The sequence below is a fragment of the Tauraco erythrolophus genome, chromosome 2 (genome assembly GCF_009769465.1).
Source record: "Tauraco erythrolophus isolate bTauEry1 chromosome 2, bTauEry1.pri, whole genome shotgun sequence".
Classification (NCBI taxonomy): domain Eukaryota; kingdom Metazoa; phylum Chordata; class Aves; order Musophagiformes; family Musophagidae; genus Tauraco; species Tauraco erythrolophus.
In genome coordinates, this window is record NC_141466.1 from 85376534 (window position 1) to 85437481 (window position 60948).

General features: G+C 44.5%; 2 protein-coding genes across 6 annotated transcripts; one reads left to right on the forward strand and one right to left on the reverse strand.

Annotated features, from left to right (window-relative positions):
* Nucleotides 1-16095: 16095 nt before the first annotated feature.
* On the reverse strand, nucleotides 16096-34463 carry URB2 (URB2 ribosome biogenesis homolog). Of its 2 annotated transcripts, XM_009982796.2 has the most exons (9): nucleotides 34255-34463; nucleotides 32965-33141; nucleotides 27910-31288; nucleotides 25772-25932; nucleotides 24437-24547; nucleotides 23270-23512; nucleotides 22128-22218; nucleotides 20324-20463; nucleotides 16096-16779 (listed from the first exon to the last, which is right to left on the reverse strand). In XM_009982796.2, exons 1-9 carry the CDS (start codon nucleotides 34378-34380, stop codon nucleotides 16582-16584), a joined length of 4626 nt encoding a protein of 1541 aa, XP_009981098.1. In that variant the 5' UTR covers nucleotides 34381-34463; the 3' UTR covers nucleotides 16096-16581. The 2 variants fall into 2 exon arrangements, 1 of the variants encoding a protein (XP_009981098.1); XR_015223017.1 differs by lacking the exons at nucleotides 16096-16779; nucleotides 20324-20463 and adding an exon at nucleotides 22897-22979 and having other exon boundaries at nucleotides 22193-22218; nucleotides 34255-34416.
* A 552-nt stretch (nucleotides 34464-35015) lies between these two features.
* Nucleotides 35016-57169, forward strand: TAF5L (TATA-box binding protein associated factor 5 like). 4 transcript variants are annotated; one of them, XM_086631556.1, is made up of 5 exons: nucleotides 35016-35051; nucleotides 39876-40020; nucleotides 44934-45038; nucleotides 47875-48599; nucleotides 55229-57169. In XM_086631556.1, the coding sequence occupies exons 2-5, from the start codon at nucleotides 39879-39881 to the stop codon at nucleotides 56024-56026; spliced, it is 1770 nt and encodes a 589-aa protein (XP_086487682.1). In that variant the 5' UTR covers nucleotides 35016-35051; nucleotides 39876-39878; the 3' UTR covers nucleotides 56027-57169. The 4 variants fall into 4 exon arrangements, with proteins under 4 accessions (XP_086487682.1, XP_086487684.1, XP_086487683.1 ...); XM_086631557.1 differs by lacking the exon at nucleotides 35016-35051 and adding an exon at nucleotides 35709-35792; XM_086631558.1 differs by lacking the exon at nucleotides 44934-45038.
* Nucleotides 57170-60948: the final 3779 nt, after the last annotated feature.

Consider the following 60948-nt stretch of genomic DNA (forward strand, 5'->3'; position numbering starts at 1 on the left):
CAAGGTCTACAGCTGAGGTCCAGCCAAAAAAATTCCCCTCTGGAATCGGACTCCAGAGAAGTCTGCATCTTTGCTTGAAAGATTCAGCATGCACCATGCTGGGAGGCACAGTTTGACTTGATGGCCCTTTGAGCTCTTCCGGTCCTTTAATTGCGCGCCGTGAGTTTCTGAGCAACTGGATATTATTTTCCATGCAATCTTCTCTACAAAAATAATCCCTTTATTGGTCTGTAGTCCCTACTGGTCGTATTTCATATCCCGAGTCCCCAGTGCTTCTCACTGACTCCTGGTGCACCGACAGTGAACTCTGAAGCAGCTAGTGTTTGAACAGCTGCCAGGAAGCGCTCCTACTTGCAGGACTACTGGCTTGCTTTCCCAGGCAGTGGGTGCTTCATCTTTAAAATCAATCTGATGCATTGGCACAAGCCCAGGGAGTGTTAGTCCATCTGCTGCCTAACTCTCCCGGTTTGTTTGCAGAGGCTTGCCGTCAGCTGTCCAAATCCCTCTTTTTTCCCCTCCAAGGAATTTCCTTTTTTTTCTCCCTAGCCTCCACCAGGATCCCAGTAATTCCCACTTTACTTTCTCTATCTTAATCAGCCTCCAGAAAGCAGCTTAGGAGCACACAGTGCAATTAACACTACTTCTCATTTAGCTGGCATGGCGAGCATCGTACAACGGGGTAGGAGAGGCGCGAGAAGCACAGGTTTCCAAGACAGTGTTTGGCACAGTCAATTCCCAAGGTGAATATCATTTCTCTGGGGCTAGAGAATAGGATCCTACTTCCCATGCTTTCCTCCCACCTGTCACGGTCAACAGCAAGCTGCAAATCACTCCTCGTAGGAGACTAGTAGAAGACCCCACCAGTCACCTTCTCCCTGGTGGTGGCCTCAGCCAAACTCCCACTGCTTTGATAGCTGTACAAGAAGTAAAACTACTGCAATGAGCGAGGAGGTTGGGGACTGTGGGGAAGATAATGCTGCTGGTGGCCACAGACATTTGTCCTGTGGCTGCTAGCTGCCAGGCTGAGGGGATGTGATTTTCACAGCTCAGTGAGTGCCTGGAGTCCTCTGGGAAGGGGCTTTCCAAGCCTCAGCCCTCTGCAAAGAGTGTTAAGCTGAACAACAGATTCAGTGCTAAACCTGCCCCAACCAAGTCTGGAAGGGGATCCCACCCTCCACATAACACCTGGCTGAACTCAGCCGTCTGCTAGAGGAACAGGGCTCTGCACCACACTTCACCCTCTGTCTCTATCCCTACCCTCCTCACCACCTTCTGAAGGCCTCATCTAGGGAAGAGACCCTGTCCCAGCCAGGTAAGATTTCAGGCCATTCAATCTCTTGCATGGAGCCTCAGCTAGCTGCAGAAGCAGGATGTAGCTCGTACATAGCCTGGCTTGCTCCTGCCTGACCCTCTGCTCTTCCTCTGGGAAGAGCAGCAGCCAGCCCCTCCTCCCCTTCTCAGTACAGAGTGGAGGTGAATGCCAGGACCGACAGGCACTGACCGTAACCCTGCGGCGCAGCCACTTGACGATGGCACTGCCTTCCGTTTAGGGCTTCCTAGGGTCACTGAACACCTCCCCTGGGAAAGGAGGAAAGGTGGAGTAGGCTTTACCAGCATGGAGTTTCTCTCTCTCCTCACTCTCTCGTTTGTGGCCATGCTGTACGACGCAGTGCTTTGGTCCCGACTCGCAGTGCTCCTGCTGTTCCAGCCCTGAACAAAGACGGCCATTCAGCCCCAACTGCACAGTGGTTTAATGCTACGGATGAACATCTACCATTGTTGCCAGCACTGCAGCCCAGAGAAATTAAATGCAAATTGTCTTTGTTCCCGAGCACAGACCCCCATTTCTTCAGCCCCAGGAGCCTAACAAACACCCTCTGTGCTCCCCATTTGTTCTCCATGTATCACCTGCTTCTCAGCTAATACCCAGCTAGGCTGCAGGATTTAGCCTTGGGTGCAGCCTGCTCGTGTGTAACAGCATACAGATAACCTCTTAGGGCTGTAGCTACATATATATCTTGCACAGTGGGATGTATTTCAAAACAAAACCATCAAAGATCAGTCAGTGGGTCAGCGGGCAACACAGCTAAAACGCAGCAGGTTTCCTGCCCCTAAGGGAAAGGTATCACTGCTTCAAAGCCTGGTCATCCACAATTCCTCCACAGTTGGGGCAACAGCAATAGCGTGCCTCCAAACATTGATGCAAGATATCCTACTTCTCCTGCCATTGTCCCTTGTATCTAGGAATAAGAGGATAAATAAAACTGAGCCAATGAAAGTCAGGATTGAGATCAAAGAAAAATTTTCATGACATTAATCTTTAAAGGTAGGAAAGAACTTCCCGAGGATACTGAGAAATCTTCATTGTTTGGAGTGCTTAAACCTATGACAGAAGAAAACAAACAGCATGAAAAAAACCCAAACTTTTTGACAGTACAGGTGATACACCATATAATTTAATGTGCTTTGTTTGCCAAGACACTTCTAAGGTACCAGAGGCACCCATCCTGTGAGGGCCCTAAATACACAAATCCCTGGACTCCCCCAGAGCTCCACTATGATCGACTGCATTTCCGGCAAACACATCCTGAACTCCTGTCTGCTGCAGCTCTGTCTCCTTCTTGTGGCTGGATCACATATACTACTGAGACAGTCTCATGATAATGAAGAGGGGTCCTTCAGCTCGCAGTTCAGATACTTGATTAGTAGCTCAAGAAGACACTGCTTATCTGCCAAGCTGCAGTGGCAGACTGCATACACACTTAGCCTACCACAAAAGTGAGATAAAAAGGTATTTGCTTAAATCTTTTTCATTGTGGCTTACACAAATATGCTTTACCTCATGTTTGGTCACAGTGCACTCGCCTGCCTGAGCCTCCAGCTCGTAGCAGGTTCTGCTTTTAGACTCACCAATCCCAGGTTCAAGCCTAGATGATGATGATGCCTAAGGCCATGATGTTACAGCAACACGGGACACAAGATCTGCACAGAGCTGACAGCCAGACTAAGGTTTGTATTTTCTATCAGGCTTATCACCATCGGATCTGATCAGGTCTGTCCACTACCAGCCACCACTTACCTCTGTAAAACAACAACATTTAGGTCACCAGCTTTGCAATTTGTGAGCAATGAGGCAGAGAAACCTCTGATTTAGAACAGATGAACCTCCAATTGGCTGATGCATAAAATGAGAAGCTTTATTTAAAATAGCCAAATATGGGTTTTCCCCCCACATTTAGAAATCTTCATCATCTGCACATTAGCTCACTAGCTTCCTCAAACACTCACAGATATTCACTCTCCCAATGCAGTGAGGGAAAACTCCATTTCCATGAGTCAGTTCCTAGTAGAGAGCACACAGAGATGGATAGTCCTCTGCCAAGAGGAAACGATCAGAGCCACAAATCAGCCAAAACCATATGGCAACAAAACGCTGGGGTTCCCCTCCCTTCCCATAAAGGCAGGGCAGGGTTCTTGCATATGTTGAGAATCTTTTCTTGACCCACAGAATGCAGATTAGCCCATTTGATCAATTCTAGTCTGTAGAAATATCCAACCCAAGACAGGAGGAGCAAAAGGATCAACACAATAGCATAGCGTCGTGCAGATGGCATGTAAAAGAAAAGCAGTCCCCAGACTGACAAGTGGCAGGGCTTATGATTTTGATGCAATTGCAGAAGACCTCTAGAAACTGTTGTCAGCAGAATCAGAGAAAGAGAAGGCATCTCAGAAGATGCCGATTGAAAACAAGAGTTGAAAAAAGTTGAAACATGTAGAACAGGTGAAGCTGCTCAGTGGTCTGCTGTAGAGGCTGGTTTCCACTCAAGCGGTCTTACACATTGCATTCAGTTCTCAGACCAGTTTAACATCTCAGAAGCCTGAGAGTTGTGGACATAGTTACCACATCTAGCTGGAGGAATATTTTGCTCTCAGTACCGAGCCGCAGCTTTGCTTTTCCTTAACAATCACAATAATAGCCACATTTCTGGGACCTAAGGAATGTTGTAGAGCAGGGAAAAATTATTTCTATGCAAACAGAGGAAGTGCACGAAGGGGTGAAATACTGCAGATGCTGGGATATAGCACTTGGCAAGGAGGATAAGCAGCCTGACAGAGATGACCCTGCCCAGCACAAAGGATTAGAACCTGGGCAAGATGAAGGCTCATGAGCCTAAGTATCCACAAAAGCTGAGCATAAAGCCACCTCAACCTTTGATCAGTCAGAGAGCAGTGGAAGATATTACATGATATAAAGGCTCTAACACAAGAAGCCCACACTTACCGCATCCCAGCTCATGCTGCCGTTGTTAACGGGCCACAGTTGAGTAGAGCTCACGTCCAGTGCTAAACAGGTGGCTGCACCCAAAGGAGGCTGCAACGCCATGGGAAGCCTGTGCCAGAGCAGTCCTGCTCCTGAAGGACTGCACCCCATGGGAGGGACCTGCGCTGGAGCAGCGGAAGAGCATGAGGTTGTCCTCCCCCTGAACAGAAAGGAGCAGCCTAAACAATGTTTAGGCAATGCCACAATAAGACTAATTTCTTGCAGCTGACAGCTGTTAGCTGGAGTGGTGGATTTCCAGAGCTTTGAAAAGCACGTCTTGAAGGCTGTGTAGCACATGTTACAGTGTGGGAGGTTCCATTCTCCTTGCCTTGGATTCCCATGGGATGTGCTACCCTTCCCTGTCAAGGTGTTTAGCACTGGATGTGAGCTCTACTCAGCTGTGGCCCGTTAACAATGGCAGCATGAGCTGGGATGCGGTAAGTGTGGGCTTCTTGTGTTAGAGTCTTTATATAAGGTAATATCTTCCACTGCTCTCTGACTGATCAAGGGTTGAGGTGGTTTTGTGCTCATTGTGGAACTGACCACAACCCCGATTCCTCGTCCCCTTGCGCCACTCGGGGGGAGGAGTTAGAGAAATCAGGAGCAAAGCTGAGCCTGAGAAGGCACGGGGAGGTGAAGGTGCTTTTAAGATTCGGTTTTATTTCTCATTATCCTACTCTGATTTGATTGGTAAGAAATTAAATTGATTTCTTTTTTTCCAAGTTGAGTCTGTTTTGCCTGTGACTGTAATTGGTGAGTGATCTCTCCCCGTCCTTGTCTCGACCCACAAGCTTTGCATTATATTTTCTCCTCCCCATCCCACCAGGGCAGAGGAGTGAGTGAGCGGCTACATGGGGCTTAGTTGCCAGCTGGGCTAAACCATGACACTCACCTGCAGTCTACATTGGCTCTAAAATAAAAGGAAGAAGGGGCTACCACAGCAGTGCTTTTTTGTTTTAACCTGTCCCATTCACACTGCAATTCCCATCGCAGCTGTCTCTTGTAATAACAAAATAAACACATTCTTGAAGTGCTATAAATAGAAACAGCAGGGCAGACCTTGCTTTGAACAGAGTTGCACTGGGGATTTCTTCTTTGCTGTCTTCCTGCATGCTTTCCACTTGAATGTTTCCTACTAGCTTTGAAACAACTCTCCAAAACAGACTTGCATCTGAATTTGTGAATGTTTCCTTTTAAGATTGTCCCAAAAGGATGGACTCCCAACCTTTTCGGTTCCCAAACAACAGATTGTTATCATTGCACCTGGAAGTAATGAAGCCTTAGTGGCTCATCTTCTCATTCGCTGAAGCAGGTTGAAAGCCCAGTTCTGACTACAGAGAGGAAACTGCATCACAAGCCCTGCAACCTTAAACTTCATTTCACTCCAGTCCAGTTTCACTTTCTCCTTTCCCTCTCATGCTGCAGAGTGTGAACAACTCCCATGCTGCAATAAGAAAGAGAATCCATTCCTGTGCTGAAGCCCAAGACAAGGCTTTAAAGCCAAGGCGTGTGCGCTTTGTCATCAGAGATATGTCTGCGGTGGCTCTGTCTAGGCTTTGGCCAGCTTTATTCAAGGTAGTTGTGATGGCAGTACCTGTGGTGCCAGGGCTAAAGGGAAGACAGCATTCCCACCCAAGGCAATTAGTAGCCAGGATAGAAGGCTGACTTTTGAGCTTTGGCATCTGTAGGAAACCATCTGAGAGGGAGTTTGCTTGCTGGTGCTGAGAATGCCTCTATTTGCAGCACAGACATACCACTGGGCAGGGTAGGAGGTTCAGGCCAAGGCTGAGGTCCACCCTGAGCATGCAGGACCAGCAGTGCCTGGGACTTCAGGGGCAGCTCTATCAGGCTTAGCTGCGTCTCTTTCAGGTACTACCTTGAGTTTCAACAGCCATGTTTGTCCTGCCTTTGTGCCAAGGACCACTGCCCCACAGCAGGGACCAGAGAGAGCAGAAATGCGTTAGCTCCTTTGCAACTTGGTATTTTATTTTAAACCATCCTCCCCAGTGGTTTGGGGTAATGAATCACGCTCAGAGGTGCAGGGTGTGGGGTGAGATCACAGCTCCAATCCACCGATGCTGCTGTGGGGAGAGTGACCTCCAACAGGGTGCAGTGAGATTGGTGAGGCTCTACACTGCTTCGGTTAAACCATCTGAAGCTCCTCCATCTGAGGGCTGTTAGAAGCGGCTGCCAGTGTTGGTGGCGGATGCTGCTCCTATCGCAGCAAATGAACTCCGGTCATTTCTCAGTGCATGTGTTTGTCTGCCCGCTTCCTTCACAGCCTGCGGGCAGTCTGTGGCAAACTCTACACAGCCAACAGTGCCGAGTGGAAGAGATGAGCTCCTCTGACAACCAGGCAGGTGGTTAGAAAGGATTCTTCCATTCCTAAGACCCCATCCTGTCACAAACACTTCTATTTTAAGTCAAGGTCTTCTTCCTTCAAGATTTCAGATTAGGTTAGCTTTTTCAGTAAAAGAGGATGCTGACAAACATCTTCCTGGTCTGACAGAGTGAAGCTGTGGGAGTGTCAAATCCACATTAGTTGAAAGAATTTTTACAGAAAAAAAAAAATATTTGCTCCATTTGGGAAGCCACTTTCCATCAAAGTGGCGCCTGCAGACTACTTGAACTTTAAATTAGGAATTAAGAGATATTAGAACAGGGCTGATTCGCCATGTTTAATAAAATCTACATTTCAGATTCATAGCATTTATCCTGTACACTATCAGCTGTACCATTTTACTCTCTTACTGCTGCATGGAGCTCAGTAACATAACTATCTGCAATTTACTGCAAATCTCTGTTGCTGAAGAACAGTTTCTAGCCATGTTGGGTTTTTTTGTTACAATCTCCTCCACTGCATTAAAGAGCCCTCCCAATACCTGGTCTGTTGCCCTGCAGAAGTATTTGCATACCAGAACTGAAAAGTCACTTCTCAATCTCCTCTCTGAAGGCTACAGCTCATATATAGTGGCTGGCTTCACAGATTTTAAAAAAAAGAATCTTTGCGAGCTTAACAAATAAAATATTAATAGATTTTATTATAATTAATGTTATTGGTATTAGCCTTGTTGTTGTTTTTCTTGGTGTTGATGCTCATTTAATAACACTGCTGAGAAGCTCTACTTAAAGCATGGATAGAACACAACTCCTGACCTGAAGAGCTTAATGTCAAAAATTTGGCATTGTGGAAGATATGTTGCAACTACCCAGAGGTTATTGGGCTCGCTACAGCAGTAACTATATCAAGCTCAATGGACTGTGATATGATACGCAAGAGATCTGGCCAGATGATCTAGTAGTCCCTCCTGGTCTTAGGCTGGTGAATCTGAATAAACAAGACAGGAAGAAGACAGAGGTGAAATCACTTAGCAAGCAGCAGAGCACTGCCTAAGATGCAAAGCACTAAGCTCACAGAGCACCATCCCAGCCACTAAGTCACTGAGTCTCAGAGCTTTCTGAGGGGCATGTCATTATTACGAGCAAACATTTTATGTTCTTCCACCAACATTTACTGTAAGAGTAGGAGCAAAACAGCAAACGTATGGTAACATCCATACACCGTGTATTTGTGTGTGCTTTGAGGGCACAACAGACAACACTTGAGAAAGAAAGAAAGATTTCATTTGCTTTAGATTAAAGTTTTCAATGCCTTAAACCCCCGACATAGTCTTTCATGACTTTCTTCCACCTCCTGAGTCCTGCAACTTACTCCCTGTGAAATACTCTGCTAGACTATACTGGTTCTCATAAAAACATCTAAGACATTGTATGCATATGTGAAAGTCAAACTTTCCTATAGGCTTTCTTCACCTTGTAATTGCAAGCTATTTTCACGTTCCCCTTCCCTGCAGGTCCCAGTAATCCCTGACCTCCTTTTTCTGCATTTGTGTGTGCTAGCATAAATGTTGTATAGATGTGCAATTACATGTAGGTTAGGGGAGACAAAAGCAACAAAGGCTGCACAGCTGCCAGCTGGGAGTTGCAGGGGTAGATGGAGTTACACCTAGAATGAAATTGCTCCTCTCCTTTCATAGTGCAGCTTTATTTACCTCTGTCTCTTGTTCTTATCATCCCTGGTCCCTTTCATGTCTTTGCTATTAAAGTTATTAGGAAAATTATTAATTCAATTGCTTGCAGAAGCTGCCCAAAGATAAATACATTCAGCTTAATAAACCTTGTTATCGGGAAGGAAGGGGAGAATGCCTAATTAATGTATTAATGATTATAACGTACTTTGAAGATGAAAAGTGCCGTGAGCTCTTAAGGGCACGTTTCAGCCCTCCGAAGTCCCTAGGAATCATGCACAGAAGCTAATTCTAAACATTACCACTACTACAGTGTGGCAGGGGAAAAGACGCACGTACCACAACTACTCCTCAACACCCTGGATCTGCATGTAGAGGTAAACCCATCTTCCAGATACTGCCTGTGTTAACACAACACAGTTACATATTCTTCTCCAAAAACAGGAATGGAGGAGTGCCAGGAGGAACCACTTAATGCAGTTTACTTGTGCTCTGTGGATGCTGGACCCAGCTATAATACCATTACGCTTACCCAGAAAGAACAGATTGAAACTTCATGCCTTGGAAGTTAAACACCACCATTTCTTACCACTCACACTAATGGGTTTTCCCAACACTAAGAGTCTCCCCTCAAATGAGAGCTGCTGGGACGGTCCCCTTGCTAATAGACGGGATGCAACAGGTCTGGTGATGCTTTTAGAGAAATAAGAGCTTAGGGCAGAAGTGTGGGCAGAAATACCTTGACAGATGATAATCCCAAGCTATTGCAGTGAAAGGGCTTGTCGGTCAAAGGAGATTTCCAGCTGGTGAAGTTTCCATGGCTCAGGAACAAAAGTATTTCTCCTCTCCAGGTTTCTCCTCATCTGACAATATAGCACAGGGTGAGATCTGAAGAACAGATTTGCCTTTTGCTGCAGTAAGAAATCTGCATTTACAGCAAGGGAAAATAAGTTGCTTAGAAAGTCTCTAAGATGTCACTGCACAAACAAAATACGAGCTGCTAGTAACAGGTTTCTTAGACACACTTTTCCCTTGCATGTGGTATCAGGAGGCACATACTCTAGGCTCTCATTATTATGAGCTTAGGTTATGAAAACTTTAATGAACATATTTTGAAAAGTCAGTCTGAAGAAATCAGGTACTAGCAGCTCACGTTTGCATAGCTGTCTCCTGAAAGCACTAAGCAGTCTCAACAACCCCTAGAAAATAAAGTAAAATGCACACTAAAGCAATAGCAAGTTTCACGTATGTCTGCTGAGAGGACAAAAGGGGCAGAAATTATGCTTTCAGTCTACATATTTTCTGGTTATCACTTGAAATATTGTGAATAAACCAAACAGTGCTATGTCACTCACCTCTGTAGCATTACCAAAAAAATAACGTCGGTTCACCTAGGCACCCACAGAGCATTGAGCATTCTGCTAACCTCACGAATCCCCTACAGGGAAGACTCAAGTCTATGTCAGAGGCCAAGGAAGGTCCGGCCTCGGCAAGCGAAGCACACAGGTGACCTGCAGCAGATGCAGGAACAAAGCCGCACCAAAGCCCCGAGCTTCACTCCCAGCCACGGGTGCTCGGGATCAACGTCACCCCTGCGCCTTGTGAAAATGAACAAGCAGCAGCCGCTCGCGTTCGGATGGACCAGCTGTGCTCAAGCAGTAACGTTTTTTGCCAGGCTGGAATCAGCATCTGTTTGTCCTAGCATCTCTTCCCAAGTGGTAAGCACAGGTGGCTACTTTCCCTTCAGGGGATTACGGGCTGACAACTACTGACTGGATGAAGAGTAATAACTCATCCTTCCCTCCACAAGTTAGTACACTGTCCGATAAAGCTGCAGCTTTGTTTGCACAGGCCACATAATTCACTGGTGGCAGTAGTTCATCAAACTGTCTTTTATGGATTTGTCTGTTTGTGCCCCAACATAAAAATTTGATTTTTTTGTAACACGGTCATTTACTCTTCCTTTCTTTTCTGGGATATTAACAAAACCCAAACTCAACAATACTACTTCCCGAAGTTACTGGAGGGAACTCCCACACGCTGCTCTAAAACTGGCATGAAAAGCTTGACACAAATTTATCTCTTCTCCCTGCAATGTTGTTTCTTCTCCCACTCGCTGTCTGTCACACCTGGCAGTGTGTTAGGACAGCGAGTGCCCGCTCACAGTTCACACTGCTGCACACACGGAGGCCCACCACAAAAAGAGGTTTCTAGGTCCTTGTAGCACACCAAATAAAGCAATGGATGTTTAAGATGCACTGAAAACCACGAACAGCCTGGTTTTCAAAGCTGCTCTGCTTTCAGCTACCAAGAGCTCCTTTCCTTCTTGTAAGCTGCTGATTCCTACCCAAAATCAGATCATTAACAAAGTCATCTCATCAGCAAAGAGCCTTGGCAATAGTCTGACTGCATCCCAGACCTCCGCTCCTACTCTTTTTCTTCTCTCCTTTCCTACAGCAGAAGCAGCCCATGGTCCTCATCCTTAGGACAGCAATGTTCAGCTTTGTGCACGTTCCTGAGAAGACCCAGCAGAACTCTGTGAAAGTCTGTAGAACCAATCTCTCAAGTGGAGGCTGGAGAAATAAAAGCAGGGGTGCCTGAACCTAACAGAAAACTCAGCTGCTGAAGAAATTAACAGGGGACATGTCCCCGATTTCCCTCTCCTTTTATTCTTTGTTTGCTTTCCAAATCCTCTCCACCAGCTATCAGTAGAAAGATCCCTGTTCTCTGTTTGCAGGGAAGAGCTGAAAAGGCATTTTGATGACTTCCCTGCTGGAAAAAGAGGGCACAGGCTCTGCGGCAGCCTCCACAAGATGTCTACTTCAGATCATCTGTGGAACTCCTCCCTTCAAGATGCAATTCTGAATCTGACTTCTACAAAAACGAACCAAACCAATGCCAATTACTGTGGGGCAGTGGTTGGTCTCCACCAATCTTAAAAGAGAAGCCCCAGCACCACGTGTTAGAATAAGGCTCTTCTAACACAACTCCATACCTAGAAAGGATCAAGCGGCCACTGCTTGAAAGTCATTGCAGGCCTGTACCTCTTGCCACTCCATGCTTGCATTAAAAGATGCTTACAAAAGACAAAATGGATTTTGCCATTTTTGTCCATTACCATCTTTAGATATAGGTACAAAAAAGTCAGCGTCCTTCTTCAGGAGGACAAGGATGGCAATACAGCTTAGGCACTTGGAGTCCCTTTATTTATTCTTCCCAAATTCTCTTGAAGAACTGTCAAGGGGTTTGCTAGAGAGCTCTCCTAGACTAAAAGCTCTGAGAAGGTCACAGGGACACACTTTCTTTCAAAAATTTTCCAGGCTTTTAAGTCAGAAAAGAAACCAAAAAAAACACCTTTCATACTTAAAAAAAAAAAGCACGTGAATACAAATCAGTATTACTCCATAGCAAGTCAGATTTCACTTCCACTTGCCTGTGACATAAATCTTACAGGGCAGATACAATACCAGGAGCATCTTCCTTTTTGGAAACTTTAACCATTTCCAGAATACTTCACTGATCATACAGCAGCAAATGTCAGCACTGCCAAGAATGATACAAAGGCACTTTTGTATGTTTCTTATTGAAAAAAAACAAACAGTCATTTTGCTGAAAAAAAAAATTAAAAAAATCATCTCTCCATGCTTGCGAACACTGTTTAGGACACAAATGCAGTTATCCACCTGAATGGCTAGAATCAGTTGCAAGTAGAAAAGCAATTGCTGCATCTCAAGGTAAATGTCCTCACAAGCCTGTATGTAACACACAAAGATTATAGAATCTCAGTATAGCTGTTATCATAGATTCTTAGAGTATCAGGTTGGAAGGGACCTCAAGGATTATCCAGCCCAACCCTTCTCGGCAAAAGCACTGTCTAGGCAAGATGGCCCAGCACCTTGTCCAGCTGAACCTTAGAAGTGTCTAATGTTGGGGAATCCACCACTTCCCTGGGGAGATTATTCCAATGGCTGATTGTTGTCATTGTGAAAAATTTTCCTCTTGCATCCAGTCGGAATCTTCCCAGGAGTAATTTGGGCCCATCACCCCTCATCTTTTTCATGTGATTCCTTGTAAAAGGAGTCTCCATCTTCTTTGTAGCCACCCTTTAAATGCTGGAACATGGTGACAAGGTCTCCCCTAAACCTTCTTTTCTCAGGGCTGAACAAACCCAGTTCTCAGCCTTTCCCCATATGTCAGGCTTCTCAGTCCTTTGATTATCTTTGTGACCCTTCTCTGGACCCTCTCCAGCCTGTCCACAGCTTTTTTTGTATAGCAGGGACCAAAACTGGGCACGGTATTCCAGGTGTGGCCTGACAAGCACTGAGCGGAATGGGATAATGACTTCTTTATCTCTGCAGGTGATGCCCTTGTTGATGCAACCCAGCATCATCATTGGCTTGTTGGCTTTCATTGCTGCAGCAGCACACTGCTCACTCATATTGAGCTTGTTGTCCATCAGGACCTCCAGGTCCTCTTCCACAGAGGTGCTCTCCAGCCAGGTAGAGCTCAGCCTGTGCTGCACTTCTGGATTTTGTTTTCCCAGGTGCAAGATCTTACATTTGTCTTTGTTGAACTTTATAAGGCTCTTGTTAGCCCACTCTTCCAACCTATCCAGGTCTTCCTGCAGAGTGTCTCTCTCTTCCGAAGTGCCCACTTCCTCACTCAGTTTGGTATCACCGGCAAACTACTATCACTGCAGTCATTTAATTGTTCAGTAATAACAACATAGGAATCTCTCAAAGTACTCCTTTATTCATGCTATTATGTTTTAACCCATAAGGGAAGCTTTGGAAGTAGCCTTCTGTTATCCAGCAGCTCCAGATCCACATCAAGAAGTAAACAAATAGGAAGTTACTGATCCATTTCAAACTCAAAGGAATGTGCTCGGCACGTTGTCTCCTGCCAGCAGGTAAAAACAGGAAAAATAACTTCTTTCTAAACTAGCAAAATAATTTCTACTATCTTACACCATAATCTTTTTTGGCATTCCTATCCAAAATAGCAAGATAAATCAAGCATCAAGCCCCCCCACCTCCAGATAAGGAGAAAAATCAGCTGATTTTCACAGCAACTACACAAAACCAAGGGATAAATAAACCCAACAGGATCTTTGCCAGTTGTGACTGTTCTTCTTGTCCATCCTGCCTCTTACTTTATATTTGAGCTAGTTGTGGCACAGCAGACTCGGGCACTGCCCAGGCACAAATAACAAACACCACACCCAGCATCACCGGCTGAGCCTGCGGCCCAGCTGGCAGGACCCCGATATCCCAGCCTGTGAGCTCTGCCTAAGGGAGGTATCTCTTTCGGTGTAGCAGCAGTGAGAGAAGCCCCTTGGAAGAGAGGCGCTGCGTCAACAGCTGGAAATCTGGCCAGGATTAACTGTTGCAGAAGCCTATAAGGGCTGTACTTTCAGGCTCACTCCAACGAAGCCAATGCTCAAGTGAAAGAAAGGTTGCAATCCTGTTCTTTAGCCCTGATATGGTGCTTCTTCCAAATCCTTCACCTTCCTGGTGCTCAGAGCTCATAAACCAACGCAGCCTAGGAGAAAGGACTCCAAAACGGTGATTTCAGATGGTGCTTTTGTACCCTTGCAGGATGGCTCCATCGTGTGACAAACGAGGAACACTGCACCCACATGGGAATGTCCTCAATAAAACAAAGCCTGCTTTCTCAGCCGGTGGTCCTCTGCCAGTGACTTAATTTATTCTAGCTAAAAAAAACCCAGAGCACTTCTTGGACAAAGACCTAGGATTAGCAAGTGAAACATAGCCTTCTTTTTAACCCCTTTGTAACGTCTACACAGAAACGCTGCTTTGTGTTTCAGAACTCCGCTGCCTAGCCTGGAGAAGGAGAGCTGTGGGATAAGTGGCAGTTGCACAGCATATTTGAAATAAAGATTTAATTGTAGCAGAGTTTCAATTTTTCATTCATTCAAGCACTGTGTCCTTTTTATAGTAGGAGTTTGTTATTTCCCTCACCACTGTCCATGTCAGTCAGTTACAGGTTTCCATTTCCAAGCCAAGTTAAAATGGATAAAATTTAAAAAGTTAACATTAATGAAATACAACCGGTATCAACTCAAGTAGTTTACCTTCTTTAAAGCAATGAGAAAGATGTCATTTACTCTATGCTCTACACCCAGAAGCTTTTGAGCTACGTGTGTGGCTTGCAACCATATGGCTCCATCAGGGGAGCCTTAACACTTAACGCCACAGATGCTACCTTACTTCCTTCCTCTCGCTCCAAAGCTAGCTCTCCTTTCTTTACTGTTCTTTCCAGATCCTCTTCCAACACTCATAACCTTCCTCCATTTTACAAGCATATTAACTCTCTTCACCCTGGCGACCTCCTCCCTTTGGTGCCCGTTTGGCTGCACCCAGCTCATACGTGTTTCCCTTCTAGGACCCACCAGGCACTTCAGCGTCACACAGCCTGGTGGGGCATCAGTAATTGCCCTTCCCAATGCTGGCTCACGTCAGCCTTCCACCTTTGAAATAAAATACAGAACTGGCACGGCAGTGTACAGGGTCCAGCTTGGATGGAGTAAACTTGCTACGTAGCAGCCCATATGGTGCTGTGCTTTGCATTCATGGCTAGAACAGTGTTGATAACAATACCCCTGTTGTGGCTACCTCTGAACAATGCTTGCAGTGTCAAAGCTTTCTCTCCAAGATTCTTGTTCAGGTCATGATGAGGATCATTTCTAGTCCAAAGGATAAAGTTTAGCCAGCACAGGAGGCTCCACAAGGCAAAGGTGGAGGAGGTGAGCAGGCAACAGTGTGAGTTGCAGAGGTAGCTGCCTCACGGCCAGTTGGCAGGCACCATCCAGGAGCTGCCCATGGGCCAGGGACCTGATGCCACATCCTAGTCACAGTCCCAGTGAAGGCTGATGTGCCAGAATTGCCCTGCCAGGGCCACAGCCAGCAGGGCAGCGCAGCAGTTATAGGGCTTTATGTCAGACAGCAGCTGCCATGCCATGCCCCTGCCCTAACTAAGATCCAGCTCCACCTGCCTCAGCTCCCCCACAGCCCTGCTCACCTCCCTTGTCTGTGCCATGTGGAGTCTCCTGCCCCAGCCAAACTTCATCCTTTGGACTTTGTCATGAGGCAGATGGAACCAGTAAAAGTGGTAAGCCACATTCCAGTCTTCCACTGCCACCCCTCATCTGTAGATTAAAGCAGATAATCGTGTGAGAGTACTAAGTTATTACTAACCACATGCACATGTGAAGATTGTTTTACTACTTATGTCAAAGTTTGGATCTTTAGCCTCTATTATTTTCAACAAAATAAACTTCTGTAGCTCAGCTAATGAAAGGGAGCTATTTGATAAAGCTTCTTACAGGCTCAAATGTGATTAATTTACCGTAGCTTATTAAATTACTGTCAGCTGAGTTGCAGTAACTCCAGGGCTTGCTCTTAACCTAGAGTGAATGCAAAGCACTGAGGCTCAGCTTAGACCAAAGAGATCTCAGATAGGTCTCGGTACTTGGCATTTGTCACAAGATTAAAAAGTACACTGAGAGCAACCACAGCTCAGATGACTAAGTGCAATTGCTTAATGACAGTAAATCGACCAGAGCTCTAAGTAGTCAGTCTTTTTGATTACCATGAGATCACAGGATAATTCAGTTGGGAAGGAAATTCAATAGGTCAAACTGGGTTGACCAGGGCTGGGCTCAAGAGCAAAACCAAGCACGCAAAGAGATACAAACTTTCAAATTTTTTACTCTATTTCCAGAGTTTTGCACAGCTGTGCGACATTCACAAATTTCTTCAGTAACAAAATGTAAAATAACAGGGTACAAAAATAAGCACTTTAACTGCTTTAATTCTGCTTACCATGTAAGCGAGAGTAGGAGCTGTAACCCTCGCTGGCTTTTACACCAGACTATTGCTTCCACAGAAAAGCACTGTGATGTGCTGAAGCCTGATGTGTGCTGCCAGACTGCAGCGAGCTCCCCAGGGAGCCCTGTGAGTTCACCAGGGCCAGCACAGGTGCAGCAGTTCTGCCATTTGTGCCACACGGCAGGACCAGATCTAACGGCACGTCCTCCCTCCCCGTTCCCCTTTTCCCCGTTACGGCTGTATAGAGATAGATGCAGTTCATATTTAAAGGATCCTCTTCAGATTTATCTTGCTAGTCATGCCAAACCAAACAGCAGCTGAGGATTTTCTGTGCACTGCAAGATCAATGCATAACTGATCATGCAGCACCAGGCAGGATTCATCACGCAGTATACTTTTCCTCCCCCTGTTTTTTTGCTTTGTGGTAGTGGTTGTAATCATTGTACAGATCCTTAAAGACCTCCCTTACACCTGCTGGTAGTGATGCATTTAAGAACTTGACATCCCGTTCAATGCAAAGGTCAAGGATGTGATAAATCCCTTCTGTGAGATGTTTCTTCACAGCTGGGTGCAAAGTCACCTAGAAGAACAACAAAACTGCATTAAACTTGAAGTCAAAAAGGCAGGAAAACACTCTTACAGTCAGTATACATTCACTGCTGACTATATGTTATCCAGTGCATCAGACCATCTGGAACAGCCAATTAGATAAAATCCAAGATTTTGTCTTGTGCAATATTTTCCTGATTTTTGCAAATATGTTTTGCAGAACAAGCATGCCCCTTGCAAAAAAATGCACAAGAGTGCTGCTATACACATTGCTGCAAAGACACTGATCATCTTGGAATCACATAAAAATTCCTCAGTAGAAAAACTGTAATTAAAAAACCCTACAATAGTTGCCCCGGCTTACACATTTCAGTAGATTCTGTACGTCTCGTATTAGCTGTATGCTATTAAGTCCCAGTTTCAAATAAGCATTTCCTTTAGGCTACTCCATAATTTAGACTGGGTAGTTAATCAATTTTAACTTACCACTTAACAACTTGATATTTATCTAACAATTTGTATCTGAAAACTTCAACGTATAAGCCTTAACAAAAGCAGCCTTCAAAAAGCTCAGGAGATGTGCATTTCCTTGATCTGTTTTAACATCAGAAATCAGGTACCTTGCCTGAAGTCATGTAGAAAGTAGAAGGAATACATGGAATGACTCAGGACTCAGTGCCCTGCTCCTGCCATTACCCCTGCTCAACCCCGTAACTGGCAGAACCACCACTACAACCAGGAACATCAGTACTGACTCTGGAGTCCTCTGGTGCTCCAGACTAACTGGAATTTGTCCTGTGCTCACGATCGCTTGCTAAATACTTCACTGCCTCAGGCGGTACTGGCCTCTGGCATTATCACATTATTTTTGCCGCTGAACTATGTCTTATCTTTGCTGAATCCAAAAATTAGCTTTATGCCTCCAGACCTAAGCCTTTGCACTCCAGGTCTAATGGAAATTACATAAAAAGCTGTCATTAAAAAACAGACTTCTTTCTTCCTGAGGCAACTAACAAACTTTCCACTAATGAAGTGCAGTCCTAATCACTGTGACAGGCTCCTGCTCTCTTTCTGCCCTAAATGTAAACCAGCTAATATATTTTATTAGACCTGCTAACATAGCTGGGAAAAACATTAAGCAGGCATTAAGGCACATAAGCCTTTCTTTGGATCTGTGACCCTGATGAGTTTGCATGTTCAAAAGTTTGCCATTTTTCCCCTCTATGTCAGTTGATCTATCAGCTGGTTTATAACAGATGTTATTTCTCCCTACACCACACAATAAAGCAACAGAACAGTTGAGCACCACAACTCCCAGTGAACGCACTGGGCTGGCCTCTCCCTTCCTAGGGACTGCAGAGAATGAGGACAGGAATACTCACAGCTATTGACAAAATGGACCAGATGTGCCACTTGGGATAAGCAGATACCTCAGAGCTGCAGTTAATGGAACTGCATCCCGTACATCACAAATTAATCTGGACCCATGCCTTATTTGGGCCATTCTTGCTTCGCAGTGCAGTTTTCTGTAAACACCCTCCCATAATACCACAGGAAGCAGAACCAAAGATTTAAATAGCTGCCACTACTGGCTGGCAGTTAATTATGCTTGTGAGTGTTTTATGGTCTATATAGTTAGCACGACAAATTTGTCAAGCATTACAGAGCTCTTGATGTGAGACATTAGATGTGTGAAGAGGTATTTCTCTATTGCTGAATTAAGCAACAGCTCATAGACAACAACGGAAAAGCACCGTCAACAGCATGAAAAAGGCTACAGATGCCACCCACTCCAGCAAGGAATCTTTCTAGATTAACACAAAATAATCCTCAGGATATTTTATTTTCTGGTATAAAGAGGGAGCACTGAGGGAACTGTTACAGAACTGCTTTAGGAGTAAGTGACTGTTTAGGACAGTAGCTTTCATCAGTTTTCGTTTGCAGACCATTAAAAGGGGTTCCAGTAAGTGTGCAGATGCCCATACACAGATTTAAATCTACCAACATGTTTTTCTGTTACCTTTGATGGACCCCAGAGTCTTCAGATCACAGGCTGGAAGCCACTAATCTGGACTCAGAAGAGATGAATGCTTAAGGGAGTTTTTCCCTCCCTCTGCGGAGCAACATGAAAGGCATGTACATGCCCCCTTAAGACAGGTATGCTGAGGTCTCCCCTTCCTCTGATAGCCATCAAGTCTCACCAGTCTAATGAGCAAATAAATCATCACCTACTTGTGATCTATCTATTCTGTCAGACAGAAAACACCCCTTTGTCACAGTGTCTGGTAGCTCACTACACCGATTCCCCTTTCCACGCCCAGAGGTTCCATGCATAGATTACCGATCTGTGGCATCAGCTACCATCCATCACTTTCCATTTCCCAGTGATAAGTATTGCACAAAACTTTCCCAAAAGTCTCATGAGACTTTGTAGGCTGCTAGTACTGAATAAGTGTCCTTTTCACTCAGAAAGGTCATTTGACAATTCAAGTCAGGCTTTCTGAGTAAAGGCTCTACGTGCAGCAAGGAACAGATTTCAGAGTTCAGAGATAGTTAAATAGAGCAGAAGTAGTCTTAACAGTAATTTGCCTCTAGTATTTGCTGAACTACTATGTTTACTATGTAAACAATAACCAACTTACCAGGAACACTAAATAACATGGCTAAAAACTGACATATCCCATTGTTTTGCTCCCAAAGCTTGGAAGAAGCTGGGCAATAAAGAAGGCAGCCGAGTTTAAGCTACATAACAACCTTCAAGGTTAGTTACATTGATTACACCATAATCCTTCAGAAACATAGCACCAGTTAGGCTATTTTTGTGGTAAGAGAGCCTAAAATCAAAGACTAAAATTCCTTTTTGTATTTCAGCCTATGCCCAGGCCAGAGCTACAAATAATCCATTTGCAGATACTTGCAACACAAGCAGCATTGAAATCCTGATGAAATATAAATCCATTAGGCTGAATAGAATGACAATCTGAACTTAGGTCTGGATGTGAGAAGCTACTGACCTGGTTCTGGCATTCATAATAGTAGGAGTAATTTTTTCTGCAAGGATGGGAACGATATCTTTGGTACAGAATGAGAATTACTGAAAAGCTGACAATTCTCTGGCTTGGTAACATTTTCTCCATTCACTTACTCATTGAGACCAGATTAAAAGACATTTTTGAGGAGAATTTTTCCCCATTACTTTGCCAGATGGGGCCCTAACTGCTATCAATCCTGGACAACTGAAACCAGCTGGAAGAAGTACCTACCTACCACATGAATTAAAAACACCCAACATGACAGAAAAGCAAAGCAGTTCTGTAAATAGGCATTGCATTGTTTTGCCTTAAAAAAACCCACAGCCCACACCTTTATAAAAGTTTTCGGAAGCTGGGTAAGAAAGACTCTCAGGAACTCTTACTCAAAGCAACAGAGAGTCTGGATCAAACCTGTATCCCCATGAGGCACAGCAGCTTTTATAACTTTACAGGTTTTACAAAACTTAACACAGTTGCCTCTGGAACAGGAACTCCAAAGCCAGCACAATACCATGGCACTTTCAAGATGGCTGAGAACGTTACCTTCTGCAATTCAGTCACATACTGAGCCACAATGAAAGCAGAAAACACAGTAAAGTTCTCCATTTCTGCAGCGATATGAGTATACATCCGTTCCACCAAGTGTGCACACTTCAGTGTAACTTCAAACTCATCTGTGTTGCCTAAAACAGAAAGTGAGTTGCAGTCTGGCATTTAAGGCTTAAAAACACTATGAAAAAAACAAAGAATCACCCAGTCTTCCATATGATTCTTGAACTACATGAAGCCAACACCAGCTCGCCCATTGTATCTCCTTTTCTTATCAAGCCACAGCTGAGAGGCCCCACACACCCCCACAACACACCATATGCATCTCTTCCAATGGTTATTTTGTAAGAGCACACCCATTCCCACTCCATAGGCACTGCAAGGCAAAAAGTATTTGTTATACACACTGAAGTGCTAAAACCAGCAGCTATGGTCCCTTCCATGATTCAGTCCCAACTAGCACTGTGGAGGAGAGAACAAGGAGACTGGAAAATTATATTCTCTACCTACAGAAAATCAGAAGACATCTCTTAGAAACAGCATAGTCTTACTATGCTGTAAAAAGTCTTACTAAAGCTGGGCAGTGGCATAGTCTTACTAAAGCTTTTTCATGAGATTCATTACGTGGAATACAGCAGCAGAAGCCACAACACTGGAGATACTTAGAGTGAGACTGCAGAGATCACCTGAGAATTTACCCTTTCAGTAGGCAGTGAATGAAGAGAACTGACACAATAAAGGGAGAAGGGAAATCTAGAAATTACTTTCATGTTATCTGTTATGAAAATAAAACAATCGTGCAAAGATAAACAGCGTGTTTTTAAACTTTAGGACACCATGTACCTGTAAGTTTCCTGTGACCCTTGCCTTACATAAACATATTAGAGAAGCTAGCAAATTCTGAAAGTTCAGCACCAGTTTAACATACCTTTTCCTCTATCACTGAGCCTTTGTTAGTATATTCCTCCATGATGCATAAATACACTTACATTTGCCCGCAGTTGTGAGCAACATATCAGCTGAGATAAACCTGAACATGGAATAAGCTGTAGAACATCAGCGGAAAGCTGGGATACAAGCAGTTGCAGGCCACGAAGTCAACTTGTCTCAAAAAGTCACCACTATTAATGACAGAGTATTCGTGTCATGACCAGCATAAAGCACAAGAGGATTACCTTGATCACCGTGAACATCTTTGACTTGGCCACTTTGACAATGTAAATTCTTTAACAACTTCCAAATCCTTGACCATACAGATGTATCATCTAATCCCAGTTGATGCTTCATATATGTGTAATGTTCTGGCTTTATGCTTAGCACAGAATGGTGACAATTCAGTTCGGTAGTAAACACAGTTCCAGTAACAAGAAGCTCCATTTAGTAGGATCTATTTGGGCTATAACTCAGGCATATGAGCGTGTATCACCAGAGTTCACAGCCACCATGCCTTCAGGCACAGAGGTTGATAGGAAGAGCAGAAACTGGGTACAGCAAGCCTTACCAGTTCCTGCCTACTTGCCAGCCAGTCAGTGAAGAATACCTTATTCACCTAATGCAGTGCTGTCGAGATGCAGCTCCACAGAAGCCTCAGTTACCTTCACAACCCCATGATACTACAAAGCCTCATCCTCAATTTTACATAAAGGACAGAAAGGGACAGATAACGGTTTCAATGCCACAGCTAGGTTTTGGGGACTTTGCTTCTCATGTCAGACTGCCCTGTTCTGCATTTCCTCTTCTAGAATATAAAAAATTAACAGTGTGTATATATAGTGCAAAAGCAGAAAAAATATGGTACCTCTGTCTCCTTTCTGACGTCCTTCATGCATGACAGAAACAACCAGACGATGGAAACTGTTCAGAAAAGATGGTGCTGCTTTCAACAGTACCTGCAAAGACATGAAATAAAACCATCTGAGATTATGTAGTAAAGAGAGTGGACAGGGTAGAAGTACACCAGCCCCTAGTCTGAGGGAGATCAATTTCTGTGAAGGAAACGATATAGCTTATACAGCTGTCAGGAGCAGAGACTGCCTTTTCTTTCTGCATCTGTACAGTATCTAGCACACGAGAACCCTGGAGTGGGACTGCAGTCCTGGCTATATTCAAATATAAATAACAAGTAAACATCATAGTAGAGTTACTCCACCTCTCCAAAGCACCGTTCGATTTAGTACTCTGGTATCTAGGAACTTGTTCTTGCTGGTAGAGAACCTCTGTAGCCAGCCAGATTCACAGAACACAGGCTCCAGTAACACTACAGATCGCAGTGTGAAAATAGCCTGGATAGGCAGCTTTCTACCACAGGGTTTTTATAAGGGCATTTTAGCAATGCATACTGCCTTGCATTTAGAATTTGCCATTTCCCCATCTTTAACTTCCTTCACTCTCAGTCCTAAGACAAATGCATGAGGCCCCTTTCCTTTTTTCTTCCACCTCTGCCTACATATTCCATGTAGGAGTATGTCCAACCCTGTGCAAGTCCTGGCACATCTTCACTTTCCCATGCCAGAAGGCTGACAAGAACGCTGGCATAGTACAGCGTCTGAAGGTCACCAGCTACTAACATGTCTAAGCCCTGTTTTCAAAGGACTGCAGAACCTTGATCTCCAGTGAGAATGAGGTCCTACTGCCAAAGCCTTTTGTCATTCTGGAAATCAATCATAAAAAAAGAGAAAGCTTTATTCTAATCTAGCATCAGATGTTGATAAGCAATCTACTGCCAAAGACCAACAAAGCAGGCATAAAATAAAGCAGGAGAGCGATTGAAATCATGTGATTTTGAGATTCCTAGTCTTTTAAATGACAAGTGGTACAAAGCACTTCGGTACTATCAGGACAAATTATTTCAAAACCACTATTAAAAAAAAAATTCTCATCACTGGCCTCTGTGTTGGTTCTTTCTTTTTCCCCTCCTCCCACCCCCCGTCACAGGTATACCTTTGGATGACACTGCACAATAGAGAAGAGCACTTCATGGACTCCCAGGAAGACACTGCGATAGTCTTCTGTCTTCAGATGATCCAGGGGGACTGTTAGGAGAATGCTGAATGCCAATGCCACATGGTGCGGATTCAAGAGAACCCCTTCTCCTTGCCTTAGCAGAGCTGCTACGGTCTCTAGAATAGGTACAACTATAGTGGAAATCAGTGACTGGTCCTGACAGGCCTCTTTGGTTTGCATCTACAAAAAGGGAGGAAACAGATAAGGAGTGCATTAGCCACCCATCACTAGTACTCACATATCAGAGAACCGTAGTGCTCCGACTAGAGTCAACCAGACTGGTGCAAACTGGAGTGGCAGGGAGACTCCTGCATTTCAGCCACTTTTGTGCAGCTGCACCCTGAGCAAGGATGCATGTGACGCATTTCAAGGAAGCACTGCTGTGAGTGTGGAATTGTACCTACTCCCCAGTCCCTTGACAGCCAGCACCTCTTTGCACCTCCTCACATGAATGCATTGATGCAGTTCTCTCCTTTACAAGCATGCGGACGCACCAAAAAAGGGCAGAACTTGCATGTTCACAATCCCCAGGCATTGCAGAGCCAATCTCTGACAAATTCTGGTCTAGAGACACCATTACTATGACAGAAGTAAAACCTACATCACTATGTATGTTTGCTGTACAAATGAAGGACAAGAAACCTGGGTTTGGTTACTTTCAGTTAAGTGTCTCATTCATAATTCAGTGAATTTATTATTTTTTTTTAATATGAGCACTTTTTCCTTTGTTTTGCTGCTGTTGTCTTCTGCTGTGACGTGTGGCTGACAGTTACCTTCTCCTTTGCACAGGAGGAAGGACAGGAGGCTCAGACTCATCTCTGCAGCCTAACAAGTTTTCCCAAGCTCCAGATTAGGTGGTGCAGTCCCAGAAAATTACTGATAATAAGAAATGGATGACCTACACACTGAACTCACAGGAGGAGATTTACTTGAGGAAGGAGGAGAGAAAGGGTGCAGACAAACAAGTGCAGGTGAATCTGGTATGGATATGTCAAGCATCCACAACTTTTTTGTTCCTGTATGCCTCTGGGCACTTTAGATGTAACTAGGGACTACAACAAATAAATGGGACAGGTAATGAAGTTACAATAAAGAGATACTTACAGCTAAAGCTGTGATTATCTGTGGGCTGGCAAACCAGAAAGCTTTCTCTTTGTCTCCACTTAATGGGCAGCTGAGCAGCAATTTGGTTAGCGTAACAGCTGACAGTACTTCCTGCAGAAAGCAGATTGATGATCAGTCACGGGTACAAGATGCTTTGGCTCCTTTCAAGCACAGAAGAGCTCTTTCAAGGGCAGTGGCAGTTCTGAGCATTACCAGAGCCTTGACACATGAAAGTCCTCCCACCAACAGATCTCTTTGGAAATTGTGAAGTAAGCAGCAGCTCAACAAAATTCAACATGCTGAGCAGCACTGGCCCAAATGTACTGCACGCTCCATTTATTTTAGAATCAACTTACTGTAGAAAAAGGCTTACGTGAATTTTAAGAAAGGAAAGCCGCCTTCAACTGCCACTAGATAACAGAGGGAAGCAGGGGGAATACAGGGACACCAGAACACTATACACTAAGAACACTGCAATTAGCAGCAGTTTTTTTTACCTACTGGCTGTTATGACAGACTGATAAAAGAAATGTATTAAAAACTATACTCAGGTGTCAGGAATTATATGCATAGTACAGGAATTCCAGATACCCTTTCAAAAATACATACCAAGAACTGATGCAGCACATCCATGCCTATCTCTGACAAATAAGACAGAGCCAGATAAACCCCCAAGTTTAATACAAGTTTCATTCTCAAGTCACTGAGCTTTCTATAGAGGGTACAGCTGGCTTTTTTGCCAAAATTGTTCCATATGTTACCACTGCTGCTTCAGCTGCTCTGGAGAAAGGCACAGTATTTAAAAAGCTACTGAGTCCTATCCAGTTATTACACAGTAAAAGTCTCTATAGAGACAAATACCAAAAGCACAGGTGCAGTTTTGGTTTTACTTAAAGATGCCAGCGTTTCTAAAAGTGTCTGTAACCCTGTTAAGAAGAGGCACAGACAAACGGTGGTTAAACTCACTGACTGCTGGTATCTGTTGTGCAAGGGCTCTGATCCGCAAGCAGACAAAAAATCTCAGCGTGGCCTGTAACATCACAGATGTGCGATTTATGTGGACAATATATGGAATTAAGACTGCTGAGTCCTTAACTGGACAGACAGTTTTTCCAGTGAGTTTCCATGATCTTTCCACCTCTCTCAATTTACATCCAGAACATAACTCAGCACAGTCACCAAGCCCTTAACTGTGTAAATTAATTGACCTGACCACTGAACATAAAGCAAAAAGAGGAAAAAAATATTTATCAGACACCATTCAGCCAACAAAGTTTTTTCAAGATACAGAAAACTGAAGAAAGAAGATGACAATCAACTAAGCTCATGCCTTACTTTAGCCTTCTGTTGCCAAACATTCCTCATTTCAAGTCCCTGCAGCACCAGCCTCATTATGGTATAAAACTCCTCGGCAGAGCAGTTTCCCAGCAGCTGGACAAGCACCTCTGTCAGCTCCATCTCCATACTTTGGATCATCTGGGTTGTGACTGCAGGACCTGCACGTTCCAGAGACACAAGCATGTCTTAATTAATTCCCAAGACAGGGACTTCCACACGTAAGAACACAGCAAATCAAACCTTTTTTTAACGCTCAAATGCATAGAAGGCCCCACACTTTTCCTTTATCTCTATCCCCACTAGTGCACTGAACTGCTGTTCTCAAGTATTTCCTACTCTAGGGTTCACAGAACCGTCACCATAAGAAGCCTTCAGTAGTATGGAAATACTACAACAGAGCATATGCAAAAGCCAAGGCAGTTGGCTAAACAAGCCACAGGGCTTTACTACAAATGCTGGCCAGAGAGCCATCACAAGCCACAAAACCATTAAACTGACAAAATTTAGGTCTCTGCTGGTAAGTCACACTCCTTGCTTAACTATTACTACATAGACAGTTCTGGACTAGCTTATACCTTAATTGAATCTGAAGGCTTGTTTTTTAGTTCCACAAGTATCCACAGGATCTGTGGCAATGCTGAAAGTCATCTTCAACAGGAACCCATATTTCATCATACTGAATACTTTACTTACTCACCAGAAATTCTTACAGCTTTTTATAGTGATTAAGTATGTCTCCAGGTTAAAGCACTTTACCAATCTTGGGCTAGTAAAGTGAGGCACAGGATGAGAGAGTGAAAAGTCAGCAGAATAATTACAGCAACTGACACGTCTTCATGGTCATTCTAGTGTGAAATCCCTGCTCTCAGTGCCCCTACTGAACCCCACAACGCTGAAGGATCAAAATGCAGACCAGGGAAGAGACAGACTAAGCCTGTATCTGTGTGTAAGTTCCAGCTCAAACTCAACTGCGCAGATCCAAGACCAGATTTTCCATGGAGAGTTGTGCTCTGTGCTTAACTACCTAATGCCAATATAAACATTAAGATCATGACCGTAGTACACTTGAGCAGCAGCCTCCAAAGTGGACTGCACACACCTCAGGGTGTGCACAAGACAGTCCATTGGGGTGTGGGAATTATAAATAAAATATCTTTAAAAAATAAAATAAAATGTAAAAAGTGTTTATTTCATCTTTATCTCATGCCTTTTAAACTTTTTTTTGTGTATGCTTTGTAATGTACGTAGTATACTAGTAGAGTAGCACATGCATACAGTTTATAAATAAACATATATTGAGGCTGCATGCTCAATTTGTTTTTATTTACTGACAGGTGCACACAATCAAAAATGTTTGCAGACCACTGCACTAGAGCATGTTAGTAGTAAGTCTGACAAATTGCAACTGTTTGGAAAAGTCAAAGAGAACAGTTATGTCTACGCTGCGTTTAGCTCCTCTCGCTTTCTGAACGAGACAATATAAAGGAGCCATCAGGTCACACAGCTGGCAAGAGAGGTTCTTCATGTCATTTCTAGCCCCAGCTCTTTATGTGATGGGGATGAAGTGACTGATCTGCCCATCTCCCACAGACATGACGAGAATTACGGGTGTTCAGCATCCTTAACAGTTAGGTGATTTCCATTGTTTCATAACCTTGCCTTTCAGGTGCAAAAATAGGTAAGTATTTTACTGTAAGGTCCTCTGAGATCCTCAGGTAAGATATACCAGATCTGACCTGGTGCTCATCAGCTGCTTCAGCGGCGCCTACTAGACCAACTACATGAGTAGAAGGACACTGCACCTTCAGCCCTACATCCAGAAGTATTACCACATTCCAGTTACTGCAAAAATGCTCCACAGGGATGAGGACCGAGGACCTCAACTCGTATTAAGATGTTTGCATCTTCCAAGAGAAGATCATTACCGAATTAGATGGTGGCTGTGGTCCAGGTAGCACAACATTGCCTCCTTGAAAATTTTCCTGTTATTCATTTAGGAAAGGATGGCCTACTGCTTTACCACAAGTAAAAAGATACGGACTTTTCAAAAAGCTATTATGTTTTGTTAAATGGCTTTTAACTCATCTCTGCACTGCAAAATTAGCAAAGGAAGTGGAGAAAGGGAGTTTTCATACCAGAGAGAAGCTTTTTTACAGCAAAAACAACCGTGATCACAGTTTCTTTTCCAGGATACAGCTCTGGCACTGAGCAGAAGACCGTCAGGAACTGCAACGCAGGCTGAAGGAACTGCAGATTACCTCCTGCGCAGGGCAGGTCTCTCAGTATCTGAGAGTAAAACTTTTGGTACAGTTTAATACGGGGTTGCTCCAAAAACCCACTGAGCTCCTTCTGCCAGCCCTTCTTGACAGCATGGCTCAGATCTGCTTTGAGAAGAGTAGTGACAGATGGTATGAATGCTACAGGCAAAGGCTGGTTTCGCATGTTACTCTGAAGACCGTGTTCAACAGTTCTGACCATCTGCAGAACTACTGGCTCCAACAGAGCAGACAGTACATCCGCAGATTGTAGCTTCTTTTCTGGCAGCTGCTGAAGGTAGAGTGTGACAACATGACACAGTGTGGTGAATGCCATGAGCAGTAACTGCCCAGCTGCAGGATTCCCGTTTTTCCAGCCTTTGCTTTTGGCTGCACCGACGTCTAGCTTGCAGCTCACCAGGAAAGACAAGAACTTTTCCAAGTTGAGCCTTGCACTTTGCCTTCTTTCAATAATCATCCGAAGAAAATTTTCCAAAAAGGCTTGGACTTCCTGAAGATACTGCGCCCAAACAGGAACAGTCAAAACATCAGTGAAGAATTTGCTAACTGTGAGCTGGGAGGTCATGACAGCCTCAAGAACATCGCTGGCATGAAACACCTTAAAAATAGAGTTGGCACTCCTGCCAGCTTGCAGGCACCTCAAGAGATGGAAGCAGGTACTTAAAAACTTCAGCAATAACAGCTTGCTGCAAGAGACACTAGCCCTGGTGTTGGCTAGCAGGGACAGCAGCACCAGAAAACTCCGGGTACAGTCAGAAGGAAGAAGACTATCTAGTTTCAGAAGAGAAGCAATTTCTAGCAAACCCAAGCAGCCTTCCAGATGACTTTCTTTCAGGATGACAGGACAGCCGTTTTTTGCTAACAATACTATACACTGGGCAACTTTCTGCAGTGCTTTCCAAGACAAGCTGAGCTCATCCTTCAGCATTTTGTTTTCTGACTGTGCTTCCAACGGGTCAGCAGGTCTGCAAGGAGTCAGGATCTCTTCATGCCAAGGGATATTACCTGTAGTCAGCTGTTGAAGTGGCAGATCGGCCGAATCCCTGATGGCAGAGGGCAGCACCTTAGCAAACTGATGAGTAAGACTGGTCAGAAAAGCACAATGCAGGACCCTCATTTCTGGTAGAAAGCAGCTATGCATCAAACCAAGAGATATCTTTCCAATGCTGACGGAATGCTCCGAGTCTGCGTTAGCTTCCTGAGCTTTGGCCAATACTAACGTCTCTAGAAGCACATTTGCAATGTACTCTATATCTTTCAGGGAAATATAGGGCAACAGGATAGTCAGGTTGGAGATGACGAGGTGCCAGTGGGCTGCGGGGTAGTTGAGATCATTTATCACACTGATATCTCCATCCCATGGTTCAGATTCTCCCCTGCTCATGCTGGATCTGCCAGACTCCAGGATGAAAGCTACAGCATGCTGCAATGCCTGCAGGTCAGCTTCGGTCTGCATTAAGATCATCTTCATTTTCTGAAGTGTGAGCAATTCCAAGCAATATTTACTAGTGGAGGTAAAACTATTTGCAAGCTCCATGACTCTCTCCCAGCACTGCTCCTCCACACCAGGGAGGAAAGTTGAAATGCCCCCATGCCTTGCGGTAGATGCAGTAAGAGCACCAGCAATTTCAGCCGCTGGAGACACATATTTACTGCAGCTAACACCAAACAAAGTGTCTACCTCAAGCCAAGTGTAAACAAGGAGGAGAGTAGAGTCACTGGCCTTTCTTAGCCAAAGGTCTGACTTCTCCTCCTCTCTTCTAGGAGCTTGCAGCAGCTCCAACAATGGCTGAATTATTCCCTTCTGCATACTTGCCAGCAAACTCTGAGTGCGAAGGACCACAGGGGAAGGAGTGGTATCATCTAGGATCCTCATGTTGAACAGAAAAGTGTGCAGCACCGAGCTCACTGACAGCAGCTTCAAGGCCATGTCAGATGATCCTTCAACAGCAGGAACAATAAGGGTCCGGCATTTCTCCACAAAGAGACACAAAATGTCCAGAATCTGGTTGGGCGGCAGTTCCAGGAGGCACTCACGAAGCTTTACTGTCAGGCCAGCAGAGAAGACAGGCAGCCTCAGTTCATCAGCAGCTGGCTGGCAAATGACTGTCAGCACCTCCTCAAAAAGCCGTGGGAACTGTCGCAGCTTGGAGTAAGTCTGGAACATGGTGGTGATGAGAGCCTCCTGGGGCTTCCTCGTACGTGGCTCAGAAACCTTGGCATCAATCCAAGCCGAGGCCACTAAGTCATCCAAGTCTGGCTCTACTATAAGGTGGTTTAATGACATCAAGAGTTTGAGGCACCTGAACCAAGCAGGGATGGAAGCTTGGGAGTGACTCATCAACACCTGTGCTAGCTTGCGGTAAAACCCAAACTGTATCTCCTTGTGCCGGATACGGTCACTGGCAACGTTATAGATATCACTGCTAAGCACCAAGTTCAGAAGCTGTTCCAAAGCAAGCAGCTCTGTGCTCCAGTCTGCAGGAGACAGCGTATCCTGCCGCACGCCCTGCTGTAGGCCAGAGAGCCTGAGACAGCCAAAGAGCCTGCTGAGCATGTGGAAACACACAAGGTGGTTTTCCGCCTTACAGTACGAGTCCAGAAAGAGCTTATATAGCAGGGACACCGAACCAGCCACAACAGCTCCATGGAGAGCAGGTTCACAAAAGCCACTGCCTAGCTTGGTCTGCACTGTGTTGACTGGTAGCAGAAGACTTTTCAAGGCTCCTTTCTTCTTCTCCTGGAGTTCCTGTTCTGGCAGCAGCTCCTCTTTGTAGGATGGGAAAAGCTCAGGCTGGAATAACCCAGCCTGCAGCAAAGCTTCTACCTGGTTTCGGATTTCCCTGCTCAGGTGCTGACGTACGTAGTTGTCATCTGCTTGTGTCCAGCTCCTCACAGTCAGCAGGTGCCTCAGAAGCAGACATGGCTGGAGCAAGTGACTTGTCACTTGCCCAAAGACACGATTTGGGTTAGTTTGCTGCCTCTGGATCAGGAGGTACTGAGCAAAGGTGAGCTGGAGGACGCTGAACACCTGGGAGCCCACAGTGTCATCAGAAGCCAGTTGCTGACATGCCAGCTTGGACAGCTTACTGAGGAGATCAACCAAGAGCTCACACTTTGCTGTGTAAATGATGGAGAGTGAAGGAGTAGAAAGAATGCCACTGGAGCAACTCAGCACTGTGCCAATGTTTTGCTGTGTTTTTTCAGAACAGGCCTCCGATAATCTTTCATTTATGACCTGAAATTGAAAAAAACAAAACAAAAACCAAACCCACAGTCAATTGTGCACACAAAGATAAAGCTCATCATAATGAACCAACACCACCTTCTGTGAGCTCTGGCTGCAAGAAGGAAGCAATAGGGACCTGCAAACAGCTGCTGCTGGGCCTCTTGTATTGTCTCAAACCAGAAGCTCCTCTGGCCAGAACAGTGACCCTGCATTTGTCTGCACCACAGGATGAGCAAGGAAGCCCTCCTTCAGTAAGTGTGCTACCAGCAACAGCATATGACGATCCATACTTGATCATAACAGTTGATCCTGCAGAAAGGGAGTAAGGGTAAGTTCCCTTCCTTCTTGCAACGTCCTGAAAATTATGTTCCAAACAGACAACAAAAAACCATGCACAACACACTTCCTACCTTTGATCCAGGAAGCTTATTCAGTAAGAATGCCCACAACTAAATATCATCTTCATATTTTAAAAAGAGCCAGTTTCCTGTACTGATATCTGGAATGTGAAGGATTGTTCTCTTTCCTCCTTGAGGGATACAACATTTCCTTGAACTTGCATATCCCTTCCTTTTCTCAAACTTTGTGCTGATTTCCCTATGGTTTTCTCCTTTGATCCTCCTTTTATTGGCTCCCTTGTTTCACCTCCAGATAATCTTGTCAGCAAACAAATTCAGTAACAATTTACAAATCTGCCTCTATTCCAGAGTTAAAAATCCCATCTGCCTCCTTAGACCTTGTAGTGGACGGTTCATCTCTTCAGCTCAAGCCCCACTGGACTAAAACAGATCCTTGAATTCTTTCCACTGGACCCTCCACCACCTCTGACCTTAGTCTTTACTGTACTCTGGGCTGTACCTCTCACTAATCTTCAGCCAGACAGGTTTTCACACCCAGACCACATTTAAATTTGGCATGCTTTCTGCGTAACATCTCACAGAACAACTTCTGCAGGTAAAGACAGCTTTCTCCTGCTTCCTTCCAACCAGATCACAACTAAAAGGGTCATTTTTTCAGCCATTTTGACTGCCTTTGCAGACACACACTAATTCTGCTATTTCTGTAACCCAGGAAGCCGAGTAACAAGTTACGCTTTCTGGTTCAGTTCTAAACTGTAACTGAAGTCTCCCCCATTCACTTTCAGCTGAGGCTAAAATAATAATGATATTATTAAGATTAACAATGATTCAGTGCCACCACAGTTCAGAGTCATCAGAAGAAACTGTGGGGTCTGCTGAACAGCATGTCACACTGCACAAGTACTCAAGCCAAACACACCGATGAGCCCCGCACTGCGGGGAACATCTCTCTCTCCCTAAAACTCCCGGGCAAAATGGCAATATAAGCAGTAAATAATAAAGAATAGCAACATATGGAACTGAGCCTTCACTTACCTACTGAAATACTAGTTCACTCTCTGATAGTTTGAAGAAGTTAAAGACGGAAAGGAAGACTAACTTTGAGATTATTATTAGAATGCTCTGCCATTTTCAGCCTTAGTGCTACACAAATACAAATTGCATCACGGAACAGAAGTAGAGAAATTTTTATTAGAGGTCCTAAAAGCCACCAGATTAAATATCATATATTTTAAGTAACACCCTACAATGTGAGGAACAGTCAAGTAACGTAGAAGATACACACTACTATCCAGAATGTTACAAAATATCCACAGTTTTAGTTACCTGTGCAATTGAAAAACTGAGGCCAATTGTCTTCCCACTCTTTAAGAGATTCTGTAGTCTTCTACTATGGATAACATTGTCTAGATACGCCCAGAGTTTCTCAACAACTTCATCCTCCAGTTCAGGTTTCTTATTGTAGTATGAAACCAACGCATGGCTTACCCAATCAAGTAATACCTGTTAACAAAAAAAGAGAAAAAAAGTAATCTTTAATAACTTTCACGTGAGAACAAGACAAAAGTAGTACCTCTTCACAATTACAGGACTTGTGCCTTGAGAACTGCTCTACATTCAAGCAGAATGGGCTCTGAATAAGCAGAGAAGTCCACGCTTGTAAGTTTTAACCAAGACCTAAATTCCTAAGAACTTTCATTCTACATCCAATGTTGGCCCTGTGCTCCCCTTTACCCTTCCCATACAGCGTTCAGGAGTCAACATCCTAAGGCCCTTTCATCAGGGTACAGACAGTTGATATTAATTAGCAAACGTAGCCTTTTAAATCAAAACTTAAAAAATCAGATGGTTTTCACTTTATTTAGATGTGTGCAAATTGGAAAGTGTTGACATCTCTTAACTTAAAATTATTGATTTCAAAATAAAATGATGATGTATGGCTAGGTTTAGTACTCTAAGCAACTGAAATAACAGGAACTCAAAACATTCATCGCAGGCTGTGCAAACACTAGACTCCACACTAGACTACTAGGCTGGAGGAGCAGCACAAGACATGCCTCACTCAGGGAAACACTGAACAGACCTTCAGGAGACAAGGTCAAAACAAAAAGACTTGAGGGGAGAGGGTGGGTTTGAAGCACCTTCCAAGGAGATGCCCATGAACCCAGAGTGTGCCCTTTCCCTGTGCACAAATTTAGAGCACCGGGAAACACATGTGTAGCTATAACAGTCCATTCTCCCACCCTGAAGGTCTTAACTATGACCAGAAGCATCAGATTTTTAAGCATCCTATATAGGATATAACAAACAATGCTAATGACAGCTCTGAAGACAATGGTCTCTCATCAGGCAGAACACACACGGTGCCCTTTTCTTCCTGCCCTAACTGATCTTTCTGCTGCAGCTACTTGAAGGATGATGTTATGAAAACGTTTCATACACCACACAGAAATCAAGAGCCACCCACAATTCACCATCGGAGCTGTATCTGCACTACAGCCTAGGCTCAAAAGCTTAAGCAACTAGATCTGGACTTTATGAATCAATTCACCCTCACGAGCAATCGGTTATTCGGGAATTTTCTTCTTTCGCCGCTTACCATTAAAAACCACTTACTTGCTCTTTATTAGGAAGAACGCACTGGTGAGAAGCCCACGCAAAACGGGCGAGCTTGAGTTTGTCCTCCCAAGAAGTCTTGGGGCTTTTCAGCTTCAGGTAAATCCCAGAGTAGATGGCTGCCATGGGGACAGAGCACCGGCCTCCAACGGCGAAGCGACGCCACGGAACGGAACGCCAAAGCAAAGGCAGTGGGACAGGAAGGCGGCCACGAGCCCCCCGCTCAGGGCCTTACCGCCCGCCGCCTCCCCCTCCGCCGGGCACGCCCGCTCCCCAGTCCTCCCCGTCACCGGGCCCCGGGCCCCCAGTGCCCCTCGCGGGGATCCTACACCTCCCCCGGTTCCCCCCGGCCCTCACCGTCCCGCCGGGCCCGCGCCGCGCGCCGCACGCGCCGCACGCTCCACCCGCCCTCCGCGCCGACCTCTGTCCCCGCCAGGCAGCGCCAGCCGATCGCCGATCGCGGGAGGCTGTGCTGGGGGAGCTCGCTCGCTCGCTCGCGCCCATTGGCGGCCGGAGGGCGCCTGCGCGCGGGGCGGCCCCAGCCCCAGTTCTCCCCCCCCGCGTCCGCCCGCCCGCCGCGGCGTGTGTCAGTCAGCCATGGAGCGGCCGCCGCCAGCCGCCGGCCCCCGGGCAGCACCGGCCGCGCCAGCGCCACCACCACCGGCACCCAGGGGAGGCGGCAGCGGCGGCGCGCCCGCCGGCAGCGCCCGGCGCCGCTGGGCGCAGTGACAGCGCCCCCCCCGGCCCCGCCAGCCCCCGCCTCCCGCCGCCGCCGCCGCCGCCGCCTGCGATGCTCAGTGAGTGGCGGGGAGCGGGGGCCGGTGCGGGGCCGCGGCCCGAGGCCCGCGGGGGGCCGGGGCGGGGGGCGGCGGCGGGAGCGGGCCCCGGGCGTCCCGCCGGGCCGCCTCGTGGCGGAGGCCCGCAGGCCCGGCCCGGCGGGCGGCTCCCGGGAGGCCGGGGGGGCCTCGGGCGCGGCCCTCGGGGGCAGCCCGGGGTGAGGGCATGGCCGGGCGTCTTCCCTGCGCCCGGGGGTCGCGGGGTGGACTTTCCTCATCATTTTTTTTTTCCCTTGAAAATGCGTGGGTTTAATTAGCTGCTTCTTATCGCACCGTTTCTCTTCCCGCTTCTTTTTTTTTTTTTGTTTTAAATTTGATAAGGGAGGACTTTCACTTTCGCGTCCCTTTAGCCAGCGCCGTTCGGTTTCCCACTGGGAGCGCCGTCCGGGCGGCAGCGGCAGCGCCGGGCGCGTTTGGGGCGGGCGAGCGGCTCCGCGGGGCTCTCGGCGTCGGTCCGGTTCCTCTTCGCGGGGCCCGACGGCGAGCGGCGCTCGGCCTGGCGGCCCTGCTCCGAGGAGGAAGGGCTGGGTGGAGGAGGCCGAAGGCGTGTGGCGGTGCGGTGGTGTGGGCAGGAGTAAAGCGCGTCCTGCCCAGGTAGCGCCCAGGGTGAAGTGCGCTGTTTGGCTCCGTCTTCAGGGGGAAGAAAACCCCGAAAAACGCTGTGGAATTGGCAAAGCTTGATCCCTGGATGGTGAGCTAAACGTAGGTCCAATGCAAATGGATGCAGGCTCTTCTAAAATCCGAGCTGTTTCCTCTCTGCCTCTTGGCATGACCGCTGCTGCTCAGCCAGAAGCCTTCGCCGTAGTTCCTGCTATCTCCAGCACTTTTCCTGTTTTGCACCACCAATGCATCCAGTCTTCGTGTCAACTTGTCGTGTTTACTTACCTGTTTTCCTGAATTGCAGCTGCTGCTCGTGTGAAGTCCCTTGGCTTTAAGTTCACGGTTATCAGTTTATCCTTACCTTGTTTATTCTGAAATTTTGTTAATCTTAGATTAATTTAATGTCACAATGTCATAAAAATTAGGTGATTTAGTATCGTTGGTAGACTCCAGATTTCACCTGTCATGATAAGGGATGAAAGATGGTGCTTCTCTGTCCATCACTGAGGCCTGAGACACGTCTTAGAGAATATTTGAAATGTGCTTTTGTGAGTTGTTTTATTGGTTTGAGGGGCTTTTAAGATTGCTTGTCCTTGGTTCTTCTCTAATATTCACAGGTCTTCCCTCACAGGTCTATTGGAAGGAAGAGACTGCTGTCCCAGTGTCAGGACAGGAATGCAGGATCTTTAAAAGCAGCGTTTCCAACACTAGTTTTCAATCTCCCTTTCGTATGCTTGCACTGGTAATATTTCAAGGCCGTGGAATCTGCCTAAACCTGTACCCGAGATGTAGCATAGGCAGGAAATTAATTTCCTTGGCCCAATGCTTAGTACACAGCTAATTTCCAGCTTATCTAGGAAAGAGGAACTTGTGATGTGTTTTGTATGATCAACCCCTGCTCTGAATTTCTTCAGTGGTTTTTGTTCCTCAAAAAAAATGAACTTAGTATTCTTTTTTTTGTGACGCTGCAGGAGATGCTGCGTTGTAGCTGTGCAGACTCCTGGTGTAATCTTTCTTCTGTCTTTCCTTATGTATTTTGCTTATCAGTAAAAATAGTTAATGGCATTAGTATTTATTGTTCTTCTCAAACAGACAGAGAGAATGAGGAAGCTGGGACTTCTGAACAATTGTTTCAAGCTTTCTGCAGGCAAGGACAGGGATCACTATACGCTTTCAGTTCGTTTCATGTTTTGGAGACTATCTTCAGCGATGAGAGCTAGAGTCTTAAAAGTGATTGGAGGTTAAAATGGGAGACTTGCCCTTTTTTGCCTTTAATGTCTGCATCATTGACCTGTTCTCAACTGGCTCAGCTCGAACCCAGTTGAAGGCATTTTGGCAGGCCGTCCTTATGTTTATTTTGTTATATACTCTAATTTTGAGGGCTTGATAAAACATATTTGTAGGAATGTTGATTTTGCTCTTCTTCTGCTTTTCACAAACACTTTCCCTGCTCCTGTGATACTGCTCTTTGTAATACTGAGGGTGAAGTATAAAGGCAAAGTGAACGAAAAACAAAGACCTGAAATGAAGATAGGGGCGATAGGTTGTCTGATGCCAAAAGGTGTTTCTTGGTGAAGATGCATTTCCTGTAAGGTAGTTCCTGTTATGTCACCTGGGAGTAGGGAAAGAGATCTCCTAGACATACTGCTCGTAACACCCACTACTGTGACTGCTGGGAGGAGTATACAAGGTATGTGAAGGGAGCAAGAGACTGTACAGATTGCATAAAGCAATCTGCAAATGCCACCTTGCTAATCTTGGCTGAAGAAACAGGCTTCTTTGTTATCCCCAAAGCTCTGAAAAAGCTTGGACTTGAATCAACTGCCAGCAACCGCTCCTTTCCCAGGCCCTTCTCTCTTGCTGCTAAAATGTCCAATCCTGATGTTGGAATTTGAGACTACTGGGTAACCTGCTGCTTCTTTTGCCTATCATTTAAAATTTACCATTTTCTCTGTTGGTCATGTGCTTGTTCAGCAGCTTGAAAAGGCTGATCTCGGTGTTCCTCTTGTTTGTCACTGTCATTTCAAAGGGTCCTCTGGAGTTCGGCATCTTTCACACACCAGTTTTCAGTTTCTCCAATTCATTATGAGTTTATGAGGAATTATCTGTACGTGCCTGCTGTGCCATAATGAGTAAGGATTTTCTCACCAAATCTAATGTAGAGCAAATTGATCTTGTGACTGAAGCAAAAAAGTATAGGCAAGGATGTTTCTAGATGCTCTGTCTTTGCAATTGAACCACAGACCTGAGGCTGATTTGCACAGTTAAACCACTTCAGAAACGTTTAGTTGAATCCGTTCCGTGCCGTTTTGGGAGTGAGTTTCATTTGGATTGTAAGCCAAATACAACAGTCTAGATGCGAACTCTCCAAAATGGTTTCTAGACCTGAAATAAGCATCAATGAGAGCATCTCAAACACAACTCAGTCGCTACCCGGACCGAAGCTGTATGGCAGACTGCGTGCAGAGGCGTTAGCGCGGACCTGGGCAAGTCACCTGTACGTGAGCCCGTGCTGCTTGCTGAAACGCAGAATGGTAACGTGATACACTGCAAAGCTTAGTTAAGGGTGTTTTTTTAGGAGGATGCCAAGATGTTGGTCCATCTCTGTGACTGCCCTTCTTCATGGTCTTCATTAGAATTCTATCTTTTCTATGGTTTTGTGCAGCAGAAAAGTGTTATATTTGAGACAGTGCAAGTCTCAGATGTAATCTCTTTAATTGCAAGGAAGATGAAAAGGAAGTTTTCTTTTGGAGTGGAAAAAGTTGTGGTTGAAACTCATGATTTTAATGGGTCTGTCTGGAAATGCTTTGAAAACCACACCTGTTGATGCCCCTTCCCCACCCTCAACAGTTATTTCACCTGTGAGAAAAAATGGAAATCTAGTGAAGGCTTCGCAATTCTACATATCCGTTTAAAGTAACTTTTGCTAGGACCTTGCATCCCCATCTGCTTGGAACTTCACAGAGGCCTTATTGTTCTAACAACTGGGATAAGCATCAAAGTGTGCATGGGTATTAGAAATGGCTGGTTTATTATCATATTTTTAAAGCTGTCGTTTTGTTAGAAGTATAGCTCTTACAAGAGGGGGAAGGGAATCCTTGTCTGTTCCTCTGAGAAGTTTTGTTCCATCAGATTTAGCTACTCAAACCAGAAAGAATGGGCACTTGTAAAACATACGCAGGCTTTGGTAGTGGGGCTCTACAGTGTAGAACTATCTTGAGACAGGCTTTAACTATTATTCTGGTAGAATAAAACTGCTGCTTAGTTCTGCTTTATTTAAAGCCTTTTAGGTTATCTCAATTTCTGTGTAAAATCAATGGCTATTGCGAAGAATTGGTGGCAGGCAGGGACTACTCCAATAGCAAGGGAGCTATAGCATTCATCTTACTGAGGTTCTTTTACAAGCCAGAGGCTAAAAGCTAGCATCGGGCTCCTTTTGGTTTTGAGATACTACCAAGTGGTGCTTGTGAGGACGGCTTTCAAAATTTATGTAAAGGAAACTTCAAAGGATGCTTTTTTTTTTTAACTTTTGAAGGAGGGAAGTCTAGATAGGCTGGGGTAGGTGAAAAAGATAGAAGGCTCTGCTTTTGTTCTAATTTCCCTGTTTTTTTGGGGGGGACTTAACTGACTGAAGTGCCAGAAGTCTGACTCTAACCTTTAAGTTCAGGCAATAAACTGTTGCTTCTTGGGCTCCCCAGATAGGTGTGCTATTTAAAGCTTTATGATTCTGAAGTTTCCCTATTTGTGTATTAATTTTTCATTCCATTGACTCTTCTGGAATTGTTTTGTTGGTTGGTCAAACAGAGAAATCAGAAAATGACTGAAGAATACCCAAACTGCAAAGAGGAGAAAATTCCCTTTTTATTAGTTATTTTTAACAGAAACAAATGCTTCAGCTCACCACTGCGGTTTTAGTCCATAATCATCAAAAGTACTTTTGATTCCTCAGTAAAATTAGTAGAATCAGACAGCAAAATATCATCAGGGATCTGATTCAAAGTGTCTAGTTACGCCTTAGTACTGAGGCAAATACCTAAAGGTATTTTTTAATACTTCGGTAATGAAATTGTTCGACTTCTGCAATGAAAATACTGAGCTATTTGTCTTCTGTCAGTTTTCATGTATGTTGATGGCGTATACCTACACAGCAAGAGCTCTCTTATCATCTCTTTCTTTTCTTTTGAGGTCATGAAACGCGTACGCACAGAACAGATTCAGATGGCAGTGTCCTGCTACCTCAAGCGCCGTCAGTATGTGGACTCTGAAGGTCCCCTAAAACAAGGGCTGAGGCTGTGTCAGACTGCTGAAGAGATGGCAGCTAATCTCACAGGTAATCCTATCATATTTTCCATGTGTGCTTCTTCGCAGAGTTGTGACAAGTGTCAGTATGTATATTGGCAACTACGTGATTTTGTCTGCATGTGTGGACGGCTTTCCTTTTGAAATAAATTTCCCAGTGTGAAGTTGGTGTGAGTTACGAACTTTTGAAAAATGAAAACGTGGATGAAAGCAGAACAAGGTGAGACTCATGGTCAGTGAAACAGCAGGCTGAAATACCAGGTCAGGGTAGTGGAAAATGTGTGTGTTGCATCTCAAAGAACACGAAGTCTGGTGAGTAGTGGTACTTTGGGATGGAGGTGAGAAGAACATAGATGGAGGATTAAGTAGAAGCAGGAAAATCTATTGTACCTTTGTACTCCAGGAGAGCTATATTGTGTGAAATGGAAGTGATACAAGCTATTTCTTTCTCTGGCCTAGTCAGCTTTCTGGTTGTGAAAGTTCCGCTCACTTAATAAAAAAACAAAACAAAAAACCTTCAGTGGATGAGACAGTTTATTTCCCTGCATTTCCCTTTCTCCTCTTTCTTAAAGGCTTCTGAATCCTGTTACGCTATCTGCTTTTCAAATCCTGTCTACAACAGCCTTCATTGTAATTATTATTTTTGTTATAGTGCACTGCTTGAGCATGTACAAATATTGAAAAGATGCAAGCAATGTGGAGGTTATAAAGATTAAATTTACTTGTTAAAGTAGTAGAAAATACTGGGCTGACCTTTGGGTGAAAAGTGCAAGGAGCAAATGCTTTCTGTTAATGAAACAGCTTAGATTGTGACAGTATCCCAGGCTCAGAGTGGTAGAGACCTTAGTTACTTGTCATACAACTTGATTTGACAAAACATTAGTTGCTGTATGACTGTGCTTGTAGCTAGTTAAGATTGGATGCCAAAATAGCTCTTTCCACCTCTGGAGTATTTTGCCATAGTTACAATCCAAAGATGAGTGACTTGTGGGTAAATGTCCAGGCTGACTCCCTCAGGAGCCTGAAGGAAATTGGGTAATAATTCGTTATTAGAAGTGACTTTTATCTTTTTAGTACTTTTCTTTTCCTTGCTGTTTTCAGAGTAACTATCGGAAGTTTGTTGCAACTCCCTGAAATAATACTAGGGGGGATGGGGAAGGAATGAAACCGAAGTAAAATGCTGAATTGTTTTTGATGGGAGGTTTTACAGGAGAGGTGGGTAGAAAGGTCAGTGTTGAAATGGGATTAGAATTTGGGACCAATCTATACCAGGAGGACATGAGTATCTCTGAGTAGGAGAAACGAATGGGATTGCAAGCCCTTGCATTTGCGTGTGGCATCATGCAGGAAAAAAAAATTGTTTCAGTAAAGAGTGTGAATGAGTCTTTTTACTAATCATCCACCAAATGTTGTTACTAAATTTCTTGTTATTAGTCGATATCCTCTTGCCAGCGCAAGGGTTTTGTGGCTGGTGATTCAGAACTTAGTCATCAGTTTTGATTAGGGCTGAAAATGGTCTGCTCTCATGTATTCAGCGACTTGCTACTTCTTGTCAAATATGCTCATAGTAAGCTGTCAGTGAGTACGCTGCAGTTCTGTGAAATGACTGTCAAAAGAAAAACCCAGCATGTGCTTAACTGTGACAACAGAGGCTGAAGATACGTTCCACTGCAGTCATCTTAGTTTGGCAAACTGAGTAAAAACTGACCAGATTCTAAAGCCTGCATTGCTTTATTTCGGGGAAAGCGATCAGATATTTTTGCCTGAAGAGGTCTTTGCTTTTTCCTTAACAAAACTCACTTTGCTTTTTCTCTTCATCTATTGTCTTTTGTTTGACTTTTAAATTAACCAGCCTGTATAAACGGGAGAGTTGCAAATGGGAGAGTTGCGTACTTCTGTCTTCGATTCTGACTGCTTCTTTCACAGTGAAGAGTGTCCTCTAGTTTTGGTTTTAAACAGTTTTGTTTCTCAGACTTACCTCAGCATTTCGTTTTGTCTTCTTCCAGAGTTTCTTCCGCTCAGCCCTTCTCCAGTGCTTCATATACTTTCTGTACAGCTCTGTTTTCACAGAATCATGGAACAGCCCAAGTTGGAAGGGACCTCAAAAGATGATCTGGTTCAGCCTTCCGTGGGAAAGGGAGCACAGATGAGACTATCTAGCACGCTGTCTGATTGCATTTGCAGTAAAATACAGCACAGAGCTTCCTCGTGACTATCTCTTTCTGTAGAAAACTAGAATCATATTGGAGGACAGAATGAGTGACTTAAGGAACAGATTCCTCTAATATTGCCCATAGTATGCTATCAACCCACAGGACTATCTGAAATAATGTAAAATTATACATCATCACACTCATATGAAAGAGGAATCAGTTGTTGTGAAAGAGCTGGAAGCAATGCTACTCCTAGCCAACACACAAGACCAGGAGGCTACTGTCCATATCCCCGAGTTAGGAGCGAGTTCCTTTGAATTTGCTGTCAGGTCACATAGCTGGCCGCGATTACTGGGAGAAGTCAAGGAGCCGATGTTTCCAATAGATGTTCTTACCACCACTGGGGAAAGTGCGAAAGAAAAAACTATGGTAGATTTGTTGATGTGTTAGAAGGATATGGCTAGTGTTCTGTTTCCACCAGGAGAAAAATGTGCCCAAAAATTTACTCTTATTTTGGAATCACTTGAGCTCCTGTTCTCTTCTGCATGTATGGTTGGTGTAAAGTTTTGGGAAGGAAGAGAATTAGAGTTTGAATGTGTTGTAACTGTCTGATATGTAGAGTTCGTTTACCATTTGATGGGAACGAGCTCTAGCATCATTACTGAAACAGTAGGGTATAATGATTGCCTGGTCAGACTGCTCCAGGATAGGTAGCCAAAGATGGTGTTCCTTTTTCTGAAGCATGAAGTATATCTTAATGTTGGAATTAAGTTGCTTATACAGAGAGAGAGTTAAATAGGTGGCACAGAGGAAGCACTTCATAAAGCCAAGGACGGTAAGTTGTGCTTGCATGACACGAGCAAGGTGGCAAGTCATTCCCATTCCTGCCGAAACGAGGCCACCAGAACTCAGAGTTGACCCTTGTGTGTAACCCTGTGACACAGCGTAAAAGACAGGCCCTCATACTTGTTTTTCTTTGCTTTACAATGGGTGGTATGTGTGATACTGAAAACTGTCACTGAGCATTTTTGAATTACTATGTGTCCGTGCATGCAGTTTAATTTCTCACACTGAATTCAGATTATATTAGATTTTAAGTCCAAATAGCAGAGTTTTTTTACTTTAGCCTTTAAGTGATACCAGTATGTGAGCCTGGAGTTCTTACCGGCTTTGAGTTTCTGAAGCAGGGAGAAACTGTAAAAAGCACAGTGTATCTGTACCGTTCAACAGGTTATATTTATTTCAAAACTGATTTGTATATTTATTTCAAAACTGATTTGAGTGAAGATAGGGTATTGGTGCTGGAATCTGTATTTATTTTTTTTCCAAGAGGAGATGATAAGCACAGCCCAGCTCTCTGTTTCTGAAGCTGAATTCAACTTGCCCTGGAGAGTCAGTAAACATACCTCCTGTGTTTCCATAAGCTCCAGCGAGATAGACCTGTGTCTAACCAGAGAGAGAGGGGAGAAAAGTGACAGGCTGCCTGTACACCATGTGCTGATCTCTTTCTAATGAGAAGCATTGAGTCGAGCTGGAGGCTGGCCTATCTCTCTTTAGCATGTGAAAATTTGATGATGTTGTTCATAGACTTCCAGGGCTGTCAGAGTTGTGCTTCTGTGCGTGAACCAAATGCTGGAACAAAAAGCGATCAATCAGGACCACGAAGGCAATGAGAGAGGATGGAAAGCAGTGGGGGACAGGGAAGACTGAAAGAAGTTGAAGGTATTGAAAGAGAGAGTAATAAAAGTAGGCTTTGTGGAAGGGAAAATAGTTATGAATTGAAGAAGAGATTAGGAGAGGAAAACGGAGTGAAACTCCTTGCCCTCTTGTGCTTTTCTTAGAAGAGCAGATGAATTAATATATTAGTTAAAGTTTAGAAACGTAAATTTTGTAACTTGTGTTTGTAATTACTGGTATTTGTACGTGCTTAAGGTATCTGGGTGGGTGTCTGTAAACTTGCACAAAGTCCACTGTCGAGTTTTGAAGGGTTAGCAGAAGAGCAAAGGTTTGGTGCCAGAGAAAGGAAAGTCACCCTTTCTAAATAGTTCAGAACCACTTTTTACCAGAGTTGATACTGGTTTTGGAAATCAGTTTAACACTGTCTCAGGAGACTATAACAACTGGTTTTGTGGTCAGATACCACTTGCCCTTTAACCTAAAATCCTCAGCAAACAGGACACATTTTGATTAAAAACAAGTGTTTGCTTAGAGATTCAACGTGTTTTCACCACGACCTCAGGGAGACTAGTAAAGGATAACGATCATAATTTGTAGTAAATTATAGTAACTGAGGCAAGGAATTTGAGACCCTGAGGTAGTGTCACTGCAGACCTTCTGTCCACAATGGGTGGTGGGTCCTGCTGAAAAATAAACTTTGTTTTGGAGAAAGTTGTAGATCCGTTTCCTCAGCTTTTCTGAATGCAAAGTAGTAAAACTGCTGAGTATCTTGTAAAACTGTGAAGGGATCTGTGATGGTGTTAACTCTGAGTTTCTTGGGAGCTTAAGGTTGTATTTGAAAACTTGACAATGTGTTTAGAGGGGGAGGCAGGTGAGTTGCTAAGGTTTTTTAAGCGTTTTTTTTAAGTTTTCGGTATACTTTCTCGTTCGTGATCTGTCTAGGTTGTTAACGCTATGTTTAGATGCTTCGGACTACATCATCCCTGGACAGTTTGAAAGATGAAATGTCACCTTGGTTGTTGCATTACCTTGGATTTTATGAGAAGCTTTGTTTCCAGACATACATGCAGAACTCCTTACGTTCTTTCTTACTTTTACTTATTTTATTTCACAGTCCAATCTGAATCTGGTTGTGCCAACGTTGTGTCTGCAGCTCCGTGCCTGGCGGAGCCACAGCAATATGAAGTACAATTTGGACGATTACGCAATTTTCTCACAGGTAAATATCAGGGAGCAAGGAAAAAGAAAGTAGCTGATATTTTTTCGTCACTTCAATGAGTAAAGGACAGTATAATAAAATTAAAAATCATGTCTCTAACAATCCTTTAATTTCTAGTTTTGAGATTTCCGATACTACAATTAAAAATGTTTAATTGTTCTTTTTTTTTGTTGCCTGAGTGCTGAGTACCTTTGACTTTTGTAGATAGCTGTTTGCCCTTTCTTGTTCAAGCATTCAGCTTTTGTATATGTGTAAATCTTCTCGACAACATCATACATATACAGGACAAGAAAGAAGATTAGAGTCTTACGTGCAAGGCAGGTAACTTAGAAATTAATGGAGTTCTTTGCTGTCTCCTAGATTAGAGTTTTTAATTTTATCATAATTGGCTTCTTTTTATGATGGTCTAGATTTTTAAGGGAGAATTTTTCCCTTAAATTTACCTCTACTGGCTTTGAGACGGGAGGTATATGAGAGAGAGGAAAAAAAATCTCATTCTGTAGTGTGATGCAGAAGGCAATAATGATTTTTTTTTTTAATTTATTTTAAAAAAAAAAAGTAAAAGGGACTCCTGGGAGTGTCCTTGTTTCTTCTATGAGTCCCAGATGTGGGAAGAAGAAAGCAAATGGATTTTTAGAGAATATTAGCAAGGAAAGTCAGGTTGCTGCTCCTCCCATCTTTGGGTAGGTCTACATTTGTCCAGTGTAGGGATTTGATCCCAGCTCGCATAACACTGGGTTTAATATTTCTAATATCTGTTGAAGGGAAATTGAGGGAGGGAGGGAGGGAGGCAGGAAGGCAGAGGCAGAAAACAGTGAAGTCTTAGCCTTGCCACCTAGAGCAGTTCGACACCATTGCACTTTAGTACTGAGGGTGAATCCACATGGTTTAATAGATTTTTGAGAAGTACGATTGCTCTGTTCAGTGGCTTGAATATTACTTGGGGAGATGCAGAGTATGGTTTCGGTGTTCAGGTCGACTGTTTGCATCTTTTTTTGTCCCTCTTGCTCGGTTTTGATTTCTTAGTCCCTTGCAGAAATAAACGATTAATGTGTGTAACTTGCCAGCCAGCCACAAGGCAGAGCAGGATGCTTCCCATTTCGGTGATGCCTGTCCCCAGGGTCCCTGAGGAGTGGGCAGGGGACTAGGACCACTGAATAATTCAGGAATTACTCTGGAGGTCTTTAGTTCAATCTGCTGCTCAAAGCAGGGAAAGGTCAGAGTTTGATCAGGTTGCTCAAGTCCTTGTCCAGCCAGGTTTTGAAAATCAAAAAGCGTGGAGATTGTACTACCCACTCCTCTGGGTCCCAGCTGCAAGGCTGAGTGATTTGGTGAGAATTTCCCTTGCAGCAGCTTGCCTGCTGTCCATTATGCTGAGAATCTCTGAGAAGAGGCTTTCTTCTTTCCTCCATAATGTCCAACTGAGTAGTAAAGGCAGCAGTTAGGGATTCCCTTAATCTTCTCCAGGCTAGACAGACTTGGCTCCCGTAACTTCTCTTCATATGTTCATGGGGAACACTTTCTTTGTTTCTTTCTCTGCCAACTTGCCATCTCTTCCTTTTTTTCCTCACTGCAGTGTGAGGTCCTTCCCCTTGTTGCATTTATGAACTAGAGCACTTGCAGCTGCTTAGTGCTTTTGCTACATACAGACCACTAGTTTCACTGGCTTTGGCCCGGTTTCAGTGGGACAGAGAAGAGAATGATGCCTAAGTATGCAAATATGCATGTATGCACTGCACACCACACTCTGTAGTTACTCATATAGCAATGGGAGAGAGGCACAGTGTGGACTGGAGAAAGTCTGGATGGGTTCTCAACAGAAGAGAAAAAATAACCTGAGGAAAGAGGGGAAAAAAAGAGTATGCATTTGTGAGTGGCAGGAGGGAAGAACAAGTTGAAAAGAAGCAATGCTGTTTGAAGACCAGCAATGCTGTTTGAGGATCAGCGATGCCTATTTTATTCCAGTAATTTAGACCATTTGGGCCTCCAGAAACTCATTACTGTGGCCCTGCACACTGCCGTGGTGTTCTGCTGCAGGGCTCTGCTCCTTACAGCTCCCTGCAGCCGGCTGAACGTGGGAGGGAAACAGCCCCAAGAAGCTGGTGAAGGAGGGGTGGAGCTGTTGCACAGATTAGTCCCTGCAAGGTACGGCACAGCCTAATCGGGAGTTTGTTACACTGTGTACTAGGAATTACTGCTGGGATTTGCCTTGGCAGAGAGAGGGAGAGAGAGTGCGTGCACATGAGCAGACACAGAAATAAACCAAGAGCACAGCATATTGCAGTACGTTTTGGAAACTGAAGCTTCCTTTCCCCCAGAGACAAATCAGTTCCATCCCAAGTACCACATGCAAGTTTTACTGAAGCCGAGAGGAAAAAAAAGCCACCAAAGTTCAGGCCCGCTCAAGCTAGGTAAATTATTTTGATTTTAAAATGTTAAATACTATTTTAAATATAATGAGTAAATTTTGAAGTCCATTTATTGCAGTAAACAGAGGACATAGTTTTTAAGTCAAGGAAAAATTCAACTGTCATGTAGTTTGAGGTGGTATTTTAATAGCTAGCCCATACCTAAAAAGGGTTTTGAAATCTCTGCATTTTGTTCTGACAACATACCTCACTGATTTGAAAATCTCTCTTCAGATGTGTAATAGGTACTGTGTATCCCTTTTAGGTGACAGAAGAGGTTCACTTAGAAGCGCCAACAAAAGTCTCCTCTTGCTTGATCTCTGATGCCACTGTCAAGGGTTTTTGCAGTAATTGTCCTTGTTCTGTTTTATTCCCAATATAAAGTGGATTGAGAAATCATTCAAAGTTTGTTGCTGTTCTTTATGTAGATTCAGATTCTCAGCACAGCCATGAAGTGATGCCTCTTCTGTATCCCCTCTTCGTCTACCTCCACCTGAACATGGTCCAGAATGGCCTAAAAAGCACAGTGGACAGTTTTTACAGCCGCTTCCATGGCATGTTCTTGCAGAATGCCAGCCAGAAGGATATCATTGAGCAGTTGCAGACTACCATGACTATTCAAGATATCCTGTCCAACTTGAAGCTCCGGGCTTTTCTGGACAACAAGTACGTCATCCGCCTTCAAGAGGACAGCTACAACTACCTTCTTCGCTACCTCCAAAGTGACAACAACAACGCCCTGTGCAAAGTCCTGACCTTGCACATTCACCTGGATGTGCAGCCCGCCAAGAGGACTGACTACCAGCTCTACGCCGGTGGGAGCTCCTCGCGCAATGAGAGCAACGGCCTGGAGCCCAGCGACGTGCCGGCTTCCATTCTGCAGAACGAGGCAGCGCTGGATTTACTGCAGGACAGCATTAAACGTGTCAAGGACGGACCCCCTTCCTTAACGACCATCTGTTTCTATGCCTTCTATAACACGGAGCAGTTGCTGAACACTGCAGAGATTTCACCGAACAGCAAGCTGCTCGCCGCTGGGTTTGATAATTCATGTGTGAAGCTGTGGAGCCTGCGTTCCAGGAAGTTAAAATCTGAGCCCCACCTCGTTGATGTGTCCCACATCCGCCTGGCTTGTGACATCCTGGATGAGGAGGTCTGGATACCTTTTTTTTTTCCCTCTCTACTCTTTCTGCTGAGGTATTTGGGGCACGCGTTGTGGAGAATCTGGTAACGTCTTAGGGGACTGTGAGGCTGTTGCACAACCCACCTGCCTTGACACACAAATTTTGTAGCCTGCTCTTGTCTGGCGTCTTGCTTGCAGTGGTTGTAAATGCTGCACTGAGGTGCAATGAGTTTGTGCTCGGTTCATAGTCTGTTAGTCCTAGGTGCTGATGTCCCTCCTCCAGCTATCCTTGAGCAGATGACAGTACACAGGCAGCGCAGTAATGACGGGTGACTAGAGAATGCTCTTTTTCCTGAGGAGCATGGAGCCTTCTTATGAATGGGAAGATGAAACAAAGAGATGCGGGTAGTAAAAACAGGGATGAATGAGAACTAGAAGGAAAGCAGCTCAGAACAACCAGTCAGAAGGGAAGAGAGAAGGGGAGAGGTTCAGAAAGAGGAAAATAAAGTCAAAGTAAGGAAGGAGCCAAAGGAGGCTGATATGAGGCCTCAGGAAGAAGGAGGGATGCCTAAGTGGAAAACTGTATTTAAGGAATCACATTAATCAGAAGTGAAGAGTTAGCATGGAAAAATTATGCAAAATGTCTCTGTTAAGGAATCTGCCATGTTGAAACTTAAGAGGCTTCCCACTCTGTAGTGCTGGAGACAAGGACAGAGATGTGTGTGCCTTCACATGCCAGGCTAGATAGCATCTTCTTGTTCACTCTTTCTTTTGCCTTCTAGTCACGCCCTTCCTCCCCTCACCACAGCTGCCCACATAGCATCTTATATCTGGTTAGAGATCAGAATTTGTGACTCTACCTTTGTTTAATCCCTCCCCTCTTGAAGAGTTACAAAAAAAAAAAAGAAAAGGAAAAGCCTCATTTGTTCTTGTGTTCAGTGTTTAGCAGGAGAAACATCTTTTTTCCCACTGTTTTTTCTTCTCATAAAAAATACCTAGTGGCAGGATTCTGTTTATTCTGCAGGAGTGCTGAGAGCTTGCTATACACAGGGATCTGTGGGCAGGGATTGCTTTGTCAGTCTGCTTGAGAACTAGAGGCAGGCTTCCAGGTGAGATAGCACAGCGGCATGCTCACGGCTTCCCAGGTTAACCCTTTCTGGGAGTGAGCAGGTAAATAGGTTAGGCAAGCCCAAGATGGAGCTACGGACTTGTTTTCATTATAAGCTGCAAGAGTTCATAGGACACAAGACTGTGTGTATTGCCTGTCATGGAAACCAAATGGCAATAACCTGAGACAGGAGAATTTCTCTGCTAAATCAGCAAGTCACCTCCTTTGGCTCTAGACTCCAGAAAAGAGACATCATGAGGTTATCTGGAGTGTGTATTATGGTTTTTTGGCACATAGGTTCATACTTCCATATCGTACGTGTATTAGGAAATGGCTGTGGAAGCTTGAGTACAAGAGGCTCTCATTGGCTATTTGCTATTTTGTGTATCCTGCAGTATTTATGCACAGATCTAAAACCAAAAACTGGTCGAAGACCAGCACAAATCAAAGTTGTCATTGCCCTGAAAAACTTCACCACTGACAAAACAAATAGCGACCTGACCAGGAGTTCAAAGTCAAGGGGGTGATACCAGCCTGAATGCAGGTATCACCTGGTTACGTGTCCCAAATGTAAATGAAAGCCTATTGACTACAAAGGAAATAAATTCCAGTATCTAGGACCCCTAAATGAAAATACACAGGCACCCACTGGGTCTCAGGTGGGAACAGACCAGCACTCGCTTGGGTGCCGCAGATACTGAGACAGACCAAACAAGACCCCCCGGATGAGGCTGCAGTCATCAGTAATGCAGCTGAGTGTGAACAGGTGCTGTGTTTCAGACTGTCACTGCGGTACCATCAGCAGCAATTGACAGTGATAAATCTGATGGAAACTTTGACAAAGAACAGAAATTCTGTGTGTGCTTTGACGTTACTTCATAGAGTTCTAGAGAATAACATCTCGGGATGTTAAACGTGGCTGGGTTTTGTAAGGTTTCTAAATTTTGTTTGGTTGATTTCTGTATTGTGTAATTAGCTTTGGATACTGTATTTAAATAGTAGTGCCTCAAATAATTAATCCTCAGCTTGGTTTCTGATTTGCTGCAAACAAATGGGTCCTTCTGTTTAGGAAGATACAGAAGTCTAAAGCTGTGCTAATTTCAGTAGATCTTGTTCAGGGTGGCACTAGAACTACACTACTGGGTTTATTAACTCTCTTTGTATATACATGTATAAATGAGGATGAGACTTGGCAAAAGTGTTAGAAAAACGATGTTTTTTTTGTAGACCATGTAAAGCTTTGGTGTCAGTACGGTCAAAGTCATCTACTAGGTGTAGTTTTAGTGAATTTTGCTCAGTGTGATGCCTCAGTGCACTTCACCAGTCTTGTCTTGCTTCTTGGAAATAGGAGAGGCTTACTATTTTGGGATAAAGTAATTCCATTTTCTTTATAGTAGCATTTCACAAATGCCACTTTATAATCTCTCTTACTTAAGGTCCAGTGTAAACATGCAGTTTTGCAGCTGTGCAAATGGACGTATTGTTTGTCTCTTTGCAATTTTGCCATGCTCATCGCTGGTACTACATAAATCAGCAACAGAAAATAATACTCTCTGTTCCAAGCCACAAGAGTGGCAGCCTTTAAATTCTGTGAAGACTAAGACTTGACCCCATTCAGCTCTGCTTCTAAGATTCTGCTTTTAAGTGGCAGTTGTCCTTCAAGTGGTAGCGAGCGGGGATGATGCTGGCACCTTTGTGGATGGCAGATGGGAGACAATTCTGGAAGGAGCAGGTAGAAATGTCCTGCAAAGAGACCCATGGTATCTAGTCCCTCATCTTGCCCTGCTAGGATATTGTCGTGGGTTAGGCCGATCCGGTGTGGGTCGTCATATCGACCTTAAATGCGTCGTCATATAGACTTAGATGCGTAAATGCGCCTCGACCTGTGCCCATGATTCACAATAGTCTCAGGCTCAGGCATCTCCTTTAATGAAACACCTCCCCATCGGTGGGGGTCATCCCACGGACTCTAGATGCGTACCGTACTCAGGCTCTGGCATCTCTTCTCGACGTGGGTCCTCCACGGGCTGCGAGTGGGTCTCTGCTTGTTCCACCGAGGACTGTTTGCAAGGGGGACTCAGCCGCGGCACACGTTGTTCCGTTCCATCTTCACTGACCTCTTACCTGTGTGGCCGTTTCTCTTAGATTTCAGTCCTTTCTGGGTGAACTCGGCCCGGTGGGCGCCCCGGCAGCGGGGCTCTCCCCGAGTTCCCCAAGCGCCTCCGCCGCCGCCATCCTCGACGGGGCGGGCATCGGCACGGAGCGGGCACCGGCCCGGCCCGGCCCAGGCCGCCGGCCCGGCGGGGAGCCGGGAGCGGGGGCCGTGCCCCCCTCCCTTCTCCTTGCTCCTGGGCGAAGGCACACACCTTTCCGGTTCCTTTGTCCGACGTAAATAGGGCAATTCGCAGAGGCGCCGATTGGCTCAAGCCCCGAGGGGGATGGGAGTCCGGTCTGATGGGCAGCTTCTGCCACCCGGACCTCCCCCCCACTTCAAACCATGACAGAGATGCCCTACTGTAAGCAGCTAAGAGATATTCTTTTTTGGCATGTTAAGAGCACTGCAGGATGAGAGAGATGGAAACACTCAGGAAAACCTGTTACTAATTGGGGGGGGAGTGAAGGTGGGTGAGATTTGTTTTGCTTTGGTTTTTTGAAGTTGTCATTGTCACTTTTTGAGGCTCACTCATTGCCATGAGGCTTATGCTGGGAGGAAGATCAAGATAATTTTTGTCAGCTAGGTAATGTTTGCTGCTTACAAGGTTAAATGCATCAGCAGTAAATTTTTCTGGGTCCAGATGACTGTCATGCAAAATCCGTTATTGATCTAAGTAATAGCTGAGTAGTCGGGCGGTCTGTCCGTAGGTGTATCATTTGGTCCTGTGTAACAAAACATGCCAATATTTTTTGTTCTTTTCGGTTTCTTAGTATAATTTTGGGGAGTCTTGTACTTGCTTAGGAAAACTTCCTGTTCACTGTCAAAGAGTAAATTTTTCATTTTTAGTTCACTTTAGTAGTGTCGGTAGGTTTTTCAGCTCTATCCTATTACTTTAAATCTGTTTTGATAGTTCTTTTCAAAAGGGATAGTACAAATAATAAAAGGTAGCTTTTAGTGTGTATGTGTAGGTTATTGATTAAAATAAGTTTATATAAATTAATTTCTTGTCCATTCCAAGGAAATACAAATCATTCATGCTAACCTGCAGCAGCAGCCACTTCAGAAGGAGCTAATGGATATCTGGGTAGTGCCCAGTGGTTATGTTATATCGAGGAAACATATTTGGTGTGTGAAATTGTAATCCTGAAAAGATACTATGAAGAGGGATTCCCTGCTGATCTATAACGCAGGTTGCAACCTTTATAGCTGCTGTAAATGCTCACCTACATGGTAGTAGCTGAGGGATGCAAGGAAGAGCATGCTTGATCTGACAAAGAAACGAAGCTTGGTTCTGCGAAGTGGTAATTTAGTGGCTGCACTTCCATCTACTTTGTTAATCTGGTCAGCAGACTAACTTGGATAGGGACGAAATGGAAAATGTAGTAACTCAGAAGCATTATAGGTACACTGTTTTCGGTGAGCTATAACAGCAGTGTACAGTTGTTATGCTAAGTAGGTGTCAAACAGAAGTCAAAGATAAGATTTGCTACCTGTGACCGAATAGGAGTGTGGTTTTCAATGCTGCAGAAGGCGTTGTCAAAAAGCTGCTACTGTCATACAAGAAAAGAAGAGTCGGTCTTTGTAAGAGGGAAAGAGTATGTGCTTGCAGACAGCCGAAGTAGCCCTGTATGAATTTGAAGGCATAAAGTTAAGTACCTGGACTTGCAGGATTTACAGAAACTACAGTATGATATAGGTAACTTGAATGGGCTTTCACTGGTAACTTGTCAGGAATCTTATGGTCATAATTAAATGGTATAAAATGCTGCAGGTATTAGCCTCTCACCTTTAATGTGGTAACATAGCCCAAAGATGCTGTGGATTCCACCAAGCAGTGCTCTACCTGAGGTAGAAAAAGCAATTTGAATAAGAATGGGGCTTTGCATGCTAGAGCCTGCAGTTTCTCTCTGCCTCACCTCCATAGTAGAAATGAAGTTGGCTCTCGGCCACATCATACAGCTCCCATGGGCACTGACTGCTCCGAAGAGAATTAGCATTGCCAAACACGGCCCGCTGCCTGCCACTCGACACACCCTTGAGAGGGAGAAAGGCAGCGAGCTAGTTAGGTCAGAGTTTTCTCACCTCTGACATGAGACTTGGAACCACTGGAGGAGAAGGGCTTTCAGGACTATTGCTAAGCATGAAGCAAAACCATCCCTGCATCTTGAGGTCAGAGGGATGGGAGATACCATGTCAGCCAAGAGAGCTGCTCACAACGCACTGGACTTCTGCTGGTTGTCAGCAGTCCGGCAGCCCTGGGGAATTGGGTTTCCTCTCGCAGCAGGAAGTGCTCCCTCAGCAGGAAGCAGGCCAGTTTGTGATGATAAAGGGGCTGCTCACAAACAAAAGGGCGTTGTGTTGCATTTGGTGTGCAGGGATTGTCTGTGGATGAGTGCTACTGATTCAGTACTGAGGAAGAACGTCTGCCTGACAGCCCTGAGGAAGGGTGGTCTTGAGCTACTACGCAGGTGTGCCCCAAACCATGGTTGTCTCGCGCTCTGTCACTGAGACCCCATCTTGTTGGGCAAGGACGCTCTCTTGAGTTGAGACTTGTTGAAAATTTTGCAGCCTGTAGCCTGTGATTGCCAAGAGATGCTACTTGAGTAGACTTTCAGAGACTCTTACCCTCCTTTGGGAGATTCCTTTAGCACGGCTCGCTGAGGAGTCTTTAAACGTGAAAGCCTTTACTTGTTGACTATCTGCCCTGCTACTTGAATTGGAGGGCCATCCATTTTGTGATTATTAATCTTCTCCTACCCCAAAACAGATCATTTTCTTAAATAAGCTGCATACATTTGCTGTTCCTGAAGGGTGAGGATGTGAAAGCATCTGGATGGAGCTTGTATAGAGAAATAGATGTTAGGGCCTTACTGGGTTTCTGGTTTATGTGTGGGACTAAGAAGGAATGTCCAGCAGACAGCTTGTCAAATATGCTTTGTCTTTCCATCTCCTGCCTTTTAAGACATCTGTGTTTCTTTTTCTCTACTGAGAGATTCATTTCCAATAATGACCACACCAAAAGAGCAGATGCCAAGATCTGTTTCAACATCTTAGCCAAAAGTTTAGTAGAGAGTGGATAGGGAACAAGCGTATGTTTTTAACAAGAAGTATAAAATACTTCCTTTTTTCCCTATTTGCATGCAGTCCCACGTTAGGGTGCCTTGTGGAGTGAGCATGAGGCTACCCAAAATGAAGATAAAACCTTTATCTCCCCATCTCTTTCAGTATTAACTTAGATGCAGCAAATGCGCTGGCAATGTTTGTGTCTGAGTTGCACAAAACATGCCACATGTCTTCGGTTTTAACACCTGCCTGTTTTTCTCATGGTGGTTCCTGTATTTCTCAACCAGATAAACATACTTTCCTTTCTTATTTCTTTTTCTCCTCCCCAACCAGGAGGAAGAGGATGACAGCGCAGGCACAGAAATGAAGATCCTGAGAGGACACTGTGGACCCGTGTATAGCACGAGGTTCCTTTCAGACAGTTCGGGGCTCTTATCTTGTTCTGAGGACACGTCCATCAGATACTGGGACCTCCGAAGTTTTACAAACAATGTGTTATACCAAGGACATGCCTATCCTGTCTGGGATTTGGATATTAGCCCCTGCAGCCTGTACTTTGCCAGTGGTTCCCACGATCGCACTGCCAGGCTCTGGTCGTTTGATCGGACGTACCCGCTGCGAATATACGCAGGCCATTTGGCGGATGTAGACTGTGTCAAGTTCCACCCCAACTCCAACTACTTAGCGACAGGCTCCACGGACAAAACTGTGCGCTTATGGAGCACTCAGCAAGGCAACTCGGTGCGTCTTTTCACCGGGCACCGTGGCCCTGTGCTGGCACTTGCCTTTTCTCCCAACGGTAAGTACCTGGCATCAGCAGGTGAAGACCAGCGGCTAAAGTTGTGGGACTTGGCATCAGGAACTCTTTACAAAGAACTGAGGGGGCACACAGACAACATAACCAGCCTTACTTTTAGCCCCGACAGCAGTTTAATTGCTTCGGCATCGATGGACAATTCGGTCCGGGTCTGGGACATTCGGAACAGTTACTGCAACGCCCCTGCAGATGGGTCTTCCAGTGAACTGGTTGGTGTATATACCGGACAAATGAATAATGTACTGAGCGTACAGTTTATGGCCTGTAATCTTCTTCTAGTGACTGGAATTGCACAAGAAAATCAGGAACATTAATTTTTTTTTTAATAGGGAAGCGGGTGGGTGTATTGAATGCCAGAGTCCATTGCAAGCTGAGATTACTGACTGTGAAACACTTTTCTTCCTCTACCCCCTTGAAAGGCATGTTCAGTAATGCAAATGCTTTAAAACGTCTTGTCCACAAAAAGGCCTGTGCTGTTGAACGGAATAAGGAAAAAAGGAAGAGTGCTGAAAATATGTATACGTTCTAATCTTGTACTTGCAGGGATGAGAAAAAGGAGAGGAAATCCGGTAGCTTGAGGAAACCAAAAGCCTGATCCAAACAAGTGAAACTGCCGACCAGATAAGCTGCTGACCTGCACTTAAATATCCTGCATTGATTGATGGGCACATCTTACCTACTGTTAACTGAGGCTTGAGTGTGTGGAGAACTACTGGCCCAGTGGTTTTTGTTTTGTTTTGCTTTTGTTTTCCTGGTATTGCAGAGGACCAGCATTTTAAGACCCTTATATTAAAAGAACATTATGTATTTTTCTACAGTGATAGTGGTCCTAAATATTACAGCTCCCTATAGCACTTCTGGAATATTTTGGACTAGCTAAGTAGAAAATACCATCTTTCTTTTTAGTAAGGGGATGGAAATCTGACCTCAGTTGGGGCCCATCTCTGCACTGTCATTTGGGTTTGGTTTCTGGTACTAGCTGTGATACTTGTATTTATGTTCCATTAATTAGGAATCTTTCTGAATCTGGTTGCACTGTGTTTTGAAAATGGGAGGACAGTGGGGGTAGTGGCTTTAAGGGTAGTAAACAACTTGCCTTGTCTGGAGGGAGGGCACAATAGAACCGAAGCGGCTAAGTCTGGATTCCTAATAGAAACAGGGCATGTCAATCCACCACTGCACCTCACAAATATTTCCGTAAATGGAAGTTGGCAGTCTAGGGAGAGGGGGACGGGGGGAGAGAGAGAGACACAAAGTGACATGGGAAAAAATAGTATTACTAAATTATTGTGCGTACATAGAGGCAGCTCTGCCAGTGTTGGATTTTTCTCAAAATGTTGCAATAGCAGTTTCATGAACACTTTGTGAGATAAATCATCAGCATTTACAACAAGGATCTGTGGAAAGAGCACGTTCTAGTTTGTCATTTGGAGAGATTAAATATTTCTGCTTTCTGGAAAGAGTTATTTTGTATTTTGTTTTCTATTAAAAGCATTTAGTTTAAAAAAAAATAATTGTTTGGTCCCTTTCTGGGAAACTTTCTCTGGCTTGCATGGGAAGGAGAGAGCAGGACCATGCTTCTCCTACACTGCTTGAGCCAGAGCCCGCTTGGCACTTGGAAGCTGAATCTGGTGGTGGTCTTGCTCACTTGGTATGTGCTGTTTTGATATTCCCCTACTTGCTTTCCACAGAGCTAACTTGGCAGGTCATGGAGTAGGGTATAGACGCAGCTTTGTAGGTCAGCAGAAATGCGTGTGGAGGATCTAGGTACCCCTTGAGGTTGACGCTGTGCACCAAAAGGTCTTACTCTGTAGCACTGCATGATGCTTACTGTGTAGTTTGACATTCTAAAATGCCTCTTTTGAGCAAAAGCACAATCCTAATGTCTTCTAGACGGGCTGTCAATATTAAGTGGTGATTCCCTTCAACTTCTCTCAGACCTTCTAGACTTTTGTAAGAGACTTCTGTTGAGAACTCCAAACAATCTAAGAGTTTAGATGACAGCTCACAATTGCTTTTTCTTTTTTTTCCCTTTGTCTACTTAGGTTGGTAAATGACCAAAACTTTTTATCAGAAAAGTGTTTGATCTTTCTGAAATTAGTCACAGTGTGTGCTGGGGCTCAGCTCCGTGAGTACCAGAAACTCCTGTATGCTTGGAGTGGCACTGCTAATTTTCTGCTGGCTAGATATCAAAAGCATGAAGCAGCTCAACAATCCCAGACTAGGATGAGGCATTTTGAAAAAAAAACAGTAAGAGATGATGGTATTGCTGATGCTTTTTTCTGTGCAGGTCTCTAGAGAGACTTTGTCCTTCAGATCTATTCAGCTGATACTGCTCATCACATTAAGTGCATTGTGTTCTTCAACCTGCGATAATCTCTATGGTTGTTTTGAGTGGTTTTGCTCATTTCTATGGATTCTAGCCCAAAGATTTCATGGTGAAATGACTGCTTTTGTATCATAACAAAGTATCAAAGTGCTTGGCTGAACGCCTGTGTGAATAGCTAGGAAGGATATTGCTCAGCAGTGTTCACTGGAACTCTTCTTGCTGTTTGTTGCCATATGTCCTGAGCAGTGTTTAGATTTAGAGGAGCTGGACTTTTGGTCCTGAAATACAGCAAACAGCAACCAAAAGGGGGGGGGGGTGTGGAAATAAAGGTGAGATGGGCAGACAACAAAGATTCCCTTTAACATCTTACCTCTACAGTGGAATTGGGCTTTTTATTAGTTGGGTTATGAAGTATTTTGCATACAAAAGTAGCAAGTAAAGAGACTTGGGAAGCAAATGCTACTACATGTACATAGACTAAAAGACATAAAGATGATTTCTGAGGTGTTGGAAAAATAATATCTTTAATGATCCTCTTCAGACCTATAAACTTTCATGTGTTGTGTAGACGGTTTTTGGTGCTCATGGAATGCCAATGTTTGAAGGCAGGAAGCCAGGAAATTAGACTATAAGAAATGTCTGCAATTGATTGACAGGCTGAATTGCAAGGCAGAACTGGGAGGAAAGTATGAGTGGGAGGAAGGAATGCCATCAAGTCTAGCAAAATTTGGACTGTAATCTCTATTAACAGTGTATTTCAGAAATAGGGATGCATTTGCACAGATCTCTTTTTCTATTTTAAATATATATCACAAAACCACAAAAGCATTTAAGTTGCCATAGTTAAGCACTCAAATATTAATTAGTGTCATAGCAGGGACTGTTGCTGCTTGTGAGTCTGTGTAACACAGTTCTCAGGCATGTAACTGGGTACTCCTTCCCCTCCAAAGCTCTGCTCACTTCATGCGCCTCCTGCACGATGCACAGTTCACCAGGCACTGCATGATAACAGGCAGTGGCTAACAGGAGATGCTTGGAGAAAGAGGGCATATAGACAGCGATCTTTGCATGGTTTGCACACTCCTATCTTCTCACTGTTTGTTAGTTTGGGGTTGTGGTGTTTTGTGGGTTTTTTTTTCAGTAGACCTCCAGAGCTGCAGGCTATGTATCTGCAATAGCTCCTGATAGATTTTGTTTCTATTAATTTTGTCTCATCCCTTTTATTAATCAGCTTCATACTTGTAGCTTCCACAGTTTGCTGCAGCAAGAACTTCTACACCATAATTATTTTTTTTGGGGGGGAGAGGGGGAGGAAGCATTTCCTTGGTTTTGACATCCATTACCTGATAATTTTTTTCTGTTGCCTAACCCGCTTGAATTGATAAAGGCAATGAACAGCAGAACAGCCTTTCAAAAGGTGTCACGTACTCCCAGGCCACAGTGAATACAAAGCTGAAGTGCAAGTCCATGCTTAGTCAGGGAATACTGATGAAAGGAAAGGGTATTTGCTCTAATAAACAAACTGCTACACCCATTCACAGGTCTATGTTAAAGTTGCCCTTCCCACGTTTAACACTGACATCTCCTGAGCAACGTGCTGCCACGCCGTTCAGTCTAAACGCCTTAACTTCCCAAACGGTGGAGTTCATCTTCTTTCTCCCCTTTCCGGTTCCTTTGTGAAAAAGCTGCCTCTTACAAGTGTCTAAGTCTAAAAACATTTTACAGAAATGGTATTTCCATTAACAGATCCTTTGGGTTCGCCAAGAAAAATAAAAAGGACTTCAGGCTACTTTTCTAACCTCGTTTCAACTGTGGCTGACTGTTTGTTAGTCCTCCAGGCTCAGTGAGTTCTTCAACAAAGTCCTGAAATGGCCTTCCTTCTGAGCAGTGTCCAGTTGCTCACGGTGAGGCAGGCTCTAAAACCGTTCCATTACGAGACACCGATGTGACAGTTAAATTAACTGCCTGGATGTTCCTCGCCAAAGACTATCCCGTCATGCTGCACGTTAGCTATGGGTTTTTTTAACACTACTGGATAGGAGCCTAAACTGAAATAACTCAACAATGCTCACTATGCACAGTGAATTTCAAATACAAAATACTGGTAAAATTTGTCTTGGGAGTGGTAATCTTTTTTAACAATTTTAAACATGCGTTTGGCTTTCTGTTTCCTGGACACCACTAGGCAACAGCGCTGACCTGCACATACACAGAGAAGGTGGTATATTCTCTCTAAGTGCCCAGTTTAAAACAAGGCATTATCCACCGTGTTTGTCATCTTGCAAAAATGTTCTCTTGGGACCGTGAAATTCCTGAACGAAACAGCTGTGGAAGCTATTTTCTATAACTTGATACCATAGGTGTTACTCTGTAACTAAAACATGCATCCTCTTTTCAAACAGAGGGATCAGCTGCATCAAGCTGAGGGTTAGACAAGGAAGGAAAACTCAGAGCTGTGCTTATTTCATTGATAGCCCTGCTTTCCTACCTAGTCCAAATCTGTTTAGGATAAAATTATCTTCTCTTTGCCTGGGTTTGCGATCTTCAATGAAGTCATGATCTTCTGTTTGTGACAAGCCTGATAACACAAATATTTTAGCATATACAGCCAGGGGATCAGCCAAGAACAGGACTTGATGGAGTTTGGTGCTGTTTGAGCCTATCAGTCAGCACAGGGATAATGCTCCTCTGACGCTGCCTGAGAACAGGAGGAAGAAACTGCCTGAATCCCCCTATCCCACCATTGAAGGGGGAGAGTGTACCGGTATCACTACCCCAGCTCTGGAGAATGGGATGGGAGGTGGTGCAGAAGCTATGAGTGTCAGGGACTAGGATCTTGATGGTGTTCACTTCTACTTCTTTGTTATTGCTTTTCCCCCCCACCCAGTACTGATGCTTCTGTTCACA

What these genes read in the sequence shown, in the direction of transcription:
- URB2 (XM_009982796.2), bottom strand. Translation starts at nt 34,380, where the DNA reads ATGGCAGCCATCTACTCTGGGATTTACCTGAAGCTGAAAAGCCCCAAG. An exon ending in TTCTTCCTAATAAAGAGCAA is followed by an intron (nt 33,142 to 34,254) that starts GTAAGTGGTTTT and finishes TTTTGTTAACAG; the next exon opens with GTATTACTTGATTGGGTAAG. An exon ending in ACGTCAGAAAGGAGACAGAG is followed by an intron (nt 20,464 to 22,127) that starts GTACCATATTTT and finishes TTTCTGTTTTAG; the next exon opens with GCAACACAGATGAGTTTGAA.
- TAF5L (XM_086631556.1), top strand. Translation starts at nt 39,879, where the DNA reads ATGAAACGCGTACGCACAGAACAGATTCAGATGGCAGTGTCCTGCTAC. An exon ending in GATGGCAGCTAATCTCACAG is followed by an intron (nt 40,021 to 44,933) that starts GTAATCCTATCA and finishes TTTATTTCACAG; the next exon opens with TCCAATCTGAATCTGGTTGT. An exon ending in ATTACGCAATTTTCTCACAG is followed by an intron (nt 45,039 to 47,874) that starts GTAAATATCAGG and finishes TTCTTTATGTAG; the next exon opens with ATTCAGATTCTCAGCACAGC.